This window comes from Amblyomma mixtum, chromosome 3 (genome assembly GCF_055824585.1).
Source record: "Amblyomma mixtum isolate Tamu chromosome 3, ASM5582458v1, whole genome shotgun sequence".
Classification (NCBI taxonomy): Eukaryota; Metazoa; Arthropoda; class Arachnida; order Ixodida; family Ixodidae; genus Amblyomma; species Amblyomma mixtum.
Genome location: NC_143014.1, coordinates 402,039,269 through 402,100,216, shown reverse-complemented (window position 1 = coordinate 402,100,216; position 60,948 = coordinate 402,039,269). Strand labels below are relative to the sequence as shown.

At 45.3% G+C, this 60,948-nt stretch overlaps 1 protein-coding gene and 1 pseudogene across 1 annotated transcript; one reads left to right on the top strand and one right to left on the bottom strand.

Annotated features, from left to right (window-relative positions):
* The first annotated feature begins 214 nt into the window (after window positions 1-214).
* Window positions 215-49,262, top strand: LOC149357386 (uncharacterized). Its single transcript, XM_089584581.1, has 11 exons — window positions 215-309; window positions 10,580-10,753; window positions 12,556-12,768; window positions 19,816-21,703; window positions 25,000-25,229; window positions 27,841-27,930; window positions 34,072-34,249; window positions 36,829-37,023; window positions 40,850-41,032; window positions 45,438-45,581; window positions 48,619-49,262. Exons 2-11 carry the CDS (start codon window positions 10,746-10,748, stop codon window positions 48,841-48,843), a joined length of 3,354 nt encoding a protein of 1,117 aa, XP_089440707.1. The 5' UTR covers window positions 215-309; window positions 10,580-10,745; the 3' UTR covers window positions 48,844-49,262.
* Window positions 49,263-60,469: 11,207 nt separating this feature from the next.
* The window catches only part of LOC149357385 (uncharacterized), a 657-nt pseudogene continuing 178 nt past the window's right edge, over window positions 60,470-60,948 (bottom strand).

Here is a 60,948-nt window from a genome sequence, read left to right as displayed (position 1 = left end):
CTCATTTGGTAATTACCAGCTTCGTCTCTTCCTGGCATGCGTCTGCTTTGTGCAAGAGTGTATTTCAACCTAAAACCGTGAACGAAGGACAAACGCGCACATACACTAAGGAAGCATTTGAGGCCCGAAACCGAAACAAAAACTACATGCATTTTTTTACCACATTCGAAAGAGGGCGCTAGAGAACGCGCGTCGCTTCTCTCGCTCTCTGCTTCTCAGTCTCTCCCTTCGGGCCTCGCTGGGCTCACAATGGGTGAATTCGGCGGTCGTAAGCCGTGGTGGAGTTTGTCATCAGCAGTCGCCAGAAAGGTAAAGTACCGCTACATTAACTGTGTACCACTGATTACGGCCCGCTGCTGGTGAAAACGCGCGCACGCCAGCGCGTAGAGAGACGCTACTCAAAATGCCGCGCCGTTTGTGCCGCGCTTGCTGCTGCTGTTGCGCTGGTGCCAGCTTTTGACGGCTCTGAGATAAACCATCATCCTCCAAGCTAAGCGCTGGCTTTCTCTCATGGGTTCGCGTCTGGTGTGAAAGCTGTTGCTTGTCGAGCGTTTGACACGCGAGCGACCAAAGTCTCGCTGCGCACTAGTACACGAGCGTTTGTGTGAGCTAACACGTCCGCACGCGTACTAGCGGCATGTTGGTTCCTCCGCATGTGTTGGGTGGCTGTCCCGAGATGGGGTAGGCTTCGCTGCAGTGCTCCGGCGGGCGCGCCTCGCCCCTCACACCCCGGCAAGGAAGGAAATCTCCTCCGCATCCTTTTTCGCAGCTATTTCCAAACAAGGCCATGGCGCTAGGGTGCCAGATTTGGCAGTGCGGTTCCGCTTCGCCCTCTCCGCGTGAAGGAAAGAGCAAAAATCGGCGCAGTGCCAGGCGCGCGACTGCAGCTGGGCCCTTAGGTTTGTTGTGGCATTTCTTGCGCGCGTTATCTTTTGGAGCGCGTTCTGCCAGCGTAGAATACGCTCCAATACTCTGGAAGACAGAGGTGTGCTAAAAAAGAAGAAAATCTTGTACACTGATCGTCGACCACGATAATTACGCTCCGATCTATGAAATAGTTTATACGACGTCGTGATGTATGTCGGTTTCGGTTGCGTTTCCTATCGTGAGTAGATAAAAGCTCCCTTGCCTGTCCGTCTTGACTATGTTGAAGGCTACTGGTTTCTTTGCAAACTTGCAGCCTTGGGCTTCAAGTTTGCAATTCGTACGCCTTTTAAAGGAGCAAATAGCCAAAGAAGAAAAGCAAAGCCCCTCTCTTTTGCCTGCCGCGGCGTGTATGCGCGGTGTGTATAAACACGTAACGCGCTTTTCTTGGAGTTATGCGTGGATTTTGTGTTTGGTGTTTTTTCCGCTGCTGTTTTCTTTGCTGCTGCTAGAAGATGTTGCTTTGAAAATCTCCTGCTTAGGTGAGAATTCTGACTGGTAAAACTGTTCTAGGGAAGAAGTTCCCAGTTTATTCCTGTTAAATGGTTCCAGTTAGTATATAAAGTGTGAACTTGTTCCTTAAGCCGCCGCGGTGGCTCAGCGGTTATGGTGCTCGGCTGCTGACCCAAAAGACGCGGGTTTGATCCCGGCCGCGGCGGCTAGAATTTCTTTGGAGGAGAAATTCTAGAGGCCCGTGTACTGTGCGATGTCAGTGCACGTTAAAGAACCCCAGGTGGTCGAAATTTCCGGAGCCCTTCACTACGGCGTCTCTCATAGCCTTAGTCGCTTTGGGACATTAAACCCCATAAACCAAACCAAACCTTGTTCCTTAAACCAGATGGATCAATTAGGATTTTCACCTTGCTTGAGCAGTGATGAAATCTTATATCTGCATAGTTTTACTTGTTTGAGTATATTGCAAAATTTTATCATATTTTGTCATAGCACGAACACTTGTTTATTTTTTTTTTTGTAAAGCAGTGCAGTTTAGTGAGGCATATTGCATGACTTCTTGTGCGGGAAATAAAGTTATTGCATTGCACCTGTGGTGCCTCTATTTGTTTTTTGTTTTTTGAATGGCCTTCCTTTATTATTTTTGATGGGTGGCATGGTTTGGAAAGACGCAGCAATTGTACTTGCCTTTCCTTATAATACTGGCATTTTCAGCTTCTAGCCTTCACGGTGCATTGGAGGCATACACTGAGAAGTTAGACAGTTATTGCACCCTTTTCTTTCCCCAAAACCAATTTTCAGTTAGACCCTGGAGCAGGAAAATAATGCCTGAACGTTGAATGTTCTGTGTAGAAGTAACGTACATTCAAAGAAATGTGCTAGACTTATATGTTATGGCTGCTTTATGTGTGCTCTGGCTTTATTAAGGCTGTATTACGTATGGAAATATGGAATAGTTATAAAATGGGCCGCCGCGGTGGCTCAGTGGCTATGGTGCTCGGCTGCTGACCCGAAAGACGCGGGTTCGATCCCGGCCGCGGCGGCTGGAATTTCTTTGGAGGAGAAATTCTAGAGGCCCGTGTACTGTGCGATGTCAGTGCACGTTAAAGAACCCCAGGTGGTCGAAATTTCCGGAGCCCTTCACTACGGCGTCTCTCATAGCCTCAGTTGCTTTGGGACGTTAAACCCCATAAACCACAACCACATAAACCACAGTTATAAAATGGAATAGTTAACCTATCAGCCTTTCGTCATTACTGGCCCCTACAGTGCTAGAATGTAAAAATATGCTAGATTTATGAATATTATCGTATATATTTAGAATTAATTCAATTTCTAAATTTCTAAAAGTGAAAAAGCTGCACACATCTAACCAAACCACTTATAAATCAGTACAGAAATTCAAGTCCTTTCTGTCATCTGCTAATGTAGTAGTATTTAGGTTTTAAATTTTTAGGTTGCTTCGCTCTGAGGCTAACTTTTTCACTTGAACTTCATTTTTCCAGATATTTTTGATGGTTCTAGAATGGGTGCCTGGCGAAAAAGGTGTTAACTACTGCTTGGCATTGGCCCATGCACACCCGATGTACAGCAGCTGTTTTGATGTCCAGTTTATAAGAGAAAATTAACCTAATAAATTCTTTACACGGACTGCCCTTTATAGCATGTCTTCTGCCATTTCTGGCAGCTGACACTTCGCTTTAAGAAAAATATTTTGAAAAGTGGTTTTCATAATAATGACGAAATTTGATTCTAGTTTTTTTGCCAGTGTAGACAACAAAAGTTATTGGCATTTTTGGGTTCTGAGTCAAACGTGGTAAGCTGGGTGTAATGGGCTTCAGTTACTCTAATGATTTCTTGCGTATATTACCTTGAACTGCAATAGATGCCATGCACAAGACTATGATTCGATTCTCAGTGATTATCCTGCAATTTTTTCCAGTTTAAATGCTCAGCAATTGCTGAAATGAATGTGAAAGTTGTTTCCTTCAGTTCTCATTGCTGCGCTGCATGTACTGCTATTGCGTCCACGACCACAATACTATTGGAAATTTTAGCGTGTCACTGCCCGAAGTGCAGGTGTAGTCCATTGTCTGAGTGGCCCTTGCTGCAGTTTTGAGGCTGTAATAACAGCATGTAGCCAAATATTGGAGGAGCAAAAGTGCATAGTGGCATCGTGAAAAAGTGCTAAGATATGTTCCGTTTACCTTTGGGGATCTCGTTTTGTTGTGAGGTAATATATAGACAAGAATATAGTCACTTGACAGCATTGCCATCAGTGCAGGTGCAAGCTACACTTCAGATACTATGCTGTTGTACCGGGGCATTCAACTGAGTGTGCATGACTAATTTGTAAGCTTTCTACAATAATGAGTGAGGACAGATATGGAATTTTGCATATGTGTCTTCATTGATATGTGAAAAAATATCTTTTTTTTTACCATAGATACTTCTTAATTAAGTACTTTCCTGTATTCATTGTGTTCATTTCTTTTTTTCTTTTTACTGGCTGTGAGGCCATTGCTGCCTGAAATGACAAATATTAGGCTATTAGTGATCACTGACGTTAGTTTCCTTTCACTAGGCCTGGTCATTGTGCTGTCTTTTGCATTTGCCAGGATACTGATTATTGTGAACTTAAGCATATATGGGTAATTTGCTTTGTGCACATGAAATAATGCAGGACAGAGGTTACTACACCATAAACTAATGAGCAGTTTCTTTCCTGCTACTCTAATTGTACTTTCCTTCATGTGGCATATGCAGTGTTAGAGAGCCTTTAATGCATACTTTTCCAAATTTATTTTCCTTGCCTAATGGGTAGCAGTTTTGAAAATAATTCATAAAAGAAAACACCAAAGTAATTGCTTCATAGAACACTGGCAAGAGAGGCCAAGACACGGGCACTGACCAGACGTCCAGTTGTCGTCACTGCGTCAAGCAATACCCACACTAACAACATCCTATTGCAAGGCTCTTGTGTGCTTCAAGTGACCTTGAATGAATGTTGTCACAGTATACCGACAAAGGCAGGCAGGTCTTGTGCCGACACGAGAGTGCTGTTCAGGGCATCATAATGAAGTGGAAATTGTAAAAAATGGGGGAAATAAAAAGGAATATTTGATGTGGCAACCAGTTTTAGTGCACCTTTCACGTTTATATAAGTAATGAGCAAAAAATGTACCATTTTATGTCCCACTCAATAATTATCACTTATAGTGGCTTGTATTTTAAAGCAGTATAGACACCTTACTTTTGTGTGCGTGTTTTCTTCTTTGTAATATTATGTAAGGCATTATTATACATCAATTACCATGTGGTATTCTCCTAGAGTACAAATAAATTTCTCACGCTGTTTTCGGTTTAGGTTTCAACACCTGAACGATGACTGTGACGTCAAAATGTGGTTATAGGTCAAGTAAGGCATGAATAAACTGCAATATAATCACTGCTTCTACATTCATTGCCACTCCAGTTCTTGAAGAAGGCTGGCTTCAGTACTGTAGTGAATTAAAACAATGACACAGTGATTATATCACAGTTTTTCCATGCCTGACATCACATATAACCACACTTTGACATCATAGCTATCTTTCAGTTGTTGAAACTGAAACAACATCACAGAAAAATTTGATTATAAATTATTTAGTAGTCATAGGTGAACACCACAAGTTGATCCATGCATAGTGGCGTCTTCCCCATCATTGTAGAGAATAAAACATGCCGCCAAAATTAGGTGTCTTTACTCCTTTATGCACCTTCCATGTTTAGGAAAGTAAGAGCAAAAAGTATAGTATTTGTCTTTTACTGTGAAAAGTTACCCAAAACCCCAAAAAACTGTTATTATGTGACTTTTTGCTGAATAACCTTATTTCTACTTGAATATCAGAATTTAAAAAAATATCGCCTGAATTTTGTCACCCAAATTCTTAGAAAAATTTCAGAGGATTAAAATATGGCGTAGCATGAATTCAATACATATACAATGCAAAACAGGAATCAGATGTGTATTTGCGTGACATATACAACATAAAAATCGCAACAGTTTGCTCAAATTGATTACAATTCAAAGTGTGTTTACCTTAGAGGGAGCTATTACTATAAAATTTGCTATGCATAAAAACTTTCCCCCCTTTTTGCAGTCTTGTAACTTAATTGTTCTCACCTGCAGTATACTCAGCTCTTTTTTTGGTACGCTGTTGAGTACGAATTTTTTGCTTTTGGAAGTAGTGGTTGAGGTCATCATGTGTTGGCTCATTTGAGAGCACTATTTTGTTTTTTTTTTTACCTCATTCAGGAGTTTTAGAATTTTTTTGTAAATACAGATTTTGGCCTACAAAGTAGACAAAAATTCTATGGAGCTAAATCTGGTTAGTAAAATGGGTGCCTATTACCGGGGTTCCCTTGTTAGCCAGAGAGTGCTTTACAGGCCGAACACTGTGACCTGAGGCATGGTCCTGATGAATCCAAGCTCTGCAGTTCCTTTTTGTGCTGTCAGCTTCATGAGAACCTCCAGGTTATCCTGTACACTTAATTTCACTGCAGTTTTCGAGGTTGTACTGCTGTTCATTTTTCCAATCCAGCTGTACCTGTTCTACTGTGACCATACCATTGATAAAAAAAAAGCACTTAGCGTTGCCTTCACTTCTGTGTGGCTTATTCTTTGCTTTTTCGTGCTTTTACTCATTGCAAGTGCATCAATTGTCATTTTATCCCACGAATGTATTGAAAAATTCATGTGTGGTAGCATGTGCACACCTTTTCATCAGGTTAGGATCTGCTGCGAGCTGTTGTGTGGTGTTGCAAACGTTTTTCTGAATGCCTTTCTGCTACTAGCGAAGGCTTTTGGGGACAGTTTTGATTATTTTGGTGCAAACTTTGTGCAGGATTAGTAACTCACATGACTAGTCTAGTGAAGCAGCGCAACGGCACAAGGCCAAAGGGAAGAAAGGGACAAACACAGCGCTGTGTTTCTCCCCTTTGGCCCTGTGCCGTTGCGCTGCTTCACTAGATATGTCAGACCAACTCGCCCACTAGTTCATGTTGTACAACTCACATGAGTTCAGTTTCGTTGTCACACGGTTGTCCAGTCACTCATTTCCCTGACAGCTCTGCTCTTTGAACGATGCTATTTGGTGTACAGTGTGAAGTTGGTTTTGTTTATGTGTACCCATTTCCTTTTCTTAACTATTCACTTCTGAAATCCATGCCACATTTTCAAAATCCCTGGTCACCCATGCTTCTTCCCTGCTTCTGCAGTCAAGCACCCAAAATTATAGTGTGATGCTTTTTTACTTAATTGCTGCTTTAATGTCCTCACAGAACCTCCTTATTGTCTCGCTATCCTGACTTCATCTTTTCATTGACTTATAAACATCACAAACAGGTTAAAAAATTGTGAAATGGTTTCAATATAGCCAAAATTCGTGACATAAAATTTTGTCGAAAACTGCACGCAAGAGCAGCGCAGCTTAATAATTGAAGGGACGGCAACTCAGGTGGCCGTGACTAGAGAAAAGGGGAGACCTCTTCCCAAGTTTCAGCGCCTTTTCGAAGGTGAGTGCGGCAATTCCTGAAGCCACGAAAAACTGAGTGCCTGTTCTTCCCCGCACAGAACTGCCAGCTTGCAACGGTGGGTGCTCCTATTCATATTTGAGCTAGTATTTGAAAATGTCATTTTCATCTAATTTGATTATAGTAGCCAACCGATATTTCGGACCAATAATTCGGACTTGCACGATTTTTTGGACTTTACTGAGGCACTGTCAGACACTTTAGAGGAATGTGTACATATTCACGGCAGATACTTTGGATCTGTGTAGTTTTTCGGATTAAATTTCACGCTAGCAAGGCTGTGAACAGAGTCTTCGAGCCTAGAAGTTCATTTTTCATCCTTACTTAGATGCGAGCAGGTATCACCGTCTCAAACAAGCAGCCCTCTGCTGCCATGAAAGGTGCCATCAGTTAAATAAGGCCCCCCTTCCCCTTCATTAGCAATGGTCCCCCCTCCCTTCCCAGATAAATTTTCTGGTTATATAACTGCTTGATAAAGTTCTAGCCTGAAAACCAACCTTGCCAAATTTCAGTTTGTTTAGTAAAGTAGAAGGTAAGGTAAGTAGGCTGGGCACAAGCAAACTGTCACAGAACATGTAGGATCATATTGGGGAATGTGATAGCATGTACAGTCAGGCCGGAATGAAACGCGAACACGCATATGACATACATTCCTGCTTTGCAGCGAGATATTCCTTTACAACCTATTTTCGATTATGCATTTCAGTAGGCCCTTTACCCAGACACATGAATCAGGCTAGTTGTACACTTCAGCTGAAAGTAGGCAGGTAAAATATTTTGTTTTCTTGACATGCTCTGTTCGCATTTCATTCCGGCCTGACTGTACAATAGACAGAAAAAGTGGATAGACCATTGACACAGAGTTAGTTTTATTTCTCGAAACTGGTCATCATAGTATGAGTTCTCTCTGTCATTAGATGCTAAGTGTAGCAGGCCACGCTTACTGTGCTCAGAATTTGTCGAGTGCAGTGTTAAGCTGACTTATAATAAAACCTTAGTGACATTTGTCTGGTCCACTTGCTTTTCCTGCCAATGGTACATCGGAACCCTAAAGATGATATGGAGCTATAGCAAAACTGTCAAAACTGATGAATAAGCAGCAGGTGAACGACATCCATGGAGAAGTTTGAATAAATGCTGAAGCATGAAGGAAGCTTGAAAGCAGCAATTTTCTGAGAAAGTGGAGTTAACAAAAGAATTCTATAGACTAACATCATGATAAATTTCTAACTTATAGGTAAGTGGTGCTCATGAACTGCGGAGGCTAGAGTTTAGCGGAGGTGGCTGGGGGTGTCATCTGTGCTGTCGCATGCTACAGTGCATGGATCGCTTGCGTTCGCTTATCTTGCTGTTTGAGAACTACTTTTCATGTAGAGCTGTCTATAGCAAAACTTCGTGCTGGGCTGTCTAGGCTGGCTAGTTTGAACGACTGTATTTGTGAGCCAATGTAGCGCAGTTGACAGCATGTCAGACTCCACGAGAAGCTTGTGCCATTCGGAGAAACACCCAGCAGATAGAGTGCCATTTGTGGGTGTGTATGGCTTTACAGCTCATGTTCATTGTGGAGTTTTAAAAAGATTACTACTTTGAAATGACTTAACATTGCATACTTTGTCACTCTCTTCTTCAAAGTACTCGCCAACTGTTAACGAACAGCCGTCTCCATGGGTACTCTGAAATGAGAAAAATACTCCATGAAGTATTTGCATGTGTGTCTGTGGGCTGCCCTCTACCCCCAGCTGGGAATGACTTCCACATGCACGTATCGCAGTGTTTTGAAATGGTATATTGCTTTTGAAATCACATTTCATACTTGTGCATTAAGTTCTAGGATGTACTCAGCTTTTCTTCATGAATGGATGACATCATAGGCATCCTGTGAAATCAGAAAAACTGCTTTGAAAAACTTTTGTTTACATGTATTCTCAGGGGCCACAACGCCAGCTTTCACTACGAGGTATGGAAGTGCAAAAACACAAGGACACAGCAGAGAAGTGGACGGGACGAGCTCTAACTTTCAACAACTATATTGAAGCTCGCATTTCTTAAGTGAGCACTCACGTGTACGCAAAGCCTTCACAACTGCGCTGAAAAATAAAGGGCAGGAGTGGTGGCGAGAGGGGAGACAAGGAATAAGTTAAGGCAAAAATAATTTTTTTTTTGCCTTTACTTATTCCTTGTCTCCCCCCTCGCCACCATCCTTGCCCTTTAGTTTTCAGTGTGATTACGAGTGAGAAGGCTTTCTGCATGTTAACTGGCATTGCCTTATTGATTGGGCAAGTTGGAGTTGCATTTCTGAGAACATGAAAGCACACAGAAATGTGTTCATAGTACCTGTTCTGTCTCCACCTTAGTCTTTGTGCACTTTTCTGTTCTTGAGAACAGTACCACACATACTGTCCGAAAATATTCACCTGCTGTCATTTCTACAGAACACCTTTTGTTTGTTTAGGTATTGATGTGCCTTAGCTGCTACAGCCAATATAGTCTGTACTATTTGCCGCCGCGGTGGCTCAGTGGTTATGGTGCTCGGCTGCTAACCAGAAAGACTCGGGTTCGATCCCGGCCGTGGCGGTTGAATTTCTTTGGGGGAGAAATTCTAAAGGACCGTGTACTGTGCGATGTCAGTGCACATTAAAGAACCCCAGGTGGTCGAAATTTCCGGAGCCCTCCACTACGGCGTCTCTCATAGCCTTAGTTGCTTTGGGACGTTAAACCCCATAAACCAACCAACCAGTCTGTACTATTTGTTAACATGCGTACCTTATCACTTGCCCATTGGAGATTGTCTCTTTTTCTTATTGCGTTTTAGATGAACAGAAAATGGCTACTTCAGGCACCAAGGCTGTAATTCAGTCCCTGCATTTTACAATTAAACGCGCCCCGTAGAATGCTCTTCTCAGCTAAACTGGTGAATTGTTTGAGCTCAAATCTGCGTACAGAAAGAGCATTTTGGTCAGAAGAATTGTTTTATGCTACATCTGTTCGAGGTACTTGCCTGAATCAATAAAAAAATTTGGATATTTGTACCGTGTGTGGCGGTGACGAAATAAAACAAGCCGATATCTGGGCAATTGCACTGGTGGTGCAGTCTCCTTTGTTGGCTGTGGAGATTCGGCAAGGGGGGTGGGGGGCTTGCGGGAGGTTTGAAGACTCTTCTTTATGAAAGACTGAATTTAGTGGTTTTGGCCTAAGTAAGTTGTTTGTGATCATTTATAAAGCAGTTGAAAGAGCGTCTTCAAATCTCTCGCAAAACGCACCCCACTTTTGCCAAATCTCTACGGCTGACAAATAAGATGGTGCCACTGGTGCAGTCGCTCAGATAACGGCTTGTTTTGTTTCGTTGTCGCTGCAGACGATGTGATTATTTGACTTTTTGTTATCAATTCAGTCAGGCATGTACCCCAAACAACTCCGGCATAAAGCAATTCTGCTGACCAAATGCCATTTCTGTTTGAAATTTGAGCTCGAATAATTCACCAATTTAGCTGAGAGAAGCATTCTGCGGCGCACATTTAATTGCGGAACAGTCTGAAATTTGTGGACAAATTTGTCAGAAGTCTCATTTTGTTTCAACACCATTCGTATGAGACTGCAGTCTGCTAAGGGGTGCGCTTTCTGTGTGCAGGCCAATGGTTGAGCATTGCGGTGGGTGAAGCACCTGCTGTGATGCGCCCATGGCGGCGGGAAGCCCAGCTTGGAGCCCGTTGCATCCGAGCCCAGGCTTCCTGCTCAAGTGAGGCAAGGAGCACGAGAAACTCAAGCTCCGCATCCGTGCGCAGCTACAGAGCCACATGCTGAGGTAGCGCAATCTTTGCTGCTGCATGTTGCAGCTAACTGTGTCATGGTTTGAGTGGCAGCTTGGTTTGTATGCATTACGTGTATGGCTGGTCCCTGTCAGGCAGCATTGGCCAGTGAGAGTACAGAAATGGCGAGATTTGCACAGTTGTCAGCCTTTGCATTCCTTCCTCTGTGGCCTCCTACTAAAAGGGACCCTGAGGCCAACACCGTCCAATTTTTTATTTGTAAAATTTGATGGTTTGGCTCTTTGTGGCTGTATTGACATTCATTAAGTGGCAAAAGATGTATTGACTGCTGAGAAATTTGGGCTATAAAATGGAACATTTTTTCCCACCACTTAATTCACACTCCCAAAGTTGATGATGTCGTTGAGTGCATTTGGAACTCTGTGATCGCCAGCTGAAAGTTGATGTCAATGTGGTCTAGCTTCGGAGATCCACAAACAGAAAAAGAAAAGCACTTGGTTTGATCACAGTTTGTTTGTGAAAGCAGCCTGTGGCGGCAGCACACTTTCTTTACCATTTATTGGCCTTTTCTGTTTTATAAAAGCTCTGTTTTCAGTGAAATCAGCATCATTATTACTAAAACATGATAAGCTATCGATACAGACCAACTTCGATTTGCCATCAGTGTCCCTTTCAAACTGAATAGCCCAAATGCAGGCTGTTTGGCATACCGTATTTTCCGGCGTATGAGACGCACCCTTGTGTAAGACGCACCCGCCATATATGCAGGCTGTCATTGAAAAAGTTGGTATATAAGACGCACCCGTATATAAGACGCACCCCAGTTTACCCAGTTAGGCTAGTGAGGATCAATTAAACACGCTTGCGCGACCATCACGAAATTCACCGTACCTGTGAGAAATTCTTAAGCAACGCTAAGTGGTGAAAAAAGGCAACACTCACGCCATTCCTGCCCATGTTTTAGAAAAAAAGGAAGAAAAATTAAAAAACTCTCCCATATGTCCATAAGAACATTTTATTTCTACTTAAAACCTTGGAAGTCATCACCTTCGGATGCGCTATCAAAAAGTTCGCCCATTTCTGGAGTCAACGCGGCTGAAACATTCTCTTCGCTCTACGTACACGGAGCAAACAAAGTTGCAAAGGGTGGCTAAAAAAAGAACGCCGGCTTGTCTTGGCTTGTCTTGACAATGGCGAGAAGCGTGATTGTCGTCATCTTTTGGCATTTCACATTACTTTTGCTTGGGGCCTCCGAAACGGTCGTGTGTTTGTGATCCCGGAAGTTGTCATCCCCGCCGTTTCATGATAAAGTTCACCTAAAAAAAGTTGCGCACGGTGGTACCCGTATTGAAGTATTAACCACAACCGCATCATTGCTAGTGATATTTTTTCGGTAAGAAAAGCTTGAAAATGAACCTGAGTAATTTCTGAACTCGCAAAAAACAATGAAAAATTCGCATATAAGACGCACCCTTGTATAGGACGCACCAGCAAGGTTTTCGAAAAAAAAGCCGGGTCTTGTGCACCGGAAAATACGGTACCTTAATTATGTGCAGTGGGTGTGAACACCTGTAAACTTTTGGTTGTCTGTTTATATTGAGTACATAAGAACATTTCTCAGTCAGTGTGGTGGTCAGGTTTGATTTAGGCCATCCAGTTAGTTCTCTGTGGAAGCTAGAAAACATCTAGTGTTATGAAGTGTTTACTATGGCTCCTTACATCAACTGTGGCATCATTGTGTCTCAGTTGCCAACCACTAATCTTTATCATTGTTTTCAGTGCTGTAATAATGCTACCTATGAGGTTTTGAGTACATAGTTGATGCCTTATTGTGCAGCTTGTTTGAAGACGGCCTCTTCTCAGATGTGACCATCAAGTCATTGTCAGACAACTCTCCCGGTGGCCTGGTGCTGAAGGCCCACAAGGCAGTGCTTCTAGTGAGGGTGCCTGCCTTCTGGAAGCTTCTCACTGAGAGGTGTGCTGTTTCAGGGGAAGGTGCAAATGTGTTTGCTGTGCCTCTTGACAAGGATTTGCTCCGGGACTTCCTCAGGTGAGCCGCCATAGTTAAGAAAAGGAGCGTTGTTCACACTTTTGTATGTTGTGTGCACTACAGAGATCCTGAAATGGGTTTGACATGGGTAGTTTTGTGAGGGCTATTCTTCAGGCATTACGTTGTCAGTATAGGTGTATTTTATTGTAATCCTCCTGTTGGGAAAGTGTTTTGCTACCGAGAACACAGTGTTGGTCACACCTCTCTAAAGAATGTAACCCAAGTCTTTGGTCTGACCAGTGAAAATGCTGTCTGATGAGGTTGCCATGTGTGTTAAAGGCCTACTTGACCGAAAGTTGACTATGTCTAATTTTGCGCTCGATATAGTGTGCATGTTATGAACAATATTTATGTTTAATATTAGGGCTGTGAAGCGTCTAGTATTTCAGTCATAAGCGTTCAGATACTTCTGTAGCAGACGACGCAGTCCCCTAGCGGTGTGTTGGACAATTAACAAATCTGACCAGAAATGACGTACAATTGAGACACGGGCATCGTCGGCTCTCCAGTTTCAGGCGTTCCGAAGTGAGTGAGTGCCCCTTGTAAGTCCTTCTTCTGGCGCATTTCTGGCGGTTTTCGCCGCGAAGCTCGATAGTCTCCGAGAAAAATTAACCTCTGGCATCATGTCGACGAAGTGCGTGGCCGCGGAAAGGAATACGAGGAATGCGGAAAGCACCATGTATACCTCTCGGCCACTGCCCTTCACACCCGATCTCGAAAGATGGTGTCAACTGTCTGGAGCTCAAGTTTTAACGTGTATTCCCTTCTTTTTAAAAAAAAAATTTAACAGTAGGCGACTGACTCTTCTCTCTCACGCTAACCCCATTTATGGGCAGGGCTTTGTCAGTAGACCTCTCCTGGTCTACATCATCAAAGCACATACGTGTTTCTGGTCCAATTGGCAAAGCATGCCACGTACCAAGAGGGCTATAATTGGGAGAAGGAAGGCTGCGAGGAGTCTCTAATCAGAGTCACAAGCTAGCTTAGCTGGTTCAGAAGCTAAAGTAGACGGCTTTGCTCATCGAGCAGTGTCTTTTTGATGTCACGTTATTTACACCAGGCAGATGTCTAAGTAGAGGTCTGCTTCATCTGAAAAGGAATAAACATTCACACATTTATTTCAGGTGCAGCTGTACCTGAAACGTAATAATGCAGTCGGGCATCGAGTGTATCTGCTTCCGCGAAGACTCGCAGGCCGAGCTCAGAATCCTGGAAGGCTACACGTGCGTTACTGAAAACACCCAATTTTCTTACTGACTGCCTCACGCCATTCATACTTGAGGTCAAATACAAGAAGCTTTAGTGTTATCATCTGGCACGTTTCCAAAACCTCAGCGACCTGAAGCGCATAATTTATTTAAATGACATTATTTTCAACCGAGAGCAACAAATAATTTTGATTATATGTTCTGCATTATTACTCAGTCGATGCAGATACACTGCCTACCAGCAATTTGCGTGGTGGCCGTATGGTCAGCTGGGGTCCGGCAACCATGTCGTTCTGCCTAGCTGTGTGGTTGAAAAGATTATAACTTTTTCATCCCTGCAGTACACAGGCTTTAAATGGCTCTCTGTAAATACATTAATGAACACAGCGCATAAGTCTATGCTCATTTGTAACCGGTATGCATTTTGCAACGCGCAGCAGCTTGCCTGGCCGAGGCGCACAAAGATGAACAAGCCCACCATCAGCACCGCATTGACACCACAGTCCTCGTAGAGAAAAATATATATTTATTTCGTTAACACAAATTTTGCTTCTGGTAGATTCTTTCACTTTACACTATGCTTAATTCTCTAGAGCTCCCTTTTTGGATATCCAGCTGTTTTTTATTGATTTACCTTGTACCTGCTCCAAATTTTTTTGCACAGGCAGAAATACCTTTCTACGGGGGATAAAAAATGAGAAGGGAAAGGAGAAGGCAGGTCATTTTTTTTTATCAAGACAATAACCATATTGCACACATAGCATAGCGCATGTGTGCTTTTGGCATGCGGGCCCGCTCAAAAATAGTGACTTGATTAGTACAAGCACTTTTTCTACTTGGCCTCCATTTGAACATGCCTCCTTCCTTCGCGGTGTCCAAACTTTGCACAAGCTGTAATCGAATACTACCAGGCAAACAACGCTCACTAGCATAGCGGCGCGATCATCTTCACTGAGGTTGAACGAGGAGTTTTCTAGTCTACCACAGCAAATAGAACACATTTAAAACTTTTGCAGCAAAAGCTACGCTAGGCTAGCAGAAGTGCATTTCGCGGTGCCTGCCAAAGGCTGCTATTGCGCATGCGCTGTTGCCAAGGCAACCAGTACCATGGCAACCATGGCGCCGCAGCCGCTGCGCCGCACTGCACATGCGCAGAGTTGCGCCGCGCAGCTGGGATATAAGCTGGAAGCGATGCGCTCGCTCCTTAAGCTGGATTCACACGACGGACCAAATCGCGAAGTGCCCTCGCGGATGGGCATCACGTGACCCTACGTCACTGATTCCTGCTGCTCCGCTTCACTCGCGAGCAGCGATTCGTGATATGGCCGAGAGACCTTTTCACACTTCGGATTGCTTGAGATCCTTGGCCGTGACTCTCAAAGCAGTAGCGGTTAAACTGTTTAGTCTGGCAACGAGCAAGCTTACAAAATCCAATACAAGCCTCTGGTCGAACCAAAGTACATGCGAGCGCGAAAAACTACATAGTCCTGTTGACAGCTGCGAAGATGGAACCACTTGGCGAACTTTCTAACAGCCAAAGCGCGTCTTGTTCGTACGGTTCTAGGTTCACAGATGACGCAACCTTTTTTTTTCTTGCCCTTGTGGAAAGTTTTCCCGCTCTGTGGGATACGCACAGAGACGATTACGCCGACAATGCAACAATCCGACTGGCTCGTCCGCGCTGTCGTCTGCTGCTTCCTCCCGTCGTGTGAATGCTCGCCGCGGACGGGGGGACCGCGCGTCAGACATCACGTGACCGATTGGTCCGTGAAGCGGTCCGTCGTGTGAATCCACCTTTAGACACGCACCATAGAAGAAGGAGAGCGGCCGTGCTCGTCACGGCAGCAGGACAGGCTGCGTGACATTGAGTCTTCCGATCCAGAAGTCATCGCATGGTGCAAGGCAGGCCGACAGCATGATAATGAAACGAGAAAAGCTAAGCGATCGGCCGAGACGTCCAAAAAACGAGAGGAACGTCTCGCTAAGAGACGCCGCCAAGCTGCTTAACGACGGTGGCGTGTTGCTACCGAAATGTCAGGAGACGAAATTGCTTTTGCTGTGTATATCCTGGCCTAGCTGAGCTAAGCCACTGCCAGTTTTTTCTGGGGCGTTTCATTCCATGTATGATGCAAGTTATGTAATTTAATATATGTTTTTCCATATATAACTACCATTTATTGAGCAAAGTGCTGTACACGCTACCACTACCAGTGCTTTGCACGAGCTGCATCGAGCAGACGCTCTGAACCTATATGGACTCCTGTCTTAAACATGCATCGCTTCCAGCGGGTGGTAATGACGCCCATTTTTCCTGTTTCGGTATTGAAAACTCCGAATTTTGTGTACCGTTGGCAACTTAACTGCTTGAAACTGTAACGTAATGTTTTGTGGTTAACATAATCCGGGGATGTACTACGAAAAAAACGTTTTTATGGTTTGCAAAATTTTGGTCAAGTAGGCCTTTAATGTGATCCAGGATCCTGGAAGCCGGTACTCTTGGGATTGAGAGGAGTGGAAAGGGTGTGTTACTTGAGAGCTTGAGTGTACACTGCAGCATGTAAATGTGGCCACGTCAACAAAATATATTTATTGCCGAGCTCTAAACTCGTAAGTATCTCTATCATGCATAGTTTTGTATGCACAAAAAGAATGCAGAACTAAACGTTAACAAATGTAAAATGATGCACCTCCCTCAACTAAGCGAGAACGCCTATGTGTACACACTCAATAAACTCTGTTTCAGCCCATGTCATCATGCAGACAACTTGGCACAACCATTTCTTCTACTTTAAATTTGAAAGCTCATCCTGACCAAATCAGTGAAAGTGGCAGTGCGAAAGAAATGGGGATGAAGATGTAGAAACATGGGCGACAGGACAAGTGCTGAACTACCAGCTTAATTTTATTGAAAAAATGGGCCACATTTTAAACATTCGAGTGCATCACAAGTCAGGTTATCGATGCAACCATGAAAGTGCATCCAGCACCAAGACAAATCTCCTTTCAGGATGGCGCCATCCAATGATTACATTTCTTTCGTGGTTTTACTTAGTTCCTTTTCCACCTGACACTGCTTTTGTGCAACTAAATGACTAGACCTTTGCTTGTTGGCTCTTTTGTTGTTGATTTTTTTGTTTGTTTTTGTGGTTAATCTGTCTCTGCTTTTGCTCTGATGTAAAGACTCGTTCTGCCCGTGCTTTGGTCGTTTCTTCCGCTTTTAGAGGTATGCCCTCACGTGGTTGCCTGTATCTAGCCTCCAGTGATAATGAGAATGAATGTTGTGTTGCTGCTAGATGCGCATTCATAGTTTTATCAATAACCTGACTTGTGATGCACTCGAACGTTTAAGATCTGGATTGTTTTTCAATAAAATTAAGCGGGTAGTTCAGCGCTTGTCCTGTCGCCTGTGTTTCTACATCTTCATCCCCGTTTCTTTCGCACTGCCATTTTCTATGATTTGGTCAGGATGAGCTTTTCAATTGAAAGTAGAAGAAATGGTTGTGCCAAGTTGTCTGTATGATGGCACGGGCTAAAAAAGAGAGTACTGAGTGTGTACACAGAGGCATTTTTGCTTTCTTGAGAGAGGTGAATTTTTTTCATTTGTGAACGCTTAGTTCTACATGCTTTTCGTGCATACGGAACTATGCATGATGTAGTAATTTTTATTTCTAGTAGCTCATTACTTGTAATGTTAACCTGTGGCAAAAGTTTGCAATAAAAACGAACTGCGTCTTTGTCTCCTTGGGCAGTTCATGGGTGACATCTCGTTGCAAGTTCTGCAGAAATAATGCAGCTTTATTTGGCTGCAATTTGTGTACTAATTGCTAAATTACATGGATTCGGACAAATGCCCATTTTTGTTCATTTCCATATTCAGTGTGGCCATATCAGAATGTGAGAGGCATGCTATATTGATTAAGAGTCATTTAAGTGTTATATGGGAGAAGAGATGTGAAGAAAACTGAGTTCAGGGGCATGATGGTGGCTGCTGTGTTGTCTGTGCTGTGAGTCTTTGTGGGGATTTATTTCATGGGCTTTGCTTTCCTGAATCATGTCAGCTGCAAAATCCAAGGTTGTGTGCTGCCTGGTTGTGTGCTGCCAGGTTACATATTTTGCCTGTACTTTGAGTTCATTCTTTGTGAGGCCAATACCTTGCAGTCGTACTCTCAATGCAGTGCCTAAAAGCGGGCAGTGTGGGAACAATAAAGGCTATTGTAACTATGTTAACCAGAGACACGGACTGGAAATGAAAATTTTAATTATAAAAGATATCATAATGAAATTGGGTGTGCTTATGTGTTTCTTCCTGTTTTCAAAAATATAATTAGTTTCAGTGTATCTCAGTAGTTCCCATAGTATATGAAAATAATTGAAGCATAATTACCTGAATTCTTACGGGTCATTAAGACACTTTCAACATTTTTTGGTTTCAATTGAAATGAAGCCGTAGGCAAAGACCTGCCATCTGGAGCTATGCTAATTATACTGTTTTTGAGGTGCATCATCATATAAAAATGTTCAGTTATGTCCAAGCACCATAATTATGAAATATAGTTAGGTGACATGGTTTGCAAAATAATAATGTTCGACTCAGCCAAAAAAAAAAGCATAGCTCCACAGTTTACTTCTTTCTGCTTTCAACGATATAAGAATATTTGAAATTGCGCCTTAAAAACATAAAAACTTCCGTAAGGCTAGTCACGATGGCAAAAATCATGAAGCTGAGAAAATCTCATTTGAAGTGCGTGTGCCAGCTATTTGGAGGTCGTTGTAGAGGCCTGAAAAAACAGCAGAATGGGGACACTCCAGTAATATTTCGCAGTAGTGAGAAATACCAGGATGTGGGGGAGGGGCCCAGTTTTTAAACAAAACTAAGATGGTGGCCATCGGGAACGTGGTCATGAGAAGCTACAGGCGCGAAGTTCTGTCACATTTCGCTCCGAAATCACAATTTCCACTCTTCGTAGGCGGAGAATATGCAATTGCCTTAAACCTTTTTGTGCGGGTGCTTTGCCATTTTTGCAACATCGAAATTTTCACATTTTTTTATCATTTCAAGACCTGCGTCTCCCCTTAAAGTTGTGGGCATGAACAGAATCTTTATGACATGCTTTCTGATATTGTAGCACTTTGGTTCTCAGTGAAAATTAACACCGTGTGACCTGTGCAAATGCAGTACCAAGCAGCAGGGGGAGTGGGTACCGCTGGTTGCCTGTGTGTTCTGTCACACTAGATCTGCTACAGCTGCTTTTGCTACTTCACTCGTGTGGTGTGCATTGCAGGCTAATATTCCTTAAGAGCGTTGAGCTTAGAATACAGATACCAGGACTACGTAGTGTCACCTTTGGGATGAGGAAGAAGGAAGGAAGAAAACTGTTTTTTTTATAGTTGGTTATATGTGAATTCAGCTCTAACAGACAAGCACACAAAGGGAAGGGCTTGTCCTAGTGTCTGTCCGTACTTGTGCTTGTCCCATTATGCTGTTCCCTTTGTGTGCTGTTCCATTTCCACTGAACTGACACAAAGTGACGAAGGGAGTAAAAAATTGGTTCTTAAGGACCTGTCTACCGATTTAAAGGGGAAAAAATAGTGCACACGAGAAGACGGGACAAGCGAGGAGACACAGACAAGCGCTTGTCCCGTCTTCTCGTGTGCGCTATTTTTTCCCTTAAGTATGTCTGACCAACATGCCCAAGCCTCATCTCTTCTGAAATGTCTACCGATGTTCTTATTTGTGCAAATATGTCTGATTACTGAAGCAACCACTTAACATCCCGTTCATGTTGGGGGCTGGTGCAGTGATTGATTGATTTTTTCTCTTGTCTGGCATTTCATCCAGGAGCGTGTACTCCGATGATGACATTCGAAAGAAGGAGCATGATATTCTTCGAGCCCTCCGCTCCCAGGATGATCCTGCCTCGACAGATGATGAAGATGGTGGCGATGATGATTTTCAGGACATGACTGGCGAGACTGACACCAGGGAGGGAACTCGGGAACTAACCGAGAGCGGCTCAGCCAATGAACCAGGTGGGGACAATGACGGCCTGTTTACTGGGTCACTTGAGCAGACGGGGGCTGAGGACTCTCTAGAGAATTTCCGCTCATGCTTTGTGAATGACAATGACGCCAACTGTAGTGAGAACCGTGGTGCAACAGCTGGAAATGTAGAAGAACCTCTAGACAGCCTGTGCGATAACACCCAAGTGTACGAGGAAAGCCAAGCTGGCGATGACGTCTCAGACAACCGGGACGAGTGCTCCGTGAGCATGAGCAGCAGCATGGTGCGGAGTGGAACATTTGATCTGCAGAGCCAGATGCCGCTCGAGGCAGCCATTGAAAAGTGGAATGGGGAAGAGACAGCAGCGATAATGGGTGTGCAGGAGCATGAGGAGCAACAGCATAGCAACAAATCCACAATTGTAGAGGAGTGCAATAAAGCAGGCTTGAAAGTCTCCACAGAGCAGGATGGAAAGTCTCTGGCACCAATGTCTGCATTCTTCCTGCACGAGAAATCTCCTGCTCCCATGCCAGTGTCATACCAATGCCTTCCGAGATCACCTAAGGTCGGTGGGCAACTTGGCAAGAAGAAGAGAGGCTCTTGTGTTGCTTTTGGGATGAATGATTCTGGCTTCATGTCCCAGAACACATCTGTTACTGAGGCAGTGGCGTACGACAGCCTTAATGATGTGGGGGAAGTGCCCTCGCAGGGTGCTGCTGACCAAGCTGAACTGGGGTCAAACCAGGAGCATCGCGCATCGGGTGCGCTGTTCCCCTTCTACATCGACATAAACAAGACAAAACCAGAAGAAACCCAGGCACAGCAGCACAAGGAGCCGTCAAACCAAGGTTCGTCTCTGTACATGTACATAGATGCTGGTGGAGATGCTAGTGCAGGCCAGGCCCAGAAAAGGTCACCAGCAAGCAAGCCCAAAGGAGATAGTGATTCGTCCAAACGACCTCAGTCATGCTACATGTACGTTGACTTCAATACAGTTCACCACGATGACTCTCATCCTGATGAGAAGCCATGCTCTCGCACAATGCCATGCACCTTGTCACTGTCGATGTTCATTGACATCAATGATGACCACAGTGAAAGTGTTGTCTGTGCCCACGAAGCGTATAGTAACTACCAGGGAAAGCCTGCAAAGGATGGTGCAAACAGTGTAGAGAGGCAGCGAAGCATTGTTGAACACCGCATGTGGGAACACTTTGAGCGTGAAGAGATATTGGTTGTGTCGGAGGAGATCCCAGCTACGGAACAGCCTACTACTAGAATTGCACCCTGTCCCACTGCTGAAGGGGACGTCTCCTCACCAAAGAGGGTGTCGACATGCCAATCAAGGTTCCAGCCTCCTGAAGTCTGCTTGCTGCCAATGAGCCCGATTCTCAGGCGCAAGGCAAAGCCAGAGCCTGTGAAACCAGCACCCAGGGCATTGCCCGTGAAGTCGTCAACACGGCCCCAGGATGTGGATGCCATGACATTCCACAGGTCTGAGGTGTGCGATGGCGAGGACAGTGATTCCCTAGAGCATGAGAGTGACTGGGAAGGTGATGTGCCTAAAAAGGACGTGTCTTCAAAAGCTGAGGTGTTGCCATCAGCAGGACCAGTGTCATCAACAGTACTGCCCAAGAAACCAGAATTGGAAGTCCTTGTGACTAAGGCTGATACCAGTGTGGTTCAAGAGTCTCCTGCAGTCGTGCCCAGGGAAACTATACCAAGGGTGCGTACATGCCTCAGATAGTATAGCCCCTTCATGCACTGTGTTTGCATTTGTACAAGTGACCTGAGCACTGTCAGATCCTCCTCTACAAGGCATAATCTCCGCTGGTGTGTGCATTGAAAGAAAGTGCTGAGACTGTATGTGTAAAATGTTTAGTACAGTAGAACCCCGCTGTTACGTTCCTCACTGCTGCGTTTTCCCGGCTGTTACGTCGTTTTCTTCGGGTCCCGGCACAGCTTCCATAGGATCCAATGTATTGGGAACCCCGCTGTTACGTCGTAGCCGAGGAAACGATCCCGCATGATACGTCGCAACCGGGCTTCCCGAACCCGCCCGGGCAATGCGCGCCAACCGCCATTTTGATTTTTGACGAGTCTTGGCCCGGCTTGGCTACCGAACTGGCTGCAAGAAGCCGCACGCGAGTTGGAGAGGCCGCCACTAGATGGCTATCTGCCTCGCACGCCGAACGCCGCGATCTTTATCGTGGGAGGTGGTGAGGAGGAGGCGCGCGGCTGCGGTCGCTTATCAGCGCGTCTTTTCTTTCACTCTTTCTTTTTATCTTTTAACTCTCCTCTATCTGCAAGTGACAGCGGTGGTGGCTCGGCTGGAGCCAGTCGGCAGGGGCCAGTCGGCAGGGGCCAGTCGGCAGGGGCCAGTCGGCAGGGGCCAGTCGGCAGGGGCCAGTCGGCAGGGGCCAGTCGGCAGGGGCCAGTCGGCAGGGCCCGTGCAATTTCCTTTTCATCCTTCTCAGTCGCAACATCTTTATTGTGCTTTGATGGCGTGATAGCGTTGAGTAAGCGGAAGGGGCTTTCCCTTGAGGAAAAGCTGGACGTACTAAACGCAGTTGACAGGCAGCCAGGGCAGCTTGCGCGGAGCAGCGCGGCGAGCAGCCTACAAACATTTCAGTGCTTGACGCTGTGCACAACATCGCTTCAGCGTGGACTGCAGTGAGCACGTGAACTGCACAGCACTGCTGCGTGCGTGCGGTGTGGCCGCACCGCAAAGCGACGCTGACAGCAATGCGGCCTTTGCTATTGAGAAACGCGTTGTTCTTTCCAGCGAGCGAAAGAAACTGCAATCCACCATTCTCGATTTTTTAAAGTCCTAGGGTCAAATTGCGGAAATTAATTGTTTCAAGTCAAAGCTGCACTGTTTTCATTAATTTTCGGTGCTTTCCTCACTGTTGCGTTTTCCCGGCTGTTACGTTTTTTTTTCCCGGTCCGGTGAAAAACGTATGAACGGGGTTCTACTGTATAACCATTTCAAGACAGGCATGCAACATTAACTAAAAAGTTGTGTTTAAGGTAACCACCCACCACGTTTTTTAATAGCTCTGGTTTGGATTTGATGAGTGCACATTTTATTTTGTTCATTGTTTTAATTGAAACAGTGAACGACTTTTGCAAGGCTATAGATGAACGTCAGCAGGTAGATGTGGTCTGTGTAGACTTCTCGAAGGCTTTCGATAAAGTTCCGCATCATAAGCTTCTTTTTAAACTACGCAGATTAGGAATCGCTGAAAATATAGTACTATGGATTCAGGCCTATCTAAGTAACCGCTGTCAAGTCGTCAAAATAGAAAGTGCAGTATCGAATAGGCGTGAAGTTCTGTCGGGGGTGCCACAGGGCTCCGTTTTAGGTCCGCTTTTGTTTTTATTGTATATAAATGATATTTCTGCTATTGTCGAATCGCCTGTCAGAATGAAACTTTTTGCCGATGATTGTTTAATTTACTCTCCTGTGGCTTCCCCGGCAGATCAGATGAACATAAATAGATGTCTTCAGTCGTTAAACTCATGGTGCCTGAAATGGGGTATGGAAATAAACTACCAAAAATCTAATTACATGCAAGTAACAAGGAAGCAGAATGTTATGATGTTTCGATACAATATCGGTGAAAATTCCTTAGATCAAGTAAAGTGTCTCAAGTACTTGGGAGTGACATTAACAAATAATCTTGACTGGCGCACCCATATTGAAAATGTCTATTTAAAAGCCTACCAGAAGGTCTGTTTCCTGAGGAGGAAGTTGCCGAATGCGACTAGAGAAATTAAATTGATTGCGTACAAGACGTTCGTGCGGCCAATCATAGAGTACGCAAGTGCAGTGTGGAGTCCTCATCAAAAGGGTTTAAAACGGAAACTGGAAAGATTGCAAAGGATGTCAGCACGTTTTATATGCTCTAAATACCGCCGCACTGATTCAGTCACAGCAATGCTAAAAGAGTGTCAGTTAGAATCACTAGAAGAAAGAAGACTAAAGCAGAAATTGAAACTTTTTTTTCTGATAATGAATGATAAAGTCAAAGTTAATAAACATCACTATGTTACACCTCCCCTGAAGCGTTGCCCTCGGAAAAATCACAGTAAGGTATTACAACCTATTATTACACGTACTAAGTCTATCGCTACTCCTTTTTTCCCGATGCTGTAGAAATTTGGAATCAACTACCAAGTGACGTTGTGGACCAAACAGATGTAGACAAATTTGTGATAGGTGTGAACGCGTTCCTGGAAGATTGCTGTGCAAATCTGTAATTCTGTGCATTTGAGTGTTTCTTTTTTTAGCGAAGAGAATTGCACTTGTGTCTGTATATGTTTCCCTCCCTGTAATGACCCTCATGCAGAGGGTGAACAGTATGAATAAATAAATAAATAAAAAAAAATCTTTGGAGCTTATATGGGTGCACAATGTGCATTTTGCAACACAGGCCATTAGCATGATGCTGGTGACTGAGGCATGATGCTGGTGACCAAAGGGTCCACCACCTTATCCAAGCACAGGAGCTCAGACCTGACTAATCCAACTAAAGCACTTCTTTCTCTGTAAATTACTGCATAAAGTGTCAGGTTTAAAAGAATGAACACAGAGTTCAAATTTTGTTTGATACCACTTCTGGGATGCTGATTCTGGGGATGCCTAACCTTGTCTGCATTTTCAGTGTGGTATACTTCTGACCTCCTCCTGCTCTTCAGTGTTTGATGGGAAGTGAAGCAGGGACATTCTAATTGATGGATTGGCATCGGAGAGCAGCTCACAAGGTGGTGAACACTATGCTGGTGACACTTTTACGTGATATCAAGTCCTGGTGTAAAATATGCTTTATGAGTGTTTCCAAGGGTGACATCAAGGGCTAGCATTTATTAAATAGTTGCAGATATCCTTGCAGTGATAGGTTAACAAAAAATTGATCCATATCTTAGTGTAATGTAATTAGTGTAACCATTTGCGGAGTGTTTTGTGGGTGCCCTGGTATCCTTGCTTCTTTCCTTATGTGCTGCCTATGCCTACCGCAGCCTCCCTTCTCTCCTGGAGATGGGGATGATGATTCAGAGACTGTGTACTCGGAGGTCTCTGAAGTGAGCTGCCTGTCAAGCATCGACAAGAGGATGCAGGAGTCAGGCTGCAGCCCAGAGAGGCTGGGTGCCTGCTCCAAGTTGGGGGACGACCTGCTCAGGATGTTCATTGGCCAGGTGGAGACGGACATCACAATTCGCGTAGAGGGCAAGGACATCGGGGCACACAGGTATGAACACTCATCGACAAACTGTCACCTACTGCACAGGCAATGCACTGCTTAATGTGAGAAGTTGGAGTAGTTTTTGAGGTTAAAAAAAGGATGTACTGGCTCTCATTTACAGAAGTGATGGAATTTGAACGGTCATGTGCCTTGCCGACGTGGACCTCAGTGGGTACTTAAAATTATCTGAAACATGCTGTGAAGACTTGAAAGGGCTGTAAGGGTGACTCGCATTGTATGTTCTCATGATCTCCTAGCCACAGCATTTGTTGGACAAGCTTTGGCTGGAGGTGTGCTTGCCTCACTAGTTTACCACTTATCATAGGCTTAAAAATTGTAATAAAAATATGAATGGGGTGAGAGGTAAATTGTCTCGCATCATGCACTGCCTGGCATATTGCACCATGCACTGTCTTGTATTTTGCCTTTCCTGTAGAACGAGCAGGCTTTCCCAATAGGACCTGCCAGCTTTCGTTAAATGGGATCCCCATATGGCAATGGGACTTGCTTAAATTCTTCAAGATGAACTTGAGGGCTGAGCTTGTGGAAAGTGGTCTAAGCTGAAAGCTTTTTCAGCAGGATCAGTGATGCTATTGTTGTTGTTTTCCATCTTGCTTTCCTTGCTGTTTTGTTGAGAGCTGAAGATGAAGAGCTTAGGTCATTCCTAAGCTTCTTGGACTTCTGCAAGTGCCAGGCAGTGTTTTCTTCATAATGCACATTCAGACCGTAATGCTTATAGCCTGAGTGGTGAGCACAGAAGACCAGGCAGAAATAGTAGAGAGTTTACGAATAAGTACAGTGTAGAGTATAGAATTTAAAGCTTCAAGATGTATGCAGGAAATTTGATACAGTTGAACTGCTCATTAACGAAAGCCCTCAAGAGCGAAATTCTCGCGGCAACGAAAAAATCTTGTGCCGCCAGCAAACTTCCATAGAGTTCAATGCATTTCCACCCTCTCAGCAGCAAAGGGTTTTTAAAAAGCAGTCCCGCAATAACAAAAGTTTGAGGTAGTGATCTGCAACATTTTTTTCGGCTCATCAGCCAGTTGGGAACGGAGAAGTACCAAAACTGCAGCAGCACACTCATCCGACAAGTCAGGCACATACGTTTCTGCCAGCAAGCATCAGCGCGGTCATTGCTGTTTACACTAGGTTACTTATTTTTTTTTAGCTTAAAGCAGCTTTTTGCTAGGCTGTCTGATGGCAACTATGCAGGCACGTGACGCTTCATGTGACGACACCGCTGGTCATCTGGCAGTTTTTTTTCCTCCTTGCTGGCCGTTGACACTGCCCACTACCACGCTATCTTGCCGTGTGCCGCGTGTACGCTGAAACGCTGAAATCGCCTGTGTCTTGCTTTCGTCCAATGTTTTGTTCGGCGTGTCAGAAAGATTCTGCCTCCTGTTAAAAAGCACAAGTTCTTGGTGCTGCAGGAAAAGTCTGCAGTCATCGCCGAAGCTGCAAAAGGGAGAAAGAAGTCTGATATTGCAGAGGAGTTCAGTATCCAGTGCAGCTCACTTTTTACTCTTCTGAAATCCAAAAGCAGCATCATAGAGGCACTTAGACCGGAGTGTGCGTGCAGCACAAGACTGTGGCAATGCCGGTCTGCGAAGACGTCGATAAGGCTGTGTTGCAGTGGTTCCTCGACACGAAAGAGAACACGCTGCCTTTGTATGGAAGCCTTCTGCAGCAGAAGGCTATTCACATCGCGTGCATTCTGGGGCAACAACAACTTTAAAGCGAGCGCTGGATGGCTAAGCCAATTCAAAGCATGGCACTGCATCGTTCACCAAGGTGTTGTCGGGGGAGCCTGTGAGCGTCACGGTGAAGCAGCATCACCCTGGATGCAAGAAAGTTACGAAAGCATAATGGACAAATGCAAGTCCTCCGAAATTTATAATGTGGATGAAACTGGCTTTTTCTACAAAATGTTGCCATCAAAAACGCTTGACCTGAGGGGACAAAAATGTCATGGCGGTAAGCTGAGCAAAAAGCGGGTGACCATTCTTTTGCATTCAAACATGGACGGATCCGACAAGCGTCTTCTCCTCGTGATCAGCCAGAGCACGACGCCACAGTGCTTTAAAGGTAACCGAAGGCTTCTGGTTGAGTACACTGCTAATCAGAAAGCTTGGATGACACGCACAGTATTCTCCAGCTGGCTGGAAGCCTTTGATGCAGATATGCCAAAGCAGGGCAGATCCATCTGCCTTTTTTTGGATAACTGCAGTGCCCACCACATCGAAGACTTCCTGATGACTGTCCACTTGATTTTTTTTCCCCCCCAAATGCACATCCGTTATCCAGCCTCTCGACCAAAGGGTTATTAAGAGTGTCAAGTCTGTGTACCAGGGGAGACTCATCCGGCGGATGTTGAAGTGGCCCACGGAAATTGATCTTTTCATGTAGTATTTTGCTGGTACATTTTGCACTGCCCTGAGCCATTAGATGGAGTCCTAGCAATTGGGTGGCCTTTGAAGGCATACACTACAGATAGATTTATAGTGCTGGCATTTTCCTGTAGCAGGTGCCTCTGGCAATAGAGAGGTGAAGCTGATGTGGCTTCATTAAGCCCACCAGTTTAATTAGTCTATTGCATTGTTTTTTTTCCTTGCAGGTTCATTTTGGCCTTGCGGTCTGACTATTTCTTGCTCATTCTGAGGGAAGATTTTGCTGCCGAGGAGACCGAGGTCATCAGCATGGATGGGTGAGAAAGGCTTGTGTTCTTATCCTTTTTTCACGCAGCTTTTAGCGCAAGTTTCTCTTACTTGAGAAACTTGGGCTTTCAACAAGTGAGCCTATCATCTCTGATAGGCTGGCTGCTACTGTGCACTCTGAGAGATTTGGTACTCCAGCCAGTGGCCGCGTCGCCGTGGTGTGTGGCGTACGTGCGAGAAGCAGTCATGTTTGCATCCCCAGGCGATGTTTATCTGCCTGAATGCTGAATTTTTGGGACAGGTGGGTTCACCTGAGGTGTGCCAGGTGTTCCGACAGCTGCGCAAAGCAGAGGGCGCTGGATTTTTTGTATCTTGGAAAGATGAAAAGGTCCCCAATAGAGAGTGCAGGGGCTGGTCACGAGAGGCAGCTGAAGAAGCCTTATTCAGCATATTTAGCCGTCATGTCCTTGTAATCAGTGTACGTTGGCAAATGGTGAATTTTTAAGGTCTGAAGCTCCGAAAAGCCTTCTATGTGCCATTCAGCTTTGAGGGAGGCTCTTAAACTGCCAACAAAAGGAGGTGGTTAGATTCGCCTTTGAGCTGCTTCGTCGAGCCATCTTTACAGCAATTTCTGCCCAGTGTAAGGTTGCGGGTGAAGAACTGTGTGAAGTTTTGTTCTTATATTCAGGAGTCCACAGTGCGTGTGTTCTTGATGCATGTATTCTCTCCCAATCCCTCAAGTTGCCCTAGTAGCGATGGTGCTTTCTCTATTTTGTTGAATTAGAAAGCATGGCTATGAAACTGGAAATGTAAAATAATTCCTTATTTTTTGTTGTAGAATGGTCTTTGACCATTACACCTTAGCAACATTTCATTTATGCTGAAGCATCACTCTTGGCTTAATCAGTATTTTAAAAAATAAAAAACGGCCATCTAGTGTTTACCCGTGAATTAGCGTGTTCGGCCCTGAGGGAATTAGAAAATATCAGAATAGAGCAGAACTGCGGGGCTAAAAATTAGCATGCATATGCATGCATAGCAAGTAATATTCAGCAGTCTAGTAAGAGAACAGCAGTTTGCAATTGGTGGCGAGGTGCTGGAAGTAGTAAGAGAATATGTTTATTTCGGGCAGGTAGTGACAGCTGATCCGGATCATGAGAAGGAAATAACTAGAAGAATAAGAATGAGGTGGTGCACATATGGCAGGTTTTCTCAAATCATGATGGACAGTTGACCAATATCCCTCAAGAGAAAAGTATACAACACCTGTATCTTACCGGTACTCACCTATGGGGCAGAAACGTGGAAGCTAACAAAGAGGGTTCAGCTTAAGGTAAGGACAACGCAGCGAGCTATGGAAAGAAAAATGATAGGTGTAACGTTGAGAGATCGGAGGCGGGCGGAGTGGGTGAGGAAACAAACGCGGGTTAATGACATCCTAGTTGAAATCAAGAGGAAGAAGTGGGCTTGGGCAGGGCATGTAATGCGAAGGCAAGATAACCGCTGGTCCTTAAGAGTAACGGTGTGGATTCCAAGAGAAGGCAAGCGTAGCAGGGGGTGGCAGAAAGTTAGGTGGGTAGATGAGATTAAGAAATTTGCGGGAATACGGTGGCCACAACTGGTGAAGGACAGGGTTAATTGGAGAGACATGGGAGGGGCCTTTGCCCTGCAGTGGGCGTAGTCAGGCTGATAATGATGTTGATGATGGTCATTTTTAGGGTAGAAGCATGAAAAAGAAATAGACAACAAACATTCTATGGCATGGCTAGTGGATGCCTAGATGGATGTGCGAAAATTAACACGGCAAAAGGAGATGGCAGGAAGTGTAAGCACTGTATGAAGGCGCTCAAACACGTGCATCGCTATGCATAGAAATGTTCTGCTGGCAAAATGAGCAAAAGTGACTGTCAAGCATGTTTTCATCATCGCCTGCAACGTTTTAAGCATGAAGGTTCGAGTAACAAGCGCAGCATCGCTGTCGCTTTCACCCCACTGTATGCAGCAACTACACACCCTCTCAGCACTGCATCAGCTGCGATTAGGACTGCGCCCCTGAAAACTCTGTCATGGCGCCTCTGTTTCCTTTAACCGACCAAAATAAATGCATGGCGAAAAGCTGCTGTGACTGGGTCTAATGCCAGTCAAGGCACCAAATAAGGTGTGCTGTCATGCAGACGCCGCCACGAAGGACTACTACCAAGATGGCACTTGACTGCTTCCACTAAACACGTGCATGCACAGTAGGCTTTGTAAAATTGGCCTGTTATCTTGTTGCTGAAGCTCTGGCACATGTCTAACAACTTCTGGTAGTCAAATTTTTGTCGAGTGTCCATTTGATCTGTTCAGTTTCGTTGACCATTAGCATTTCCACATAAGTTGATGCGCTGTGGTGGCGCAGTGGTTAAGGCATTCTGCTACTGAGCAAACATGAGGTTGTAAGATAAATTCTGGCCACATTTTGATGGGAGCAAAATTGAAAAATTCCTGTGTTCTGTGCAATCACTTTAAAAGCCCCTTGGTGGTTGAAGTAAATCCATGACCCTTCATTATGACATCTCTCGGGGCCTGTATGCCACTTTGGGATGATAAATTGCACATATGAACCAAATATGCGTAGTTGACATGCTGCACTAGCTTATTGTGTAGACTGCTCTTGTGGTATTTAAAGGAGTATAGACACCATATTTTTGCTTGTGTGTTTTCGTTCAAATGATGTGTTAGACGTTAGTACACATATATCATCCTGTGGTAATTGCCTACAACCGCTATATAATTTATATTTTAATTTCTTCTTGATGCTTTCGGTTTCATCAGCCGAACAATGGCAGTGACGTATAGTTGGTGTTTAGGACACGTGAGCCATGGAAAAGCGGCTGTGTAGTTGCCAATGTGTTGTTTTTGTCGTTCCAAATCTTGAAGCAGGCTGGCTTAAGGGTTGTAGTGAATTAAAACTACGTAGTGACTCGCGTGACCTAAACTGCAACCATGTCACTGCCTTTGTTCGGTTGATGAAACCGAAACAGCATAAGAGAAGAAATTCAATTATAAATTTTTTAGTTGTCGTAGGCAAATACCACGTGGGGAACAATGTATTCTAGTGTCTAACGCATCACTTGAAAGAAGAAATGTAATTAATATTAGGTTTCTGTGGTACTTTAACTACCAAGGGGCCTGAATCCAAGCCATTGAATGCCAAGGCTATGAGATATGTGCGATAGGCAGCAGAATACCATTCATTTTCTTTCTATGTCATATGTAATGCGTCAGGCATGGCAGGGTACATCTCACCAGAGTTGAGAATAGCACAAACAGGTGTTGTTGTGTACATGTTATGACACAGTAGTTTCACATTCTTGCAAATCATAATGTTGAAATGTTTCAAGCGAGTTGGGCTAGGTTTTAAAGAGTGGAAAATTGACATGAAGTTTGATATTCGAATGTTTTCTGAACTTTTAAGTGTAAGAGAAGATGATGAAAGGAGGAAGAGTACGTTGCTGGTGTTACTATCAGGCATAGGATTATTGCACTGACTCATTATAATGTTTGGCGCCGGAATCATGAAAAAGAAGTTCTGCCCTTCACATACCTGAGGACATGCAATAGCATGTAACAAGCCTTTGACTGTGCAGTGTTGGTTTGAGAACCAGTGACAGCACAACCCTTGCAACAGTCTCTGTTTAGCAGCCAACAAAATTCGAGGGTGCGATCATTAAGCGAGTGCGAGTGCATTATGCGAGTAAATGAAATGAAGTCACTTATTCCTTGCATCTTCTTTTGTGCGCTCCTCAGCACTAAGAATCATCGCACTTGGCACTCAGAGGTGCTGTCTCTAGCGACGAGTTTCTCACAGCACCGCTGCTATTCTATGTGATGTGCTGTACCAGTCACCTTAACCACATGCTGATGGATTGGAGCCTGTGTTTTTCAACCTCTGCAGCATTTACAATTTTACGCGACAGCGTATACAGCTCGTTTGGTCGAAAAGCCTTCGGTGTCATAGTAGTGTCAGCACCGCGCTTCGGAAAAAATCGTATCATGCCAACCGTTTGCCACAGAATGTTCCAGATGGTGTAATACGATTCAGTGTTTCATGCCACATAAGCATACTAGTTAAGTTAGAGCCTAGCTTGCGGCAGGGATTCGAACCGTCGACCTATAATTGGGGGAACCGGTGACCTTTAATTGGGGACTGCGTATCATGCACAGTTCAGGTGTCCACCATGATAAGTGAGTCTGTTATTGCGTCATTTCCTTTCCTCAAAAAATCAGTTTTCGATTTGTCTAACGGGCGACAGCATTCCGTGGACTCCCTGGCAGCGCTGCAAGACGTTGTCGCGTTCCACTCTTGAAGGTGTAGCTTAAGCATCCTCCAAATTTTTCTTAATTTTTGGGTTGTTCCCAAAGTTTTCTTCCCCGAACCAACATTACCCATCATGTGAGCAAATACGGTATATAACTGTTGCATCTCATGATTACTCACCTGTAAGGGTCAGTTGTGGAGACTGACAAAAATGCTTGAAGCTGAAAACAGTCCAGCAAACAATGGAAAAGAAAATGTTATACAGCAAGGGGCAGGAAATTATTTTTGCAGAGAAGAAATGCAAGTTGAAAATGGTTTAGCTGAAATTATGATGACAAAATGAACTTCTTGTAATGTCATTACATGTCAGGGCATGTATTCCACACGACAGGTAGAAAACTGGCTCAGAAAATTGGGTAGAGCGGTGAGGTTAGGAAATTTACTTAGGTAGTGTGGCTGGTGCTCGGACAAGACAGGAGTTTTTGGAGGTCAACTGAAGAGGGCTGTGTCCAGAAGTCGATTTCACTTGGACTATGGTGTACAGGTTGAGTGCCTGTGCCAACTGGCAGGGGGAGTGCAAGCATTTTTTCCACGGCATGGCGGTGGCGCCGCGAGTGAAAAGACTGTTCACTTCCTCTGCTGTGCCCATATGAAGCTGATGCACTTGACCCCAGTTGACCAATCAGGGAATTTTGATATGGAGAAACTAGAAACTGCACGACGGTAGCCTAAATGCTATTGCATTAAAAAAATTTGCACCATACTCATCTCTTGGATCCGAATATAACGTGATGTGCATTCTGAACCGTTATTTGATCTGTCACGGACTACTGCAGATTCTTTGTTCTCGATCAGTCTTCCCGTAGCCCTAGCCTTTTTGGTTTTCAGCAAATGATTTATCATTCATCATCACCAGTTCTGGGAATTTAAGTTTTCTTCACAGAAAGTTAGTTGTCTTACCTATGCCTCCCCATAGTAAACAAGCAAGTGGTGGGGTCTTAGAGCAATGTATCTCCAAGCTGTCCAAAGAATCGGGTGGGAGTAGGAGGTATCCCATGTTCACACAGGCTGACAGTGCCCATGTCCACAGGGGAATGAGCTTTGGCTGCCACCAAAAAAAAATTAAACACTAGCACTCGGCCCATATTGGTTGCTCTACATAGCCAACTACTTAAAAATAGTTTCGACATGTGAAAAGCATTACCCTCAATGACAAATGTGTTGTACCATTTGATGAGCTGTTCCTCGAAGTGGCATTCACACGGAGTGCAGTACCTTCTCAGCCAATGGAGAGCAAATTTGCATCTCCTAAACAATTCTTAATGCAGTGGCACCAAAGCAATAGAAATTTGGGTATCTTTCTTGCCAATTTCAGGCTGGCCTTACAGATTCTGGTCTTCATTTTTAGTATAAAGCCCGGGGCTTGTTGCAAATAGCGCTGTGCGAGAACTGGCTGAAACAGACAAAAATAATGCAACTTATACCTTTACTGTTTTATTGCCAGACAGTCCGTATATATTTTAGCCATCGTGTCTAGTAATAGTAAACACAATAAGTAACATTGTGAGCCAAGATCAAGGTTAGCAAAAGGTCAGATGTAATCGTGACAAGTAGCAGATGACCCTTACATGAGCACTGGGGCTTTAATGTACTGAGAGAAGCAGTGCCATTTTTGCCGTCACGAAGTGGAGACATGGGGAGTTGCACTTTCTGCTTTGCCAGTTGGCACTCCTACTCATCTGGCCACCATACTTGGACTGTGGGGGTGGTGATGATGGTGCTTATTCTTGTGATGAGAACAACTCTAAACAGTGTGCTCTAACTTGGGGAATACAGCACTTCATGGGTGGACAGCCCTTGGCTGAGTGTTAATGCTCTCTGTGTGCTGCAGGTTCACGCATGGTGCAGTGGTCTTTGCTCTGCACCACCTGTACGGAGGCACGGCCAGCCCTCCCCTGGAGGTGCATGTCTCAGAGCTGGCCCTCCTGGCTGAAGTGCTCGGGGTGGACAGCTTGCGCCGAGTGGTGCTCTCCCATGTGCGCACTTACTACTGCCACTTCTTCCACAAGGTGTGTGCGTGCATGGGACCTGGCTGCCCAGCCTGTGTTTTCCGCTCCCTTGTTGCAGATAGCTGTGGGAGTAGTTCAAATCAAATGAAATGCTTATTTTCCTTGTAATAATATTCTGTCTACGGAGATAGTTCGAAAGAAAAAACTGGTAATGGTGCAAGAAATGAGGACACGGAAGGCACACAAAAGACAGGACTGACGCCATCCTGCTGACGATCTGCAGTATGAAATAAATAAAAAAATCCTGTACTGTCTTTAGATAGTTTCTTGTGAGCTTTGTGCAAGGAGCAAGGCAGGACAAGATTAAAAAGCTAGGTCTGACTGTCACCAGTTTGCTGTCGCAGATAAGCAGTCATGAGTTTTTGTAGCTTACATACCAGTCTTCACTGCCACCTGTAATAATTTGTAACTCAAGTTATCTGTGCACTTGCGGATCACTCTAGCTGTGTACTGATTGCATGGTATAAATAACAGCATTTCACACTGCACCGACGCATAATTTGACATAATGTAGCGGGCACACACTTAATGCGCCATTACTCAAGCCTGTGTTGTGGCAGTGAAATCTTAAGCAGTTGCTAGCATGTATTAGGCATGATGTTTAGTGTGGCAGCTTGTACGATTTGTTTCTGAAACATAAATCGTACCACTTGCTCAATGGTATAGACCATAGAAACCACATAAGTGTGCATGCCCATGTGTTTTGACATAGTGATTGTGCACTGTTTGTGGCCAAAATGTGGCCCAACTTTTTTCATGGCTGCCACATACAACTTTATTTGTGCAGATGCAGAGTCTCGGGTACTTTCTGCATGCATAATGAAAGGTTTTTTTTTTTTTGGTGGGGGGGGGGGGGGTTGATGGGGTTTGATGGGGGGGTGCCAAGGAGAGAGCAGTGTTTATGGAGCATGTACAGTCTGGCCAGAATGAAACATGAACAGCGCCTTTGAACGAAACAAAAGGATATATTGAGTACTTTAAGCTGCAGCGTACAACTTGCCTTATTCACGTTTCTGGGTATAGGATCTACCGAAGTACATATTAAAACTGGTTGTATAAAGCAACATCTCGCTGCAAACTAGAAAAGTGCGGCATATGAGTGTTCGCGTTCCAATCTGACCGTACCGTCCTATGACATTCTTACTGGGGGTAAGAGTGCTGTCTGACGGTATGTGAAGCGGGATTTTCTGTGCTGTCTGGCTGACACTTCTCAAGCGCAGCCCATGTCTATTTCGGTGATCACCTGGGCTAATTTGTCGGCACATCTGTCTTCTGCCATACCACAGTGTAGCTCTCGACAAAACATATCTGTTGAAGTCCATAGGGCATGCTTGCATGATCTTTGCTTGCATATTGTCATTACTGTCGCTGAACAACTCATCAGTTGGAAGTTTAGGGGAGAAGTGGTCTTTAATCCTTTTTTCTCTCAATTAGCCAGCTAATGGTAAAAATTTTATGGCATTCATAACTTGTTTGTTCCTTGGATACAGTGCTGAATGCTTGCAAAATATGAATTTAGCATTTTGTTTAGGTTGGAAATATTTGTACACTTTTATTACTTACTTTCAGTATGGAAAAAAAATTTAAAGGCTGAGGCTTCCGAAACGCACGAAATCGGAAGTTTTACAAATATGATAGGAATCAACTGGTTTTCAATTCTTGTTTGATTGCAGCTGTGTTTGTGGAACATTTTTTCTAGTTGGATAATTTCGAGTTTCTTGTTTTTTTTCCCACTGTGAGTTCTGTCCTTAAAATTGGAACCTGAAAGTTTGCTGTCACACCACATAGAGGGCATTTTAGCTCGCCGTTACACGTTCTTCGTGGGTACTGCCAGTTTTTTGTGATGCTGCTGTCTGAGCATCCAATTAAATCTGTTTCTCATGGAGTGCACTTGTTGCTGATGTTAGTGCCTTCGGTTAATATTTTTTTAGATAGATATGCTTCTATTCAGGCAACAAGGTCTAGGATACGAGGGCAAAAGGCAGATGTGCTCTGCCTGACGGGGCCCGTGCACCCGAAACACTTCATAATGCTCAGCCCTGAATGTGTTTTATTTTGTGTTTTCATGCCTTTTTGACTGCATGTCACATTGTGAGCCAGAAAGTGTGGTTATTAAACGTTGTCTCTTTGCTCATGCTCCTTTCAACTTTCAAGATAGTATTGTAATGCAAGCAGTGGGCTAGCTGAAATCTATGCACAGGCTTTGCTGCAATTCCTCATGTCCCAATCGTGCTGATGGACAGCACATGAATGGTTGCCTCCAGCAGCTCACTTTTTTTTTTTTCACATCAAAAAAGGCGCATCGTCAGTTTTCTTGGCACAGAGGTAGTTTATGCTCGCTTTTCTCAAAATCTGTTGCATTTTCAGCGGAATTTTCAGTTTCTGCATTTTTTACCCATTTGGTGTCTAAAACGTGGATTCACGCGCTTGCTTCTGCCACCCTGAAATTTAGTGCCTAAAGGTGCAGTCTCTAGTAATGACAGTCAGACTGTGTGCTGTTTTGTTTTTCTCTCTCTATCTCTCTCGTTGAGAGCCTCAATTAACTCCCGTGCCTGTGTCCCTTGCTCTCCCTGTGGCAGCCATGCAGCCAGTGCATAGCTGGTGTGGCCGAGTGCCTGCAGATGGCACCTTGCTGCAGTGGGCTGCGGGAGCTGCAAGCCCGGGCGGTTCAGTGGGCGGGACGCCACTACGTTCGGGTGTGGCCTCACCGGGCCTTTGCCACCGTTCCCGAGCACTGGCAGCAGCAGTGCTACGCAGCCACCCTCCAGGCACTGGTGGGTTGCTGCTGCTTGGGCCCCAGTGCACGGTAGCGGCAGATTTGGGTGTTTCTGCTTTGGCAGAGCAGATTCTTCCTTTCCTTCAGGAGTCCACTGTAGAATGCAGCTTGTCTGGATACCAAGTGCAAGATACTGGAACAGCGTGAACATAAAACACATGCATGACGACTCGAGCGTTGAGCTCCCATTCAGTGAAAGCAGTTTGTCTGATATTGTTAGACCTAAATGGAAGAGAGCTTCAGGTATTTTTAAGTTATTGTTTGTGCACTTGTGATTATGTTTGTGGATTTAATTTGTTCCATTCCAGAAGAGTACACCTTGATGGCAATTAAGGGGGGACACTGGTCTTGAAAAGAAAATTCTATTAATTTAGTCATAGTTATGAAATTTTCAGGGCACATGTATTTTTGTGCACTGATTCTAGATATGACATTTAATTTCATGTAAAACAATTCCTTGAGCACTTATGCACTTTTTGTGCAAGTATTTTGCAGAGAGTTTTGAAGAAAATTTGCTGCAGGAAATTCGCTGAAATATATGCCATTGGGTTCTCTTGACACCAAGGAATACAATAAGGGTAAAATTATCATCCTGGCTCTCATAGAACTTGAGTAATAGGGTACTGAAGCTGCCACTTCATAAACAGGAATACAGTGAAAGCTCGTTAATTCGACCCCCGTTAATTCGGCAAATCGGATAATTCGACGCGCGCGCGAGGTCCCTACAATTATACATAGGAGTCTATGGGGCGAAACTCTCGTTAATTCGAACAAATTCTGCCGTGCGTCGGTTAATTCGACTTCACTCCGCAGCCCGCCAAGCCGGTGTGCCGAGAGCAAAAAGAAAAAAACACTGCCATGAGCGGCGCTACTGTACAGCTGATAGGCCATCCCTATGGTCATATCATCCATCCATCTGTCCATCCATCCGAGGAAGCGAGTTAGCGGCGGCCGAAGCGGCTGGCGTCTTTTTTTTTGTGCTTTGTTGTGTCGCAGCAGTCGCTATCGCGGTTATTTACGGCGCCTTTTTTGGTAAATGCGCGCTTTGTCAGCGTGTTTACTGCGCTACTTGTTGCTGTTTTGTTGCGACTGAGAGAAGGGTGAAAGGAAATCGCAAGGGATTGCCTACTGGCTCAGCCACCACCGCTGCCATGTGCAGATAGAGGAGAGTTAAAAGATCAGAGAAAAAGATAGAGAAAAGATAAGACGCCTGTGCACAGTCCCCGTGCAGATAAGAGGAGAGTTAAAAGATCAGAGGAAAGATAAGACCGTCCCCCCCCCCCCCCCCTCCCGGACGCTGGTTGAAAAAACAGATAAGCGGGGAGCGGCGCTCCCTTCACCTCCTCCCCGCGCTGCTTTCCGGTGGGTAGCGCCGCGCAGGGCCTGGGCGCCTCGCCTTCGTGTCCTGTCAGCTGACACAGGCGCTGACAACAACGACGATTTACGATTGTGAGCAGTTGCCCCAAATGCCAAAGTACACGGTGAAAGAAGCCGCAGAAGCCTTGTCGGTGCGGGAGGACTTCTGTGAACAAATCCCTGACTGCGCGTGTGCCACACGCGCCGCGGAGCACCTGGCAGCTGTTAGAGCTATCGTAGTCGCTCAAATTCGCTCGAAAAAGCGGACGGTGATTACAGATTTCCTTGCCAAATAAAGGTATACGTCCTCTGTCCTCTTGCGGCAAACATTGTTTTTGTTGTTCGTTCGATAATTCGACATTCGGATAATTCGACAATTTTTCGCGGTCCCGTCAGTGTCGAATTAACGAGCTTTTACTGTACACACTTTCCTTCTCATTTCTGAAGCGACAACTTCAAAACTCTAACTCAAGTTCTATGATAGGCAGGAAGACAATTTCACCCTTATTGTATTCCTTGGTGTCAAGAGAACCCAATGGCAGACATTTCAGCGAGTTTCCCGCAGCAAATTTTCTTCAAAACTCTCCACAAAATACTAGCATAAAAAGTGCATAATTGCTCAAGGAAATGTTTTACATGAAATTAAATGACACATTTAGAATCAGCACACAAAAATACATATTCCCTGAAGATTTCGTAACTGTGACTTCATTAATAAAATTTTTTTTTTCAAGACCAGTGTCCCCCCTTAATCCTTTAGACAATTTATATTGTGTTAATAATTAAATACACTCCAGCCCATTTATAACACTTATAATGGACACAGTTGTAACGAACACTCGCTTATTACGAACAAGGGCAGTGCTACCGTCAAAATATGCATTAGAGCAATGGCATTGCATCTCAGATACAATGAACACCTGTGGCTGCACAGCTCGGTTACAGCGAATGATTAGGCGGTGTAAACTCTGCCGGCAGTCGAAAAACAGCACTTCTTGCAGGAGCGGAGAGTGACGAGCATTCTAATCGCTACGTCACTCTCTCCCTGCCACCGTGACCTCCGCAATCAGCTCCGGCAGCGCTCCTCTGCCTATGAAAATAATGCGCCAACACAAAAAAGCGTGAACAGTAAAATCATCAGCAGATGAGAAATACAGAACATATGAAATGCCGACAAAACATTTTATCGGATGCGGCCGGCAAAATCTCACGCCTTGAAAGGAGACACTTAGCGCCGGTGGAAAGTGGAGCAAGCTTCGCATTAGCGGCTTTCTGTGAAGTAGCATGCAAGGCAGCGACCGGTGCTCGCCATTTGTCATTGGGAAAACTTGCAAGGCGCAGTGCTTTGGAAGCTACATTCTCATACGCTACATGCATAACAGAAAAATCTGAATGGTGCATGACTTTTTTTTTTTTGAATAGTGTCACTAGGCATAAGTTTAGAGGAGGCATGAGGATGACAGGCAACTTGCGTGCAAGTGGCTTGTTGAGTTTTATGATGACATTTCGAAAAAAAGAATGGTCCTTCTCGTGCTCGACAACTATGTGGCACACCACGCTCTTCTGCCGCCAAAAGCGACGAGCAATACCAGCCACTTGACAAAGGCATAATTCACGTGCTGAAGGTGTCGTGTCCGGCGGTGCGTCACCAGTACATACTGATGATAGCAGTCGACCGACCAGATGCTGTCTCAATGGTTAATGCACTTGGCTGCTGAGCCTGAGGATGCTGGTACAACACCAGCTTCGGTGGTGGCTTTTCGATGGAGGTGGAATGCAAGGCGCCCGTGTATTGTGCAATGTCATTCCATGTTAAAGAACTTTAGGTGGTTAAAACTCCCCTGGACCTCTTCATTACTCTTTCTCCTAGCCCACGTGCAGCTTTGGGACATTAAACCCTAAATACCACCAATCAATTGTTTAATTCGGGCGTTCTTTTTAGCCCTCTGCTTTGCTTTTAAACGCTGAGTTTGGCAGACTAACTCAAGTCTTGCTCTGGTTCATTTCTGCTAATTGATAAGCCAACAGTGAAGTAGAAAGCTTAAATTTTATTTTTTTCTCCTCCTTTTCAAGTGAGAGCTGACAGCTTCATGAAGACTTGTAGGTAGTATTTGTTTGACATAGCCAGCCCATGTGGTTAGTAATACATGCTGCAGAGTCAGTTCCTTTAAACAATTAATTTCTCAGAAAGCATTTGCTTCTGTTGTGACTGTCATGAAATTTCATGCCATTGCTTGTTTATTCTTCACTTTTTTTTTTCTTTTTCAAAGTTGTTGCTTCATATTGTTGCCAGATTTTCTTTATCTTGTTGGCTTGTTGCATTCTTTCTTGTACCAGTTGTTGAATTTTTTTTTTGTTTAGATAAGAGAAAAAATGCCTACTTGCTGCATTGGACAGAATAGGCGTGCACTTACTGTTGTTGTGGACCCTGTGATGACTTGGGCTGGCCGTTGTTTCTCCATGTGCAGACAGCAGAGACAGCCATTGACATGGCTCTGAATTGTGAGCGCCTCTCTGTGACCCTGCCCCGGGTGCGATGGGCAGAGTCGGCACTCTCTCTGGCCAACCGCCTGCTGCAGGACTGCGTTGGCCTCATGTCTCGGGAGTTTGACCAGGTGCTTCAGAGCAAGGGCTTCCTCGACCTCGGAAAGGTGCGGGCATCACTGGCTGCCCCTTGCACTTGTTCATCCGTATAAGAATAGCACAAGTTAGCTGGGCACAGAAGCTGTGCCACCTGCTGCCATGGGGCAGAAAATGGCTGCTGTTGGTGGTATAGCTGTCAAGTGAGGGGCGTGTGAATTTGTGTGCGTGCAGTGTTCGCGTTCTTCATTGAAATCTGCACCTTTTGTAGTCTTCTATCTGAGATTTGTCTAGTTTTATCTGTGATTGGCACCCTTTCATTGTAACCTTGCAAAATAAAGAGCAGGCAAAAACAAACATGTGAGTCAAGAGAGGTGGAAGGAAGGACAGGGCTGATGTGGAAATGCCAGCGTGAGGAATAACACAAGTACACACACAAGTAGGGGTGTGCGAAGAGTGGTTTTTTGGTTCGAAGCGAATTCAAAGTGAATAGGATTTTCTTTGAATAATTTCGAAGCGAATAGTTCGAATAGTACTTCTGGCACTAAAAAGAGGCTGAATGACAGCGCGCATTTCTAAACCCATTTATTTTTCCAACACACAAAGCTAGTACATATTGCACTGAGGCTTTATTTAAAGCCACTCTTCAAAATTTTAAGGAAGCACCTAAAGTGAGTGAAGAACAATTTTTAGTTGCTTAGTTAATCAAAAGTTACACATAAAAATACCACCTGCTTTCTAATGAGAAATTAGAGATAAAATACGAAAAATGAGAGTATAACAGAACGGTGCCATTAGTACAGCCAGTAGTTGAAACCACAGGAGTAACTGCACTACACTGCAGCAAGAGCACTAAGAACAATTATAAAAAAAAAAACATTCTGCACTTCCGGGTGACAGCTGCCATTAACAGCCCAGCATGCTCCAATCTTAATGTTCTTGTTCAAGGACACAAGCTGGTCTACGTGACGGGTGAGCAGGCTCTCTCTCTGACAGCGCACGATGTTTCCTGCAGCTGAAAACAGCCTTTCGCTGGTAGTCTGCGTTGCTGGGCTTGAGAGGCATTTGCGTGCAAGTGGTGCTATGGGTGGGTACAGGTGGCTGCCGTTGGTCCTCCACCATGCCAAAGGGTCTTCACACTGCGGAAGAAGGGGGTTTTTCCAGTACTCTGCGACTTCATTCTTCACTGTATGGCGTGGTCGGCAGCTCTCATCGGAACTAAATTTGCTGAAGGCACACCACACAAAGTCACCCAAAGGTCTTGGAGATGCGCAGCCTCTGCCTGGCAGTTCAGCATGCTGATGCACTAGCACCGTCTCTTCTGCTGCCTCCACAAGGAGACCAAGCGCCCATTTCTTTTCAGCTTCGACAGTGTAGCGTGCATCTTTGTACCTAGGGTCAGCCAGCATGGCCAATGCTGGAAGCTGAGACATCTTGATGTCCGGAAATCTAGACTTGGTGCTCTTTAGTAGGCTGGATGCAATTCATGCTGCATCATAATCATTCAAATGCTGTGCAAGAACGATGCTTGAGCATTCAGGCAGCAGGATAACTTGAGACTCTAGTTTGGTAGCTGTCCCCAGACAGTTCACTTGTGGCCTGATCAAGCAGTTGCAAGACCTTTACTGATGCTGTTAGTGGCTTCCACTCTTGTGTGGTGAGATTTCCAACCTCATCAAATTCTGAGAGTTCCACAGTAATAGGGGTGCGAAGTCTGGCCATCATGGCATGTTCGCTGTTCCAACATGTCTGCACGTCCTGCACTACTTCAAGACAATCCAAAAGCATGCTTTTCTGAATTTCATTAAGGCGTGCTTGAGCCATGGCACTTCGCTTATACCGACCTACTGTTGCCCTTGCTTTTGCACAAAGCTGTGCAAGCCCTGCCACATTTTTTTGGACATCACTGATGCACAACTGAAGCATGTGGCCAAAGCACAGCACACCCTGCCATGACTATCGCGCAACCGCCAAAACAAAATTTCTCTCGTTGTCAGTGACTACAAAGGTTGACACCATTCCTTCAGACAAAAGTTCATACTCCTCTATTACAGTTCCGATGAACTTTGCCAAGCTCTCAGCGCTGTAAGCGTCCACCATTTTAGTGCAGGCCAGTATATGTACATGTTGCACAAACGCCTTATTCATCACATGGCAAGTGAAACTTGCATAGCGGTCATTCACTTGCAATGTCCAACTATGCATAGTGATCGAGAAGGACTCCACTCCGCTTCCAAAGACCTCTGTAAGCTTCGTTCGCACCTCTTCTTTTTTTGATGATGACCCCCGAGAAAGTTGTTTGTGACGGCACTGTGTAATTGGGCATGGCGAGTTTCATCATGTCAAGAAAGCCAGGCTCCTCAGTGATGGAGTGCAGGTGCATACCGTGTGTAGTGAATCAGCCGACCGTCTTTGTCATCTGTTGCGCTTTCGGTACAGCCGCCTTCATTTTTCAGCTACTGATGGTTGTTGAACACTCGGCCAGCTCGCCTTTGTCAAGGTGGCAGTGCATTTGCATGCTTGACAGTCGTCCTAGTAGGCCCTAAAGAAATTCGGGTGCCTTTTCAAATGCGTTTAGAATGTTGTCGTCGTCCCTGTTGGTGTCTTCAAAACGGCCTTGCATTTCAAGCAGCGAGCCTCATTGCCGGGGGCAGCTTTCATGAAGTAGCTCCATATTGAATTGCCTTTCATAGACGCATTGACCATGGTGCCAACGATTGAACCAGTGGTCGAATGGGTCAAATGTCGAACACTGAGCCAGGCAGCCACATTTGGTGCACTGACTTGCCACGTGCCTCTGCAATAAATATGCTGTGGAGTTCCATCGGACTGAACTAGCGATCCGATGAAGGTGGCCAAGTGATGCCCGCGTTCGAATACCTATGATGTCCTAGCTCGTCGATAATGGCACCACCAGCCAGAATATATAAAGGCTTCGCTGGCAGTAAATTGTGGTTTCTTGGTTTGAAGCTTAGACGATTGTCTGCTGTGTTCTTCCTTCAGTGTGTCTGCCTCGACACGGTGGCAGCGACGTGACTTATGGCAGCAACTAACTTAGTGCGGAGGCTCGAAGACGGCCACGCAGGATCTTCTGCAATAGCGCGTGGACCTCTTTTTTTCTTTAGTTTGTAGCTGGGTTTGCAGTCCGACCTGGCTGTGATTTGCATATTGACTGACCCCTGAGCATTGAAAGCATGATAAAAAAAAAGCCATCTATGCGGCAATACTCAAAACCAAAACCACATAAAGCAAGTGGGCAAGCGTCCCGGAAACACTATTCGCACGAGACGAATACTTCGAATACTGAAAATTTGGTTTGAAGCGAATATCGAATACTGTGCTATTCGATTGAATCTTCAAAATTGTCGAATATTTGTACACTCCTACACACAAGTATGCAGAGTGATGTGGCCATGGTGGGCCATATGTCACTGTGTGCTCTGCCGGACACACAACTGGAGGAGGAAAAGGAAAAAAGATGAACACTATTGTAGCTTAAAGTATTATGTGCTTTCAGATGATCTTTTTGGAAGGGCTTTCTCTGGATTGGCTGCGTTAGATTAGATTGCAAGTGAAAGTATTAGATTGCCACAGTATGCCACTTCTTGATCTGGCAGATGCTTTCTTAATAGCTCTTTGATGTTGCCGGCAGGGAACGCCTTCCTGACCTATAAGTTCAGGTGCCCAAAGAAGTTTTTGGAACACGGATGCCATAACAGAAGCTCAATTTAATCACTGCCTGGAGGGATGGCCTGATACTATATAGGGTTACAATCTGCAGCTACCACAGGAAAGTGAAGAGCACATCCTTTAGTTCCGGGCTGCGTGCCTAGAGAGCCAAGCAGTTGAGCATTTTTTTGTTTTTTGTCATGTTCCGAAACCATTTGTGGACACCTGTATATCTTGGCCCGGTGACGTAGTGATTTTTGATTTCCTTCTTGTACCTCTGAGCTGCTTCATGCCTCTCCCCTTTTGGCCAGGTTGACATGGGTCTAATACACAAGAAGACACTGACAGTGGCCCCAGACTTAAGGCAATGGTTTGTTATGCACAACTTCACAGGAAGCAAATTGCTGGCTGGAAAGACCATGTTGAAATCGGTCCTGCACTTCAGGGGGTTGGTACACAATGTACAAAGTTTACCTTCCTGTGTCTCCATACTGCACCTGCCAGATCTCCCATGTCTTCATACTGGACCTGGCCTTCAGTATGGAAGGTAAACTTTCATGAGGCTTGTTTCTCTCTCTAGTGTTTGGAGGCAACATTGCCTGCTGTGCATCATCTGTCTCACAGCTGCAGTGGGAAAATGTGAATGGACATTGGCACTTTGAAAGCTAGGACATGTTTACTGACAGCCGGTGTGTGAAAGGTTGACACCACCTTTACTTGCAGCAGCAGCTATGCTGTTGTGGGAAAAAGTGGTTCAGCCATTGATCTGTGCTCTGACATTGGCGCCACATTGCCTCCCTTGCCCAGGGCCAGAGCTGGAACATCACTGCCCTGGAGGACACCCTGCTGGCAGCAGTGGAAGGGCTGACACCTGATGCGGCCTGTCTGTCGTGCATTGCCTTGGCACGGCTGCTGCCTGAGGACGACAGCCAGCAGGTGCAGTGGACTCAGGTTGGTGCCTTAACTCTTGGCCGGGGCCTTTGGTAATGTCTTTATAATACCATATAAAGGCTTTTTTTCAGATGGGCCAATTTTTGGGGTGCGGCCCATACACACAATGTGCGAAAAAAAAATTGTATGTAAAAACACACCATTCAGGGAATGAACAGCACTTATTATACATTCAATCATCACTCGCGTAGTCTTCAGACTCCGAGCTGGTGCTGTGCGCATGCTCATCCCACAAGAAGTTGCGCATCATGTCCGCTGTCAATGCATAGCCACTGTTCCACACTTCCATCACATAGCAGAGCAACTCTTCTTCCAGTTCGGGAAACTTGCACGGCTTGCCTCTGAAAGCGCACTTTTTGCAGCTTGTGTTCTTCAATGCGTCCTTTTGGTTGCATTATCATCGGACGCACTTCTCAGCCACGTCAAATTCCCTGCCTGCCGCGTACTTGTCGTGGCCAAGAGCAAACCCTCAGCCATGTAGATATTAAGGTGCTTGCCCATCATGCTAAAATTGCAATGTTTGGCAGCAGCACACGAAAGCCACAACTGCAGTGAACTAACACACTACCACAACTCCCGTGCCTTTGACAGCCACAGAAAGCTGGAGCTCGTGATACTGATGCCAATATGGATAGCAGGACTCGCGGCGGAAGAAAAAGTTGATGATGATGATGATGAGACGTGGCCTTGGGTGCCATCCATGGTTGGCCAGCTCCTGTGCATGTGTGTGGCCTCCGCGATCAAGTCCACCATTGCTCATAGCCGGAGCTGATCACGGAGGCCACGGCACGTGCATTGTGTGGGTCATGGAAAGTTTGGGTGCGGTCCTTACACGGGTCTTTTTTTTTTTTTCAATATTTCCTTCGTGAAAACAGTGTGTGGCCCTTACACGCGTTTCTACGGTACTGTAGTTGCAGCCGTGGCAGGCTTGCGATGTGAGCAGGTGTGTCCACGTGTAATCACGGAGAGTAAAAAAAAATGAGTAGGCAGACTTGCCAACAGACATAAGGGAAACAAAAAGTCATGAGTAATTGAGTGCATACGTTGCACCTGTGGATTTGGGGCTATGAAGTTGCGGTGGAGTAACATGATCAGTGTGTTTTGTAGTATAATGTCGTTGAGTACAGCGGTTGGTTGTGGTGCTGCCACAGTGGCTCAGTGGCTTTGACACTTGGCTGCTGATCCCAAGATTGCGGGCTGTGAAAAAAAAAAAAACTGGTCACAGTTCGGTAATGTGCACACTGAGCTGCTCTACGGGGGGAATGCATACAAAGCGTTGTGTACATGCTCTCGAACCTTAATGCAAGAAAAGGCGCATGAGCATACATTTTTTTTCCCTAGTGATGACGTCATAGTGATGCAATAATTTTGTTACTGCTACTCTTCTGCTAGCACTTCTACTACACTTCTACTAGCAGTTCCTGCATTTAGCTGTTGTGTGTTTCATAAGCCAGGGCTCACTGCGTTACCTCCAGTGGGGGACGCACTATGGGTAATTTATGCTGATGTCACACATTCAGGTGACTAAGTAGTAATCACCGGGCAGGTACTAACAACATAGTAAGCAAGAACCACCACGCAGGTGGTAATCAGGTTGTAAGCTTGGGGGTGTGGTGGGGGGTGTAGCCCATGAAGGAAGACACACCCTACAATCCTCAGCGTGGCAACGTTTTAAGATGCAAAACCAAGTGAAACAAAACGAAGCATATCAATAAAAGCAGCTCGAACTACCACGCTGCTTTGACTTTGCCTAGCCGAGGAAATGACTGCCATTTTTAATGCGAAAGCATTTCTTGGCTCATGACGCGGTGTTCTGTGCGTCAAGTGTGTGAACAGAAAGTGCGCACTCCTAGTAGGAGAGCAACATGGGTCGCATGATCCGTATGGGTGCTTGTGGCAGGCAGAGCTACTTGCCAATGCATTGGAGCTTCGCTTAACTGCTGCACCACTGCACTGGCAGTGGCATGAGCTCTCACTGGCGTCTGTGAACGTTCAGTAGAGAATGTCTAATTCTGCATATAGTATGGGGATTGGCCCATGGAGGAGCTCTGAATGGTGTGCGGTTTGGTGGCCACTGCGAACTAAATTGCACAAACGCACCAACAGAAACAGCAGTAGTGCACATTGCTTTTGCATTTCTCCACTAAAGCAGACTTCAGTGGCCCCAGTATACTCTTTTGATTATGAGATTGAATGTTCTCAAGCAAGTCAGGGCTTTGAAGTACGCGGTATTGGAGGGCTCCGAATTAATTTAGGTCATCTGGGATTCTTTAACATCATTCACATCCCATAGCAGACGGACGTTTTTACATTTCGCTTCCATTGAAATACAATCACAGTGGCCGGGGTCGAACTGCCGACCTTGGAATCGGTGGCCGAACGTTAGTCACTGAAATGTCATGCTGGGTAGACTGATGCTGCGTTTTGCATCAACTGGTTTCTATGCATTGCCACTAACTTTTCCTCGGAAGGATTTGCAGTAGCTTTGCTCTGGTGCCAACAAAATTCTTTACTTATTTCTGATTTGCAAGATAAGTTTGTTGAATGAAAATGTGCTTTATCGCTTTTTTTTCCAAATGTTGCATTCTTCTGGGGAAGAAAACAAAGAATTGCCTTTTTCCTAGCTTTCAACATTTCTTGAGATTTGACATCTCTTCTACGAACTCATGTTTTTTGTAGTACAAAAAAAACGGTCAGCTACTGCTTCCAAAAAATTGATGTAGAGAAAAAGCTAGTGCTCAAATGCATTTGGGCAGAAGACTCATTTGCTGTGTCACGAAGGCTGTGCTTGTGCCAAGATTAAACTGTCAGCACCATAACTTTTGGTTTTCTTTCGTGTGTGAATCAACGTTTTCAGGCCCAAGTGCACCTCCAGAAATAAGGTTGTGTTAGTATTTTGTGTGGTCAGAGTGCTTGTTTTAACTGCACATTTGTCAGTTCCTTGCCTTATATTCAGTTGATGCCATTATAAAGTAAAATCACTGCTTTGTATGTGTTGGGATCTTGTTGTAAAGCACTTTTATATTTTTTTTTTCAGTTTTGCAGCGACTTTCACAAACTGACAAAGGTCAACCCTTCAGCAACCATAGCAGAAGGGATCGACAAAATTGTAAAATTAGCACATATGCAGCTGATTGCTTGTGAAGCAAGCATCATGGAATCTCTCCGAAGTGCTGGAGAAATGGCACCAGAGAGGCTGCGAACGCGACGTGAGTATTGTTACAAAGGCTTTATTGGTATATTTAATACGTACACTCTCTAGCAAATTATTTTTGCAGGGTTTCATCTTATAGGCATAGCAGTAGAGTTCATCCATGTTTAAAGGTTTGGTTCTTTCGATGTTTGCAACTCGTGTCTGGTCCTGAATGGAAAGAATTTGATGGCATGTTGCTTGGTGTACGGAACAGAAATAAACTGTTGTAATATAGCAGAGTTACATGTGTAAATAAGGAACGTTTTGCACTGTGTCAAGTACTAGACAATATCTGAAGACCCGTTGGAATGGCCTTCATGATGCAGCAGACATAAATAATATACTGTTAACCCAGCAACAATGTTCCGTTACTTGTGGGCACAGGTTACAGAGCAAATCACTTTCTAAACAGCCGTTGTCACATAATTAGGAAACTTTAGGAAGATACTAAAAAAATGCATTGAAGCGTTCCCTATAAATGTTTTGCTTTTACAGACATCCTAACAGTTGCGGTTTTGCGGATACAGTAGAATCTCGATGATACGAATTCCTCGGGAGCACGCGAAATATTCGTATCACCCCGAATTCGTATGAGCCAAAACAAGTAAATCTCGACATGATAATGAACACACTTGGTGTAGAGAGAGGAACTCGAGTGAGAGACAGCGGGAAGCATCACCTGCATGCTCTGCCGAAGCGCGATTGGTGGCCCCGAGAGGGACCGTTGAAAAAAAAAAAAGCTGCCGAAGCAGCTTTGAGAGAAGAGGAGGAGGAGAGGCGGCGTTGGGCGAGGAGACAGCCCGGGATCAGCCGGCCACGGCTACTTCCGGCCGAAAAAGTCAGTTATGCTCGCTTGCACTTTTTTGCCCTCGAGGTCTTTGACGAGACACGCCTGAAAGGCATAAAATCGTGCAGCGGTTTCGTCGCTCACGTTGCCAGCACTTACTGTGCGGCGCAGAACATCGAGAGCGTTAAGGCTTTCTGACGTCGGCAGCAGCTGATCGCACTCGTCGGCGTCTTCACCGTCGGCGTCTTCACCATCATCACTCTCGGTCTCGACTTCATTCACTTCGTCGACCAACTCTTCAATGGATCTTAACCCGCAGGTCGCAACGTTGTCGTCCGCGGTGACGAAGTCGTGTGCTGAAGCTTCAGTTTGCAGACTCCCCCAGCCTTCAATTCGAAAGTCCTCATCGGGCTCTTCATTTTCTCCCGTCGGAGCCGCGTCGCGTCCCGTTTTAAACCCACATTTGCGAAAACAGTTCGCGATGGTGTCTGAGGTCACATTATCCCAGGACATGGCCAAAAAATGCAACGCATCGAGCAGGCTGATCCGCAAATTCTCATCTTTGCGATCAATCTTTGCCAGGAGACGCCTTACTAAGAGTCCTTTAAAATGATGCTTCACATTCCGAATTATTCCAGCGTCCAGTGGCTGCAAATGGCTGGTAGTGTTGGCAGGCAGGAACCTTACGGTGACGTTGTTGAAGGTCGTTTCCTTTGGGTGCGCCGAACACTGATCTAAGAAAAGCAAGATCTTTCGGTTTTTTGCAGCCATTTTTCGATCCAGGATCGTGAGGAACTCGCGGAAAAATTCCGCGGTCATCCACGCTTTCTTGTTCCCTTTATAAAAGCAAGGTAAACGTCCTGCCGATCGAAAGCACCTCGGCTGTTTGGACTTGCCTATGACGGTAAGCTTAATTTTCTCCGAGCCGTCGGCATTCACGCAAAAAAGCACGGTGATTCTCTCCTTACTTTTTTGGCCGCCCTGGCAAGCCTGGCCCTTCACACATAAGCTCCTCTCTGGTTGTAAATTGAAAAAGAGGCCCGCCTCGTCAGCATTAAATATGTCGCGCGGTGCATAGTCTGAAATCAGCGCCGGCAGCGTGTTCAGCCAGTCGCTGACAGCTGACTGGTCCACTTTTTTTCCTTCACCGCTAACGACTCTGTAGACAAGTCCATGCCTTTCTTTAAAACGATGCAGCCATCCCCCGGAAGCTTGGAAATTTTCGATTCCCAGGGAAAGCGCAATGTTGTCCGCCTTCTCGCGTAGCACCTTGCCGTCCACGTTGACGCCGGCCGCTGTGACTTCGGCAAACCATGTCAGTAGGACCTCTTCCAGCTTCACGTGTGTAGCCGTCTTCGCCTGTTTCACGTTCACGCCGAAGTGCTGGGCATTCTTCATCACAACGTCTCGCTGCCCAACAATGGTGCACAGCGTCGACGGTGCTATGCCTAGCTCCTTCGCCAACTCGACACGTTTCTTCTTCGGGTTCTCGTCGACCTTCTTGAGTATTTCAATTTTCTCCTTAAACGAAAGGGCCTTCCGTTTTCGCGACATGTCGAACAGCAAACGCTTCGGTCTTTCCGCGCGCACTAAACTTCCGCCAGTCAGGTTCAGGTAGTCCACGTTGCAAAACGCACAGGGCAGCAGCAGCAGCGAACACTGAACAGACGCATGTAGCAGCATGCAGCATGCAGCTTCCTGTGATGGCGATGGCGATTCGGCTTTTCCTTTCAGATCGGGTCGCCCTGCGCGAAAGCATGGCGTAGCGAAAAAAGAAAGAAAACAAAACTAGCGTACGCCGATGGCTGCCAGGAAATGGGCGACGCAGAGTTGTCAGGCACGTGACTCGCCCTGGCTAGGCAGGTTTCGTGCTGAGCCATGTGCCGAGCGCTCTTTATGCTACGGCGGCGGCGGCGTGGAGGTGAAAGGAGGCGTGTGGAGAGGAGGGCCTGTGGCCGCTGCCGCTCGGCCGGCAGAGGGTGAAGGGAAGCGGGCTTGAAAAGACGTGGAGGTGAAGAAGGGAGACCGGTGTGGAGAGGAGGGCCAGTGGCCGCTCAGCCAGCGGAGACTGGAGGTCAAGGGAAGCGGGCGTGGAAAGGGCCAGCTACCGCGCATTAGCCATGGTGGCTACTCTCCCCCTCCGAGACCAGCCGCGTCGCCCTGGTCGCCCCGCTCTCCATGCCCCGCTCGCGTGCGCCGGCCATTGGCGCGTTCGTATCATCCGCGAAGGCTTGAGAAACTGTTCGTATAATCCCAAATCATAGCGTATTCTATATAACGTAGACCATCCAAAACACTTTTGAAATTCGTATCATCGCGAAATTCGGATCAACCGTAATCGTATCATCGAGATTCTACTGTACTGTCTGCAAATGTGAAAGAAGTGAACGGGCTCTCAGCTTTGTTTGTGCGAGAGGAGGTAAGTTTCTTGATTTTGTGCTGCTATAATGCATGTGTAGAACTAATGGGCTTTACTGAAAGCATTGGTTTAAGACGTTGCTGAGCTTTACTGTGATGCAATGAACAGAGGAAGCTTAATATCAATGTAGTTACTTCAGTGAAATGGTGTAATTTTGGTTAGCAAATGTATTATAAATAAATAAAGGTAATGAAGTTGTCATCTAATAATTGTGAGTGCTGCTGGTTGGGGTCCAAAAATTAATGTTGCACATAAACCAAAATTGCATGTGTAAATGTAAGAGAAGCTTAACATTCTTTGTATTGTACTGAAAAAATGTACAACGTACAGATAACTTTACGAAGGGGGTGACTTAAGCATGGAGAGATGGGATTGAATTAATCTCTTGTGGCCTGTTTCTAACAATGAAATATTTCTTGCCATCACAGGACTTGAGTGTTCCTGCAACGCCTTGCATAGTTTTCACCGGACGGCATATTGAAGAGGCGGAATTTCTTCATATCAAGGTGGATAGGGAAAAACTGTTTATGGTTAAAAAACGCAGAGGAGGGGCTGGCAGCTGTTCTGTCGGCCTACTGGCTCTTTAATGTTCAATACGACCGGAAGTTGTTCAACACGCTTGTAGTGTTAGAGCGCCTTTTTCTTGGCCTCACACTGAGCACACCAAGGGTGGTGGCAACGAAATTCCGCAATAAAGTCGCAAAAAGTGTTTAATTAATAGGGCCTGGAAATTTAGGCATTAAAGATCCTCGAAATAGGCAGGCATCTAGGCTCTAAAAAATATTGCAATAGGTGCTATAAAGCAAAAATAGGCGCTTTGAATAATACTTTTTTATTTATTAGTACAGGATTTGTCAGTCAAGCACGGAGCGTACGCTGTCCTCAATTGAATCACGCGACAATAAAGCACATTCTCAGATTTTCAACTTGGAGCTCCTTCGGTTTTCGCTAAGCATAGCTTTGTTGTTTAAAAAACTACTTTCGACGTGACATGAAGTTAGTGGGGTGAACCTAAAACATAAAGAGTTCACAGGGGCTCAGGCGTTCAGGTGATGTGGCCGTATCGTCTCCACCTAGAAGGTCTCTGATTTGCGAAATTGTTTCCAGGTCTCTGTTTTTTTCTACCAGTTGTTGCATCTTCGTAGAATAGTAGCGCCTTTTCCTTCCAGTGCTGCCTGTACTTCTTCGACTGCCTTCAATGATTCATCTACTGAGAATCCGGCCTTTTCCAACGTTGTCATCCTTTCTGTAAGTGTTTAGAAGTTTGCAGTGCTGTATGTGAGGTCATGTTCCACGCTCGCCTCCTGGAACATAGCTGTTGTTTTAATCACACGCGCAGCGTCATCCTTGATTTCCTAAAGGACAGATCAGACCACTTAAGAGTGCAGTGTCTATTATACTGCTGCGTCTGTCCATGTTCCCCATTGAGTCAAAACAGGCTTTGGTGGCAGAGGAATGTCAGGTGCTGTGGCGCTAAAAACAGCAATTGTTTTGTGCTAGATACTAACTCGTCTACTTGGGGAAAAGAGAGTCGGACACATTTGGCCACACGATGCATTTCATAGACATCGCAGGTCAGGTGAACCATCTTGCAGCATGAAAGCATCAGTCCCATTCCTGCCTTGCACATGTAGTATGCACCATCCGTAACGAACAAAAGTATCATCTCATACTGAATATTTCCTGGCCATAGAGGCTCCAGACATGAAGTGAAAAAACGCGCTGTCGTCGAATGGCTGAAATTTTCAAGAACATCTGAGTTGAGCAGGATTGCTCGTCTGGATTTCTCTGGGCTCAGTGTTCTGACGATGAAGGTGGCCACATACCGTCCGCTAGCGTCCGCGTTTTCGTCGATTGACACCCAATTTCATCTCTGATTTTGGCGGGAGTATCCTCGTAGCACTCTTTCACGTATCTCTTACGAAGTGTTGATTTATCTGCAACATGCTGCTTCGTGTACTTTTCCACAAAAATCCGAAAACCACTGTTAGTTAGTTTCCATTACAGGATATCTGCCTCCAAAAATGCTTGACACAACTCTGTGGCAAATGACGATTCCTTTGCTGCCGAACTACTGCTGAAAGCCTCTGCCAGTAGGAGCTGCGATGTCCCCTCCGTCGTTCTCTTCAGGTTTGCAATATGCTTGTTGGTAGCGACGTGTTGCGCTACATGGCATCGCTTCCCTCTTGGTACTGAAGCTTCTCACCCTTTGCAGAATGGCAGAGTTCCATCAGTTGAAAAAGCATTTCCAAACTGCGAAACCCAATGCCTGCAACGAGCGCCTCTCGATACCTTTTCTTTCGGCATGTCAATATGAAATGAAATGGAGAGCGCTGATGAAGCAAAGTTTGTGAGGCCACTCAAGTCAATGTCACATGTTTTGGAAGCGGTAGGCAGAGAAGTGGCCCTTCCTTGTGGAGGAGTAGGCGGTCGAGAGTCGACCGAGTGACGAGCGAGCAGTGAGCGTGCAAGTGTGCTAGTCTTGCGCGCGCTGAGGCTACGGTTGCCGGCTGGACGGCGCCGGTTCGGGTGTCGGGTTACACTCAAGCAGATATACAACCTGCTTAGTTGCGCCAGTTACACTTCGAGAAAAAGGTTTGGCTAGACCCGCGCCTTTTGTGCGTGCATCGGCGCGTGCCTTTCACTGTACTTAGAAAGATGTCTAAAAAATTGGAGAACGGCACCTAGGACTGAAATGCCGGACTTAGGCATTTATAGGCAACAAGTACGGTCAAATAGGTACGATTTCTTAAAAAATGCCAAAAAGGCAGGCAAGTGCAAAAATCCCCCATTTAGGCATTTATAGGCATGTTTAGGCAAATACCTAAAGTTCCGGGCCCTAGTAATTAAGTATAGTCGAGGTGATGTGTATTTTTCTTCAGTATGTAGTGGCATTGTGTGAAGTGTTTTTTGGTGTTTTTAATAAATTTGCTCTGTTATGCCAAAACTGTAGCCTCATATGCACTCACTCATCTCCACTCTGATATGCATATATACAAGGCTCCCTGTGCTGCACATGCCCCAAATGAGGAAAATGTGGCCCAATGCTGCATGATGTGTATTATCTGCCTTTGTCAAGGGAGTATATGTTACCTTTGAAGTGGTCAGCATTGTTTGCCATAATAAATTTTTCCTTGCAGGCATGTCTGGATGGTGACCAAGCATATCCAGCACATGCATGGAGGGGCCGTCGATTGATGCACCGCATGCATGATCCAAAAAACTGGGTAGCTATAGAACATCATGCAATGCATCGCAGTTGCCAGCAGTGGCCTGTCAACCAGCACTGTCTGCAGATTCGACCGTTCTACACATATGGGCACATTTGCTCTCATGCATCAATCCTAGCCTTTTGCTTGTTCGGTGAATCAATGCGGAGCACTCTTCTAACACCCATTTTGAAGGGTGTTATGGCTAAAATAGCACCCCTTTAGTAAGGGTGCAACCTTTACACCCTTTAAAATTTCATGCTGTGCACCCTTTCTTAAGGATGCTGATGTCTGCACCCTTTCTCAGCACCCTTTTTCAAGCACCCAATTGGGTGCAAAGGGTGTTCGTCTGGGGACAAACTGATTTGCACCCTTAAGGGTGAGAAACTGTTTAGTGTGAGTCAACGCTGCCTACTGAGTGGAAGATCGGAAAGGTGGTTACAGTCTACAAATCTGGCAGGAAAGCATCCCGTAGTTATTATCGTCCCATATCCCTTACCAGTACTTGATCCAAAATGGTCAAACATGTAATACTCACCAACCTTGTTAACTTCATTTAATTGAACTCCTTTTTTACGTCAGCGTAACATGGTTTTCGAAAAACTTACTCTTTCGAAACACAGTTAATATCGTTTACACATGCATTGCATCGTATTCTAGACCTATCGTCACTAACTGACTGTATATTTCTGGATTTTTCGAAGGCTTTCGACAATGTATGTCACAACCTTTTGCCTCATCAAACTGAAACACCTGAATATTGACTAACTTATTGAAATGGATTGAATGTCTACTTAATCGTTCACAATTGGTTTTTGCTAACGGTTATAGCACCATTTTTTACACAGGTGTCTTCCGGAGTTCCACAAGGTTCAATTCTTGGACCCCTACTTTTCCTAATTTAACATTAATGATCCCCGCTCTCTTATGGATTCTCATATTCACCTATTCACTGATTTTTGCGTCATTTTTAGAGAAATAGCGCAAACAACATTACATGACTTCAGTCAAACCTCAACACAATAGGGAACTGATGCGAAGAATGATTAATGCAGCTAAATATTAACAAACGCGAAGTCATGCGTGTGTCTAGAATAACCTCCGCCCCACATCACTACTACATCGATAAAATTTCTTCCGAAATAGTCTCGTCATATAAACGCCTCGGCGTCCACATTACGTCTTGTCTTTATCCATGTCTTGTTCATGTCTTTATCCCACCATGGGACATGGTGGGATAAAGACATGAATGGGTGGCTCCCTTCCGACCCGATGAGGTTGCTGGCCACCGCATCCGCAGGTGAATGGCACCGCTGTTGCCGTCATGGCAAGACAACGGTGGGGGCTCGGCAGGAATACAATACCTCGACAATCACAACGAATTGTGCTCGTATAACTATCAACATGTAGAACGTGGAATTGTGTGAAATAAGACGGCCGCCAACAAGGTAAACGTACAAAGCAGGGGACTACTTGAAAAGACCGCCACTGACTTCATTCAAACCTCAACACAATAGGGGAGCTGGTGCGAAGAATGGTGAGTGTAGCTATATATGAACAAATGCAAAGTCATGCGTGTATCTAGAAAAACTTCCGTTTCACCTCATTACTACATCGATAACATTTCGTTGGAATCAGCCTCGTCATACAAATGCATCGGCGTCCACATTACTTATTATCTTAACTGGTCTCTTCATGCAGAGAACATAACTGAAAATGCTAATCGCATGCTTCGCTACTTACGTCGCAACTTCTTTAACGTTCCTTCTAACTTGAAACTGTTGCTTTATCAAATGCTAATACTGTAGAAACTCAAGTATGCAACACCTGCATGGCACCCTGCTCATGACAACTTCATTAATGATCTTGAGCTGGTGCAAATAACTTTGTGCGTTTGATCCTTGTTAAACAACCGCACAGCGAGTATAACTACGATGAAGTCTAATATCTGCCTCCCATCACTGACATCGCGTCGAAAAGTGTTTCGTATCACCCTGTTCCACAAGCTGTACCATCATCCCGCTCTTCGTGATCACCTCATCCCCCAGCCAATTTCTGTATCCCGCCGCATTGATCATGATCACAGAGTCGGAATTGTGTGATGCAACACGAAATGCTTCTCGCAGCCATTCCTGCCGCGAACCTCATGCGACCGGAACCAACTTCCCGCAGAAGTTGCCGGCACTGAAAATTATGAGCAGTTCAACGTAGCACTAGCTAACATTATATATTCAGGCACTGTTTAACAGTCATGTAATCAACGGTATTTTTCTCTGTTTTTGTATATTTACCATTCCCCCTGTGTAATGCCACTGGCCTTGAGGGGTAACGTAAATAAATAAACAAATGCAGAGTAATATTCAAGCCTCCCACACAACATTCACTAATATTTTTTCTTTCTGTAATAACGCTTTGTAGGCACCCGAAAGACTCATATTGCACTGACGTGAAGGTTCATTTTTCACATTCACAAAGTTCCATAGCATACAGCGCAGGATAGCGCTTGTCCTGCATCGTTCTTCTGCTGTGTTTGTCATTGTAGGCGCTATTTGTTTTCTCAAGTACTATGCACCATCTAGCCCAAACTGAAGTTTTTCTAAACCTTCGTTGATATTAGCAATTCCAAATTCAAGCCTTCTGCAGGATTTGAAGGACCTATGCTTATATAGACGCTTTACAGCGGCTTATCATGGGGGCTGCCATCTTTGATCACGTGATCACGCCGCCATTACTCTCCTCCTGACCGCTCGGTGCGCGCCTCGTCGCGAAGGCTGCTGCGTCTGACGGTTCGGTTCCGACAGGCAGTGTTCCGGCTAATACGGTTGTAAAGGAGAGGGAAGACGGAACTAAGGTTTGGCCAAAGCTTGGAAGGATATGTGAGAACCTTGATTTGAACACTGCAGGCGTGAAAACGCGATCGTACTTCATGTCGCGGAGAGCCGCTGAGCTCTCCGCCTCTTCGAGCCAATGGACGGATCGCCTGAATGCTTGTCTTTGGATGCGCTGAAGACTCTGCTTAATGCTTTTTTTATTGTTATTATATAAAACGGCAAGGTTTAATGTTCTTGCAGCCTTACAGGCTGCTGTCCTATTCTGTACCTGCATGCAGACACTGCTCTAAAACGCTCACATGCACATCGTATGCATTTGTTTACAACCTGTTAACGGTGCTTAGGAAACCTGAAATATTTCCTACTGGTTGATTAAACATATAAAAGCGACAAAAATAAATAGACGCACAAAGGTTGACTATCATGGTAGCAGTACCATGCATCAAGCAGCCTTCACAAGCTGGCGTGCAATCGTTTCGAAGGATTCCGCGATATAATTGTTATAACGCGCGCATGGCCATGCGTTCATGCTGGACGAATTTCACAGTAATGTCAGCCTCATATAAAAAATTTTGGTACGCTCGATATGCGGATATGGAAATGCTCGTGGTCTCTTTGGTTGTAATTAATCAGCTTCACTCTGAGCGTGCGGAGTCACTTTTAGTGACTGTCTCGCATGGACCGCGAGCAAGTGACAACCGCCCGGCACCGCAGCCGTAAACCAAATGCTGTAATCCGAACATGGTCCACGAAAACCGCGCTACTTGGAGCGAAATTGAACAGTAGCACCAAGACGGCGTGTAATACACGGACTGACGGTAAGCGTTGTCGGCTCGCATGGCTGTGCAGTGCATAATAAACAGCAGGCGTATGAAGGAGCGTAAGTCGTCTTTTTTTTTCGTTCCTAATTCGGCCTCGGGCGCTCGTTTTACTAATGGTCACAGACCATAACTTACGATCAATGCGGTCTCAGCACAGTGCACAACAACTGAAAGCACGCCGTCATGGTTTAGGTGGCGGCACAGCTTCTTCATGCGGCTGTGTTGTGCACTTACCCTCGCAGATTTTCCAATATCGAAACCTTTCTTTATTAGCTATCTAGCGCTGGCGAACGTGTTTGTTGCATTCGCCCGTTCGGAAAGTGTGCATGGCGAACGGGCGCGAACATTGGCGTTACCTCCTTGTGCAGTTCGGTTTCATGAAGCTCGCAAACTACCGCATCCCGCACCTTTAACTCTCTGTCGCAATTCTTGCAATCCACAACCGAGCATGTGTTTCCTCTGCCTTTTCACATCGTAGCAAAAACACATTCCGCAACCACCCGCGAAATTTCCACTGCTGACTCGAGGCGTACACGCCGGCGACTTACGAGGCCAGTAATAGTGCCGTGTTCCGAGCGCACGTGTGGCGCCATCTGGTCTCAAACGGAAGAACTGCGCGCTGTAAACGGTATATAAGCACACAAGCCGATTTTAGGCCCAAGGAGCTGAGGACTCATTTTATGCATAGTAAAATTTAAACAGCTAATCTATATCTACTATTACAATTTGCATTCTCTATTTTACCTTATGTGCTGTTCTTATATTTTGTGCCATAGTGCTGAAAGTCGTAATTTTTGTATTATAGTGTAAGTTGATACTGTATGTCTGCTGTCAAAGTGTTTTCTTTTTAATGAGATTGTAATGTGTATCTCTTATGTTGTTTGGTGAACTTTCCACGTTCTTTTAAAGTAGCAAATTGTTTTTCTTACGTTCACTACTGTCATCTAATGGTCCCCTGGGCCTTGTCAAGCTGTGTGCACAGCTTTTAGCCCAGGGTGAAAAGCCAGATTTTTCTGGTAAATAAAGTGCATTGACTGATTTATTAATTCATTGATATGCAACTTACGAATGACTGGAAATGAGGGGAACAGGTACACGGGCGGAAAGCGCGTGGTCTGCCAGGAAACACTGAGGTGGCCCCGAGAAGGGCCTTTATTAAGGACGGCATCCGTTTTGTGCCTCTTTACTAAGCAGCACGACACGGCGTGTGCAGTCCTCGTTGTTTTGCCCGAGCTGTCGAAGCAATCCTTGGACGCGACCACGACCTTCGACATCTGATGTTTTTATTTAAAAAACACAAGGGAACAAAGTCGTGCTGTATGCAGTGCGATCGCCTCGTGGTTCCATTCACGGCGAACAATCATCCGGCAAGCCCCGCTCTTTGGACGGATTCAGGAAACGACTGAAAAAAAAACAAAAGTAGGGAGCGAACAAAGGTGCACTGTATACAGGTTAGAACACAAAGATACAAAGCTAGGTGCTGCACTTTCTTAACCTATTCAACGAGGCGTAGCGTGGGCTTTAAAGCAATTTCGACAAAGAGAGGGAACACGGCCGCGAGACATGATGCTCGCAATCTGCCAGGAAGCACTGAAGTGGCCCTGAAGAGGGACGTTTGGAGGAGCACGTCAACGTCGACCTACAGCGGCGTGGCGGCGCGGTGAGAAGTAGGCCCAGCAGCGGTCCCTCTTCTGGCCTTTTGCTCCACACCGACGACACCGATGCACGACGCATACCTCTCCTGGACTTGCCCGTGAAGCCGAAGTGATCCCTGGTCCATGGATTTTAACCAGGGCCGCGGCGATAATCTTAGACTTGTGATCGGTGCCCCGATCTCTCGCTACGTGGTAGCGGTCCGCGGCGAACAATGACAACTTCGGCTTCCAAGAAGCTTCCAGGAAACGATGCTGCAAAAAAAAAGTTTCGTTACAAGCGCCGCGATTTGGCGATCGAGTCCTCAATGAACGAGAAAACTTGCGACGATGTAGTTCAGCCCTTACCTCGGGGTTGAGAATGCGCACGCCCGACAAGCGCGTCAGCGTGGCTGTCAAACGGTGGTCCTCAAAGCGCGCCTGATGTGGATCCTTGTAGTGCCGCGGCAAAAACT

Bases quoted from the DNA above. Each gene is read 5' to 3' on its own strand.
- LOC149357386 (XM_089584581.1), top strand. The intron at 21,704-24,999 runs GTGCGTACATGC...TGCCTACCGCAG, and splicing joins CCAGGGAAACTATACCAAGG to CCTCCCTTCTCTCCTGGAGA. The intron at 34,250-36,828 runs GTGTGTGCGTGC...TCCCTGTGGCAG, and splicing joins ACTGCCACTTCTTCCACAAG to CCATGCAGCCAGTGCATAGC.